General features: G+C 41.5%; 6 protein-coding genes across 7 annotated transcripts; 4 read left to right on the forward strand and 2 right to left on the reverse strand.

Moving 5' to 3' along the window:
* Positions 1-3,494: 3,494 nt before the first annotated feature.
* On the reverse strand, positions 3,495-4,448 carry LOC309526205 (olfactory receptor 5AR1-like; the record flags this gene model as incomplete). The annotated part of the gene is made up of 1 exon (XM_082212119.1): positions 3,495-4,448. The coding sequence occupies one exon, from the start codon at positions 4,446-4,448 to the stop codon at positions 3,495-3,497; it is 954 nt and encodes a 317-aa protein (XP_082068245.1).
* Positions 4,449-22,612: 18,164 nt separating this feature from the next.
* LOC309526427 (olfactory receptor 5AR1-like) lies at positions 22,613-23,548 on the forward strand (the record flags this gene model as incomplete). Its single annotated transcript, XM_082212510.1, has 1 exon — positions 22,613-23,548. The coding sequence occupies one exon, from the start codon at positions 22,613-22,615 to the stop codon at positions 23,546-23,548; it is 936 nt and encodes a 311-aa protein (XP_082068636.1).
* A 4,836-nt stretch (positions 23,549-28,384) lies between these two features.
* On the reverse strand, positions 28,385-32,604 carry LOC309526291 (olfactory receptor 5AR1-like; the record flags this gene model as incomplete). 2 transcript variants are annotated; one of them, XM_082212208.1, is made up of 3 exons in its annotated part: positions 32,505-32,604; positions 30,334-30,422; positions 28,385-29,339 (listed from the first exon to the last, which is right to left on the reverse strand). In XM_082212208.1, exon 3 carries the CDS (start codon positions 29,330-29,332, stop codon positions 28,385-28,387), a length of 948 nt encoding a protein of 315 aa, XP_082068334.1. In that variant the 5' UTR covers positions 29,333-29,339; positions 30,334-30,422; positions 32,505-32,604. The 2 variants fall into 2 exon arrangements, with proteins under 2 accessions (XP_082068334.1, XP_082068335.1); XM_082212209.1 differs by lacking the exon at positions 32,505-32,604 and adding an exon at positions 31,105-31,143 and having other exon boundaries at positions 30,334-30,419.
* Positions 32,605-40,866: 8,262 nt separating this feature from the next.
* Positions 40,867-41,802, forward strand: LOC309526418 (olfactory receptor 5AR1-like; the record flags this gene model as incomplete). The annotated part of the gene is made up of 1 exon (XM_082212481.1): positions 40,867-41,802. The coding sequence occupies one exon, from the start codon at positions 40,867-40,869 to the stop codon at positions 41,800-41,802; it is 936 nt and encodes a 311-aa protein (XP_082068607.1).
* A 5,027-nt stretch (positions 41,803-46,829) lies between these two features.
* LOC309526148 (olfactory receptor 5AR1-like) lies at positions 46,830-49,923 on the forward strand (the record flags this gene model as incomplete). The annotated part of the gene is made up of 2 exons (XM_082212062.1): positions 46,830-46,868; positions 48,960-49,923. Exon 2 carries the CDS (start codon positions 48,964-48,966, stop codon positions 49,921-49,923), a length of 960 nt encoding a protein of 319 aa, XP_082068188.1. The 5' UTR covers positions 46,830-46,868; positions 48,960-48,963.
* Positions 49,924-54,571: 4,648 nt separating this feature from the next.
* On the forward strand, positions 54,572-55,516 carry LOC309526358 (olfactory receptor 5AR1-like; the record flags this gene model as incomplete). Its single annotated transcript, XM_082212305.1, has 1 exon — positions 54,572-55,516. The coding sequence occupies one exon, from the start codon at positions 54,572-54,574 to the stop codon at positions 55,514-55,516; it is 945 nt and encodes a 314-aa protein (XP_082068431.1).
* Between the last annotated feature and the right edge of the window lie 3,908 nt (positions 55,517-59,424).

Genomic DNA, 59,424 nt, shown 5'->3' on the forward strand with positions numbered 1-59,424 from the left:
AAATGTTGGAATAAAAGCTGTAAATAGACAAACCTGGACTGTGTGTGTTTGTCTGGAAGCCAAGCTACATGACAGTTTTACACCGCTGTGTAATCTCTGCTACGGCGTGACTGAGAGATCGGAGCAGAGCGTGCGGCAGGAGAAGTGTGCCGGGCAGTAAAGAGCTAATTGAGGATCGTAAATCAATTAGCGGGAGTCGCGCCAGATCAAACAAAATGAACAGTGTGGGGGTAGCAGCGCAGACAGAAACCAGCTGCTTGGTGGGAACGCTACTTCCCCCAACACTGCTGTGGGCAGAGAGTGCTCTAGGGAGCATTTCCACCCCACAATGGCATGGGGGGCAGATGTACACCTAGAATGGCACTGCTGGGGCGATGGCGCGCATTCCCACAGAGAGGCCTCCATGTGCCCACTCTGGCAAGCGTGCCATAGGTTTGCCACCACTATCCTAGTGGGTTGCTTTTTTTTTTTTTTTTTTGCCTATTCCTCTCTGAGTAGTCAGTAGGTGGCATTAGTATTCCACAGCATTATTGGCTATCTTCTGTCGGCCCTGGGAAACAATGGATGAGTGTGCCTTCATGGGTGAAGTCAAAGTGCTGGAGATTTAAATTAATACATTTCCTTTTCAAGATGAGTTTCAGTTTCCAATAGCTATTAACCAAAAAATAAAATGCCTATTTATTTCATTTGTGTGTGTGTGTGCAATTGTCCTACTGCAGTGATGGCAAACCTTTTAGAGACTGAGTGCCCAAACAGCAACCCAAAACCCACATATTTTTCACAAAGTGCCAAAACGGCACTTATGGGATAAACAAATGAATATACTGCAATTTTTTTATGTATACCATGCCCCCAGAGTTGTTGAGCTTTTTGGGGGAGGATTGCTCAGAGTAGTTGAGTTTTTTTTGGGGGGGTTGCAGAAAAACACTCACATGCAGGAAGGAAGCAGAAGTAACCGATAGTCTCAACGCTCGACGGCAGGGAGCAATCAACAATAAACCTTGATGCAGCAACCAATCACATGCACCTTTTCATTTTCTTACACAGTTTCACACCCGCAGCCACATGGCGGTAGCGGCGCAGCCAGAAACCAGCTGCTTGATGGGAACACTACTTCCCCCAACGCTGCTGAGGGCAGAGAGTGCAATGGCATGGGGGGGCAGATGTACACCTAGAATGGCAATGCTGGGGTGATGGTGCACGTTCCCACAGAGAGGGCTCCATGTGCCCACTCTGGTATGCGTGCCATAGGTTTGCCACCACTGTCCTAGTGGGTTACTTTTTTTTGCCTATTCCTCTCTGAGTAGTCAGTAGGTGGCATTAGTATTCCACAGCATTATTGGCTGTCTTCTGTCGGCCCTGGGAAACAATGGACCAGTGTATATGCCCCCTTTCAATGCCGCCTGCTTACAAAGGCGGGACGACAAAGACCAGCAATAAGCTGTTGCATAACGTTCCCCAAAAACTTTCCCCTGCTTAAGTTTAAAAAGGGGCTTCAGGCAACTAACTCCCACGTGGAATTTCTAGAGATGGCGGCCGCCTCAGAAGACCACATGGGCAGATAAGATGGCTGCTGGGACGATCCGGTTACCCAGCAACAGCACAGCTGATTCCGACGCTTTTGAAAGCAGCCGGCAAAGCAAGTGTTGGAGCTCCGAAATAGCGAGGACTTACTTTGCTAGAGACAAGCCCCGACGCTACCACAAGCCTCCCTCTCTTCGCGCCGTCCAGCCTCCCAAGAAAAAAACCCCACCTCAAACAGTCACAAAGCACAAATCAGTAAACATAATAAACATTAAATTAACAAGTTACCTTTTTTTGAGTGTGTGTTCTTCACTCCCCTTCAAAACAGTGACCAGTTTTGAACAGTGGCTTCAGGCAACTAACTCCTCCGCCTCCTCCCCTCGCACCCTCCCCTCGCCCCCGCCCCTCGCCTCCTCCCCTCGCACCCTCCCCTCGCCCCCGCCCCGCCTCCTTCCCTCGCACCCTCCCCTCGCGCCCTCCCCTCGCCCCTCGCCTCCTTCCCTCGCGCCCGCCCCTCGCCTCCTTCCCTCGCGCTCTCCCCTCGCGCCCTCCCCTCGCGCCTCCGCCCCGGAGCCGCAGCAAAGGCTTTAAAGAGCCGCATGCGGCTCTGGAGCCGCAGGTTGCCGACCCCCGCTTTGGAGTGTATCACACACAGCACACCACTAGAAGAATGATATTGCAGCTTGAGTGCCAAGCTGAAAAATGCAAGCTGCATGTAATAGAATATTCAAAATCCTCCACTGAGACTGGGAAGAATGGCGGGTGGGAAGAATTTTAGCAAAGGAAATTCTCCACCCACATCAGTGGCTGGGGAAACTGAGCCAGATGGGTGGGGTATAAATAATAAATTGTTGTTGTTGCTTCAATCTGACCTGAACAGACTGAATCAAAACTTACAAAATGAATTCCAATATTGAGAAATGTTAAGTTCTATATTTAGGCAGGAAGAACCAGCTGCATGAATATAAGATGGGTGGCACCTGGCTTACCAGTAAGTACTGTACATGTTTAAAGGATATAAGGGTCTTAGTAGACGACAAGCTGAACATGAGTTAATAGTAGGGTTGCCATATGTCTGGAAATTCCCAGACATACCACTTTTAGGGGTTCTACGTGATCCCCAGAACGTGTAGAGAGGAGGGCAACCAAGGTGATAAAAGGTCTGGAAACCAAGCCTTATGAGGAATGGTTAAGGGAGCTGGGTGTGTTTAACCTGAAAAAGAGAAGACTGAGAGGTGATACAATAGTCAGCTTCAAATATCTAAAGAGCTGTCATGTGGAATATGAAGCAAGATTGTTTTCTCCTTCTGTGGGGGCTAGGACCCAAACCAATGGATTTAAGTTACAAGAAAGGAGATTCCAGCTAATGCCTGGAGACAGATCATGTATCCACAGTAGTGACCAAAGGAGAAAAGACCATAAACATTGGGTGAAGCCAGTTTAAATCACTCCAGCCCATCTGCTGGGAATGCATCTAATGGTAGACCACCATGGGCAGTGGGCCTATGACCTACATTAAATAGCGGATCCCCCTGGCAGGTCCCTGTTAGAGGTGTGATATGACCCTGGTCCCTGTCCGGGCGTCAGTCATATGCCACCACCACCACCGATCCCTTTAACAAAATACCCTTAACCAAGGAGGGGCAGACAGAGGCTACAAGCTGCCCTCTACCCAATATCAAGGCTTCCCCAATGTCCAACCACCCACTGTAACTCTCCAACGTTTTGACTTCACCCGTGAGGACAAACTCATCCATTGTCTCCCAAGACAGACAGGTGCTAGCCAACCATGCTATGTACTATTAATGCCACCTACTGACTATTAAGTGTGGAATGGTCAAAAAAAGCAACACACCAGGACACACACACACACACACACACACACACACACACAAATAGAACAAATACACACTTTCTTGGTTATTATCTACTGGAAACTCAAACTCATCTTGAAGAATAACTGAATTAATTTAATGAGATCTTAATGAAATCTTCCCTCTCATCCTTATGAAAGCATCTTTCACATCTTTATTTCTCAGACTGTAGATCAATGGATTTAGCATGGGGATCACAAGAGTATAGAACACTGAAACAATTTTATCTTCATCCATTGAGACACTGGAATTGGGCCTCAGATACATAAAGATAATGGTCCCATAGAAGATTGTGACAGACGTGAGGTGGGAGGCACAGGTGGAAAAAGCTTTGTGTCTGCCCTGAGCAGAGCGAATCCGCAGGATGGCAAAAATAATGTAGATATAGGAGATGAGGATAATCAACAAAGTGGTTGTGACTATTGCAGTAGAAAAGATGAAATGCACAGTGTTAGCCACTGCTGTGCTTGAACAGGAAAGTTTCAGGATGGGAGGGATGTCACAAAAGAAATGATTGATAACATTTGAGCTGCAGAAAGAAAGGCTAAATATCAACGAAGCCTGAACAGCTGAATTCACAAAGCCACAAATATATGCACCTGTTACTAAGACTATGCAGAGCTTTTTAGACATGGCAACAAAATAGAGTAATGGGTTGCAAATGGCAGTGAAGCGATCATAAGCCATAACAGCTAGAAGGCAAGCTTCAACTGTGACAAACAGACAGAAAAAGAAGAATTGCACGGTACACTCTGTGAATGCAATAGCATTATTGCTCTCCAGAAAGGTCATTAGCAACCTGGGAGCGATAGTAGTGGAATAGCCAACGTCAACCAAGGATAGGTTGCTAAGGAAAAAGTACATGGGAGTGTGCAGGTTTGCATCAAGGGTGGCTAGTACGATGATGCCAATATTCCCTGACACTGTGACAATGTAGATCAAGAGGAACAGCAGGAAAAGAAGGGCCCACATTTCTGGATGTTCCATAAAGCCTACGAAGATGAATTCAGTCACCATGGTTTGATTTGTATACTCCATCATTAATCCCATAGTTTCCCTAGGAGGAAAAGCAAAAAGGAAATAAAAAGCAAGTAATTTTATTTATTTATTCTTAAAAATTCTCATGAAAATGTGTCAGCATTTTAGTGTGAATTTCTTTCAATAAACACATTTTTGCATGAAGTTTCAATTAATATATACATATTGGCAAGTGATTTCACCTAATTCAGTTCTCTGTGTTATTTCCAGTAATGTATTCATTTTTGTGCAGCCTTTCCGCAATATATGCATTTTTTTTACATATTATTAGGTGGGAGAACTGCATCACAAAATTCAGAGAAGTGTACCTTTGGTTGAAAGATTTGGGTTATGATATTGGTTTGAAAAGTGCAAACTGGGTGGTTTCTCATTAAAATCCAAACCAAATTCTCATCTACCCCTAGTTATGACTATCTTTACCAGCATTGGGGCTAATTAATGCACAATCAAGTGATGAATTGCATGAAAATTGCAGAATAGATGAGAAACAATGACAATCTTTTAAAATATCACGTTCCATGACTTGAAGCACAATGGGAGGAATTAAGTGCTAGGTTCTTCTGAATGTTCTGTCATGACATGTAAATCAGCTTGCTATAGGAGAAAGTGCATATTCCGATTATCTGTGAATCCCAAACTCAGTAATTGTGAAGTTTCCCTCTTCCATTTAAGAAAGGTGTGCTCTCATTTGAGAACAAGAGAAAGAGAATTACTTCCATACTCGATATGACACAGAAAAGCAAATCATCTTTAACATTTTGTTCCAAACAGCAGTAGTTTTATGAGGCCACATGCTTATGACTAGGGTGACATGGAGCTGCTTAACCTTTTCTCTAGGTGTAACACATAGCAACATGTAAAGTGATATTCTCTTCTCCCTCCCTCTCTCATTTAATCAAAGGCTGTTTTTGGAGGCTACATATTTAAGTGGAGGGATAACAAGGAACTGCTTAATCCGCTCCCACCCTGGCCAGTTCACCCCAGAAATAAGCTTTAGGAACTCAAAGTTCTTACCTCACAGAAGAGGTGAGCAACCAGGAATTCTTCACTTGCTCTTGTCTCAAGGGTCCTCTGTGGATGTTCGGATTCTTCTCCACAGCCTACTAACAGCAAATGACCGGGACAGTTCTTGTTACCAATTGAGGGTCAGGGAGCAAAGAACAGATTGGCACATAAATGTTCATTCTCCTTTCCCCCATTTCTTTGTGTGTATGTGTGTCTAGTTTATTTCGGAACCAAACCAATGGAAGCTATGCTCATTTCACTCATAATACACAATGTGCCATTCATATTGGCAACCTCAGATGTGATGCACTGGTACTCATCTTTATTTTATCATATGCTATTTTCTGTAGAAGATAATATTTTGACTTAGCACAAATGTAGGTTTGTCACTCATTCCTTATTTTCACTGTTCACATTATAGGACCTCTCATCATAATTAATAAAATATATAGCATGGGCAGAGTTTTCCCATATTTTAAAGGAAGATGGAAAGATGCAATCCCATGTTATCTTGCTATACTGAGGCATTAGCTACTCTGACATCAGTAGTTTTTAAACCAAAATACATGTGCATAATATTGCAATCTCTGAGCTGAGGTTTCAATGTTATGCAACCGCAAGTCAGTACAGGACAGACTTATGACCTAAAAATGCAGGTTGTGCCAAAGGCACAAAATGGCAGGGGTGGGAGAAATTTCAAATGAAAGGCAAGAAAACCCTATCTCTGCTCTCCACTTTCCCACTGCAAACTCACCTGCTTATCTCTGAGATGCCATTTGAGATTAGAAATTAGAGGCAGGATTCACCTCACCAGCCTTGTCAGAGGAAGACACAGACTTACACTTTTACAACAGGGCTTTCTGCTCTCTCCTCCCCCAACACCCCAGAAATTGACTCAAGGGTAACCTGCAGAATAGTACACAGAGGAAAGAGGGGGTGGTCATTTCATCTGACAAGCTCTAATGCTTGCACAGACAGAATAGTTAGAAAAGTGTGGCACTGAATGGCACTGTCTTAGCCTAATTCATTTTGCCAATTCACTAACTAGGAATTTTTTTTAATGGCTATATTTTTTGACAGGAGTGGATGCTTTTTGCAAACATAGTACCCACTTTCCCCAAGCAGCTTAGAATGATAAATGGAAGTGATATGAAAATTGATATGTATTTCCCCACATATATTTTTTTAAAAAAATAGAACTTTGCAAACTGCTGTGGAAATGGGGAAAACAGAATTAGTGACTGGAAAAATGAGGCACTAAGAGAAACTGAAATTGACAGATTCACTAGTCTAATTCTGACTAGTGTCACAAGTTTCTCCACATGACCCATATGTTTTGTTCACAAAAAGTTGATCTTTTAGAACATCCTTAATCAGCCCTTGTAGCACGCTACTACAGCAAAGGGACAGGTCCATCTAGCCTTCCTAAATCCATCAAATATTAGGCTTCCATGTAGTTTCATGTTTCCTTTTTCTCATTCTTTTTACTTTAATGTCATCATCTCTGCCACTTGAGTAAACAGAAATTTAAAGCTGGGAAGAATTGTGCTATTCTTCCTACTGAAAGGGTGTCTTCCCATTCATTTGTTAGGCTGCTGTGGCGAATAAAAAAGGAACGTGCCTGCAGTGTTTAAGCTGCAAATAAATAGAACCAGAGAATTTTGGAGTTGGATGGGACCACAATGATCATCTAGTCCAATCCCCTGCAATATGGCTTGAACCAACAACCCTCAGATTAAGAATCTCATGCTCTACCAGCCAAACTATTCCTTCCCTTTCGCAGAAAGAAAGCAGAGATATTGCATTAACCCACTGGCCTCAATGCCCAACTAATATAACAGGTCTCTTAAACTTGAAACTTAAATGTTTTATCTGAGCTGAGTTTGAAAATTTGGCTGCAAAGCCTCATGAAAATACTGCCTGGCTAATTCGTTTCAGTCCACATTTATGCAGATCTGCTTTATCTGTTGGTCTCTTAACAGTCATAGGAAACATGCAGGGGACAACATGTAGCAAGGTCTGCCAGCCATACAACTTTTGTGAACAGAAAATGGAAATAAATCTGTATAACTGAGATTTTATCAGGTTAGTCAACATAGCCCAAGTAACTTTACCTGTGAAGATGATAGATGTCATTTCTAAAGACTTCCAAATCAAGATGCGTAGATAGAACTGCTCATTTTATACTTGCTTTAGTATTACCTAGAAATCAAATCCCTGAAATATATGAATGAGAGCTGTATCATTAAAATGTTGTGTAGGACCTCTCAGCATAATCACCTGAGGACCTGCTGTGTGGGAATTTGTTCTTGTTCCCACTGTTCATCCTTAATTAGTTTGAAACAGGACTACTGGCTTTCCATTCAGCCCACATAATATGGTCACAATCCTCATTAGTAATTTTTCTCTACCTTGTTTTCAAATAAGCTCATTGATAAAGAGTATGGTAGAATCAGAAGACTCTTTATTTGCATCAGCCACTAGCCATATCACTTAAATAAAATGGAATATACTGAAGACAGGGATAAATACTTAAGTATAAAAAATAGGTTCTGGAGGTATACATCAATATTCAAATAAAATATATTATTCCAATTGCCTCTGCTAAAAAAATTGCAGTTTTTGCTGTCACCTTATTATCTTGATTAGCCAGAAGAAAGGACACAATAGCAATGGTTGAGCAACCTAGTATGGATAGTAGTAGAGGGGTAATAACCTCACTCCTGAAAAAGAGGTATCATTGTCTATTCCCAAACTCATGAACATTGAAGCCAACCCAACAGTGCCAAAATACATATCATTGGAAAGTGTCTTATGAGTTCTTTGTATTCTGAGTGTGCATTGTTCTCTTGGAAGATATTTAATAGGATCAGTTCTAGGGTTGCTTCTAATACCTGTTTTGTTATTTTGCAGATTTCTTGTAAGACTGATGTCCAAAGATGTTGAATTTTGGAGCATTCCCACCAAATGTGGAGGTATGTGCCTATAGTGTTGAACCTTGTGGTGCAAGCAAAGCTTGCAAGATCTTGCTGGCCGACCAGGGTGAGGATTCCAACCAGGAATTCAACGTCTGAGCGTGGGGTGCCGTGGCCAATCCCCCTCCTCAGACCCCTTATGAGGAGCCCCCTTTACTATGTTGATCCTGCCAAATGCCATTTCTGCATCTGTACAAACAACTCCATCCCCCCAAAAAAAAGTCAGAGGGAGATCTTTTTCCTGTGAAACCCCACAGGAGCATAACATGGTCAGAACTCTGCCCCTCAGTTGAAGCTCCTCTGGTCCTTACCCCACCAGGCCAAAGGGGCCCCAGCCTAGGTAAAGGTAAAGGGAACCCCGAGAATTAGGTCTAGTTGTGGCCGACTCGGGGGTTGCGGTGCTCATTTCGCTTTATTGGCTGAGGGTGCCGCCGTACACCTTCTGGGTCATGTGGCCAGCATGACTAAGCCACTACTGGCAAACCATTTCGGCCTAAAATAAATCCCATTGCAATTCACACAAACCTGTGCATCAGTTGTGATCCTTTGGTGTGTCTCACCATGTTGAGAAGCATAACTGATTGGGATGTAACACAGGGCCTTTTCTTTCTAAGCACCCAGATTATAGAATACCCTTCTGAGAGACATTCATCTGATCTCCTCACTTTAAACTTCAGATTAGCAGCTAGAACCATTTTACTCTGCTGAGTTTTAGTGTGGCTTTATTTTACCCTTCTGTTGGTATACACTTTTTATTAAAAATGAGTACAAAAATTGATTTTAGCAGCTTGGACTATTTAGATTGGCTTTTTTAGATGGGAGCCACTGTGAATTAATCTGATAAATAAAGTGAGGTATAATTTTTAAAATAAATAAAAGAGAGTAACATAGAGCAGGACAAAGACCATTCACTCACAGTCTAGTTGTTCCATTATTAGATCACTGAGTACTGCTGTTGTGACCTGATGGCTGAATAAAAAGTCAGACACTTTAGGTTGGCTTTCAAGCCACTTTATTGATTCTGAAACTGAACCAATCAAAACATGCAGAAGGAAACTTCTGCAATAGCAGAAATCAACTGTAAACTCCGAGGGGAGCCCCTGGGCCAAAGAGTCCAAAAAGCCAACCTTGTGGCCAACTCCTAAGAAGATCACTAATGCTAAACCTGCTTCCTGCACCTAACCACCAAAAGTGAATGATTCAAGCCATTTACACACTCTGGACTACAACTGCCACTCAGTAGGGGTAGACAAACAGGCAACTTAGTAGACTGCTCACACAAAAAACCACAAATGCACATTTTCTTACTTGGTTAATATCTATTCGAAACTCAAACTCATCTTGAAAAAGAACTGACTTAATTTAATGAAATATTGTAATGGCCATAAAGTGAGAGGCACACGTGGAAAAAATTGTGGCTTTTTTGGCACTTCCGGTTTCCTGCTAATAGGAAAATGCAGCGCAGAACTGATCGTCTGATCAGCTCAAGACCTGCAGGGGATAGAGAGGAAAGCACCACGGCAAGGCTCCCCCACGAAAGTTCCACTAGGGGTTGTGGAACGTCGAAGGGTCCGGCAGAGTGCGATGTTCTGCCACACCCCCACACCCCCGATAAAACACTGTTGAAAGGCAAGTGGGGGGGAGCGGTTGAGAGCTCTCGCGGTTGCATCGAAACCTGTGAGTCCAAGTCTCAGACTGCCATGGTAAGCAGGAGATTTTTATTCTAATTTTACTAAGCCGAAACATCATGGGATTTTCTTTACTTTTATTTCCTTTTTTTTCTTTTAATTTGTTGAAAACGGAAATCAAAAAGGAAGTCAACTTCTGTTTTCTGATTATCTGCCAACTGCTAGGGAAAGATTTGTAAGTGGAAGACTTATAGGCTACCTTAATCCCTCTGGTGAGAAATACCTTCTGTGAGACTAATACTGTTTGAACTTGATTGCTGAACTTGAACTAGGGGTTGTGGAACGTCGAAGGGTTCTTCTGCCACCACACACAGCCCAGTAAAACACTGTTGAAAGGCGGGGGGGCAGTGGTTGAGAGCACTTGCGTCTGCATTGCGAACCTGTGAGTCCAAGTCTCAGACTGTCACGGTAAGCAGGAGATTTTTATTCTAATTTTACTAAACCGAAACATCTTTGGGCTTTCTTTACTTTTATTTCCTTTTTTTCTTTTAATTTGGTGAAAACGGAAATCAAAAAGGAAGTCAACTTCTGTTTTCTGGCTATCTGCCAACTGCTGGGAAGAGATTTGTAAGTGGAAGTCTTACAGGCTACCTTAATCCCTCTGGTAAGAAATACCTTCTGTGAGGGGTTTTTTGGGCTAATACTGTTTGAACTTGATTGCTGAACTTGAACTCTATTGGATAAAATATTGCTCTTGATCTTGAACTCTATTAGATATAATATTGATCTTGAACTTGAAGTGACAGTTCCTAGATTTGAGAACATCTTACTGGATTCTCCGGAATTATTTGAAAATACCTGGATCTTCACAATCTAAACCAAAGCTACGCAGGAGAACACTCATCTAACTTTGGGGGGAAAGTGAGTGCCTGGGAATAGCTGGAGGTTTGGCTTGTAGTCAGGCCAGATAAAACGATTGGTGAAGACCAGAGCACCGGAATCTTCTTTCCTTTTTCTTTCCTTTTTTTCCTTTTTCCTTTTATTTGGACAACATATTACTGGATTCTTTGGAATTATTTGAAAATACCTGGATCTTCACAATCTAAACCAAAGCTATGCAGGGGAACACTTATCTAACCTTGGAAACAAGGAGGAAGGGGTGAGTGCCTGGAAATAGCTGGAGGTTTTGCACATTGTCAAGTTAAATAAATTGATTGGTGAAGACCAGAGCATTTAGAATTTTGGATGAAAGTTACATTTGACTACAAAAGGAAGGCAGAGGACATTACTTGGACTGGAGAAAATTAATCTTTACTCTTGTGGCCTTTTTCTTTAACAGCTCCAACAGATGGCGACAGACTGATGTTGAGAGGATTAATCAAAATTTCAATCTCTACTTTTACATTATGGAGATGTTTTTGTAATTCAGGGTATTTGTACTACTGAACTGCTCCTTCTCCAGTGTGGCGTAGTGCCAGTGTGGTGTAGTGGTTAAGAGCGGTAGTCTTGTAATCTGGGTAACCGGGTTCGCGTCTCCGCTCCTCCACATGCAGCTGCTGGGTGACCTTGGGCCAGTCACACTTCTCTGAAGTCTCTCAGCCCCACTCACCTCACAGAGTGTTTGTTGTGGGGGAGGAAGGGAAAGGAGATTGTTAGCCGCTTTGAGACTCCTTAAAGGGAGTGAAAGGCGGGATATCAAATCCAAACTCTTCTTCTTCTTCTTCTTCTTCTTCTTCTTTGTTTGATACTTTCTCTTTTTCTTTCACTCTGTGTTCTCCAAGGAAGGTCAGGCAGTAGGAACAAAATGAGGGGGAATTATGATCTTGGAGGGGCGATAAGATAGTGCTAAAAGAATTCTTGTTTTGAGGGGAAAAGTTTGTTGGTATAGAAGTAGTGCAACTCTGAATGACAACAACTAAGAAGCAGGCTTCTGCAGCTAGAAGAGGATCTATGCAGGAGACACCTGATAGACCTGTCTCTCCAGAAATGGCAGATTTTCTGACAGAATTTTAAAAAGATATGTTAAAAGAAATGCGAAAACAGTCCGAAATGGTGGTAGCTGAATTGGGAAAAAATACTGAGATGGTCACAGAAATGTCCAGCAAACTGGAAAATTTAACAAACAAACAAAACAGAAGCTTTGGACCTTTCTGTGAAAGGATTAGAGGCTAAATCTCAAAAAATTGCAAGTGAGAATGCAGACATAAAGAAGGAACAGGAGACAATAAGGGCTGATATTGTGGTACTGTCTGGTAGACCGGATCAATTTGAAGATTGTGTAGCGCTTTTAGAGATGAGGCAGAAATCCCAGGTGGTAAGAATGAGGGGTGTCCCAGACAAGGGGGAATTGGATCTTAAAACCTACCTAGCCAACGTAATTGCTGAATGCTTGGGTGAAGAACAGGATTACATTGCAGAAGCAATGGACAGCTGTTATCATGTGAGGACTAAATCTGCTAAAGCAAGGGAGTTGCCTGGAGACTGTTTGGTGATCTTTAATTCTAAAAAGCTGAAGGACGCTATAGTCCAGAATAATAATGAAAACAGACTCCAGATTGATGGAAACCTGATTTTCATGCTGAAAGAAATCCCTCCCCGTTTCTTAGAAAAATGTCAAAAGTACAAATTCCTGACAAATGTTTTGACTAGAGTTAACATACAATTCAGATGGGAGTTTCCAGAAGGAATCTCCTTTACATACAAGAAACAAAGACACAGACTTACAAACAGAGCAGGCACAGGACTTCTGGCAAAGATATGGCAGAGATTCTGATAACCCATATACACCATCAGAACCGGTTGGAGCAACAGGAGGAACAGGTGAAGGAGATACGGGGGGGGGGATAGATAATTAAAATAACCAAGAGGAGGAAAAGATAAGACTAGGGAAAAAGAAAACAGATAAATAAAATGACAGATCTAAAGGTATGGAGCTGGAATGTAAATGGCTTGAACTATGAAGTAAAAAGAAATAAAACTGAACATATAATTCTAAAACAAAATTTAGATGTAATTTGCTTATAAGAGACCCACATAGCAAGTAGACATACTGTAAAAGAGTCCTAATCAATAAAAAATTAGGAATGGAAATTATAACAGCAGATAAATAAATAAAAACGAGGCGTGGTTTTGTACATTAAACCAAAATTAGAGGCTAAACAAATCCTGAAAACAAACAAGGAAGAGTGATCATAGTACAGACTGTAGTACAAGGTGAAAAAATTCTATTAGTTGGAATCTATGCCCCAAATGAAAAGAAAGCAGAATATATATATATATATATATATATATATGCTTTCGTAGATTTTCACGGGTACAGGAATGCAGGTTTTGGTGTCTTCGGGTGTCTTCCCGTGTAAGAGTCGGGGTGTCTGTGCGACGTTTCGACGAGGTCTCACTCGTCATCTTCAGGCTGGGGCTTTCGGCTTCTTGTTACTGGAACAGGCTCTGTTCCAGTAACAAGAAGCCGAAAGCACCAGCCTGAAGATGACGAGTGAGACCTCGTCGAAACGTCGCACAGACACCCCGACTCTTACACGGGAAGACACCCGAAGACACCAAAACCTGCGCATATATATATATATATATATATATATATATATATATATATATATTTGCTTTCGTAGATTTTCACGGGTACAGGAATGCAGGTTTTGGTGTCTTCGGGTGTCTTCCCGTGTAAGAGTCGGGGTGTCTGGGCGACGTTTCGACGAGGTCTCACTCGTCATCTTCAGGCTGGTGCTTTCGGCTTCTTGTTACTGGAACAGAGCAGAATCTGGTGTTTGAGTTCCTATAAATACTGTTGAGGGGTGTGGTGTATAGCCTCCAACGTTCTGGGCAGAGAGGAAGTTCCTAGATTAGTGTGCCTTTTCTTCTTTTGTTCATTAATTACTTGAGGGATATCTTGAGTGATTTCATGAGTGATATTCTGAATACCACTGGGTGGGTCATTAAGTGTAGATTAGTTGCTAAAGCTTTCGTGTCTTGACCTCTTGAGCTTGTGAAGAGTTTTTCTGAGAAGATGGCTGTGCTGCATTTATATATATGCTTTCGTAGATTTTCACGGGTACAGGAATGCAGGTTTTGGTGTCTTCGGGTGTCTTCCTGTGTAAGAGTCGGGGTGTCTGTGCGACGTTTCGACGAGGTCTCACTCGTCATCTTCAGGCTGGTGCTTTCGGCTTCTTGTTACTGGAACAGAGCAGAGTCTGGTGTTTGAGTTCCTATAAATACTATAAATATTCCTCTCTTTTCCAACACATGAAAGAAACAGGACACGAAATTAATTTTGCAGATTCCAAATTGCTCTTTAACATGGAACATCACCACAAGAGAATAATCATGGAAGCCATCGAGATAGAGAAACACCCTCACAACATGAACAAGCGTGACGACACGTCCCGCCTGCCAGACATCTGGAAATTAGCCCTCCCCACAAAAACCGACACCAGAACCAGAGGCACACAGAACGCCGTCACCAATCAACCACACCAGACCCAAACCCAGACCCTCTCCACAGACATATTACAGACTCCATCCAGTAGCCAAACTATAGTGGCACCTCCGGATGCTGCACCCCCCTGCAATCCCTACACAGATCTGGCTGGCACAAGGCACAAAACCACAGCTCGCCCCTATACACGAAGCCAAGCCAGAGCACAACTAAATGCAGCACAGCCATCTTCTCAGAAAAACTCTTCACAAGCTCAAGAGGTCAAGACACGAAAGCTTTAGCAACTAATCTACACTTAATGACCCACCCAGTGGTATTCAGAATATCACTCATGAAATCACCCAAGATATCCCTCAAGTAATTAAGGAACAAAAGAAGAAAAGGCACACTAATCTAGGAACTTCCTCTCTGCCCAGAACGTTGGAGGCTATACACCACACCCCTCAACAGTATTTATAGGAACTCAAACACCAGACTCTGCTCTGTTCCAGTAACAAGAAGCCGAAAGCACCAGCCTGAAGATGACGAGTGAGACCTCGTCGAAACGTCGCACAGACACCCCGACTCTTACACGGGAAGACACCCGAAGACACCAAAACCTGCATATATATATATTTCGTGTCTTGACCTCTTGAGCCGAAAGCACCAGCCTGAAGATGACGAGTGAGACCTCGTCGAAACGTCGCCCAGACACCCCGACTCTTACACGGGAAGACACCCGAAGACACCAAAACCTGCATTCCTGTACCCGTGAAAATCTACGAAAGCAAATATCTCACCTCTACGGGGAGGAAACCTTCCAGCTGACAAGAACCTACGAGAAACTAGAAATCCGAAGAGCCACCATCTTATGTGATCTCCTGTTCCTACGCAACTGCCGAGACAACAACTTAACTCCCACATGCTTCCAACTTAAATTCCACTCTAAAACCCCAGCTACCGAAAGGATCCTGAAACGAACTGAACTATCCCTAATCAGAAACGAAATACATAAGAAAAGATACCTACTAAACCAAACCAACAAAGAGCTGCTCACTCTTCACCTCAAACTATGTAACAAAATCCACCCTGCACTCTGGGACAAATGCAAACAACTAGCCGTCTGGAGAGCTGAAACCGAGACCTCACATAAGACAGACAGACACACCAACAAACTCTACAAACTAGAGAAACGCCAGAAGCCCAGCCACCCTCCACAACAACCCATGAAACAAACAGTACATAACATATCAGACAGGATCCTCACCCCAACTGAAACCAAAGTACTCTCCAAAGGTTTCAACTTTGCAGTCGCCCCGAGACGCATCCCCACGGAAAACATCATATGCGGAGTCGAAGCTAGCCTGACCAAAATCGACCCAGATGAAGCCAATAAAATCAGACTTGAAGTCACCAACATCCTCTGCTCCAGCAAACCACCCAGAAGCAATTTACACAAAGAAGAACAGAAAGCACTCACCAACCTGAGGAAAGACAACAACATAATCATTCTCCCAGCAGACAAAGGCAACGCCACTGTTGTGATGAACACATCGGACTACCAAGCAAAACTATCAAATCTACTCCAAGACCCTACCTACCAACCTATAAAAACAGATCCCACCACCTATCTGGAAAAAACCACCAAATCCAAAATAAAAGCCTCTCCTATCAGTGAAGAAATCCAGCTAAGAGTCATCCCCAGAGAAAAATCATCCAGATGCCCCAAACTCTACGGTCTCCCCAAGATACACAAAGAAGGAACACCACTCAGACCAATAGTCAGCTCCATAGGCTCACCTCTACAAAATCTCGCTAAATTTCTCGCTAAGCAACTTCAGCCCTATGCAGAATCCATCGCTTCACACGTTACTAACTCCTTCCAGTTCATAGAAACAATAAAGAAGCAATACCTACATCCCGATGACCTACTTGTGAGCTTCGATGTTGTATCTCTCTTCACTCAAGTGCCCATTAACGAAGCCTTGACAGCCATTCAAAACAAATACAATCCCCCCAAATACATCCTGGACCTGACCAACCACTGCCTAACCAACACGTACTTCATCCACAATGGACAAAGATACAAACAGATAGAAGGAGCACCTATGGGATCACCCCTCTCACCGGTCATCGCAAATTTGTACATGGAACACTTTGAAACCAATGCTTTAGACAAGTCAGAACACAAACCCAAACTTTGGCTCAGATATGTTGACGACACCTTTGTAATTTGGCCACACGGGAAAGAAAAACTAGATAGCTTCCTCACACATCTCAACAGCCTACACCCCAAAATACAATTCACTATGGAAATAGAAGACAACAACCAACTCCCCTTTCTTGACGTCCTAATCTACAAAAAACCTGATGGCTCCCTAGGACACACTATCTACCGGAAAAAAACACACACCAACCGCTACTTACATGCACAATCACACCACCACCCTGCACAAATAAACTCCGTAGCCAAGACTCTCATCTCCAGAACCAAACGCCTGGCTGACAAAGACCACTTGACAACTGAGTTACAGAATCTCTCAAATGTGTTAATCGCCAATGGATACCAGAAAAACAAGGTTACGAAGCTAATCCAAAAAGAAACACCCCCCAAAAACCAAGACACAGAAGAAAACAATGGCATGGCCCTCCTTCCTTATATCAAGGGCACTACAGACAAAATTAGCAAAATCCTCCATAAACACAATATCAAAACAGCCTTCTGCACCAACCAAAAAATAGCCAATATCCTCAGAAACCCAAAAGACAAAATCCAGCTGGAAAACCAAGGGGTCTATGAAATACCCTGCAAAGTCTGCCCAGCCACGTACATTGGACAAACAAACAGACGAATAAATGCACGTATCGCAGAACACAAGAATGCCGTCAAAAAAGAAGAAAAAACTTCCTCTCTTTTCCAACACATGAAAGAAACAGGACACGAAATTAATTTTGCAGATTCCAAATTGCTCTTTAACATGGAACATCACCACAAGAGAATAATCATGGAAGCCATCGAGATAGAGAAACACCCTCACAACATGAACAAGCGTGACGACACGTCCCGCCTGCCAGACATCTGGAAATTAGCCCTCCCCACAGAAACCGACACCAGAACCAGAGGCACACAGAACGCCGTCACCAATCAACCACACCAGACCCAAACCCAGACCCTCTCCACAGACATATTACAGACTCCATCCAGTAGCCAAACTATAGTGGCACCTCCGGATGCTGCACCCCCCTGCAATCCCTACACAGATATGGCTGGCACAAGGCACAAAATCACAGCTCGCCCCTATACACGAAGCCAAGCCAGAGCACAACTAAATGCAGCACAGCCATCTTCTCAGAAAAACTCTTCACAAGCTCAAGAGGTCAAGACACGAAAGCTTTAGCAACTAATCTACACTTAATGACCCACCCAGTGGTATTCAGAATATCACTCATGAAATCACTCAAGATATCCCTCAAGGTAATTAAGGAACAAAAAAAGAAAAGGCACACTAATCTAGGAACTTCCTCTCTGCCCAGAACGTTGGAGGCTATACACCACACCCCTCAACAGTATTTATAGGAACTCAAACACCAGATTCTGCTCTGTTCCAGTAACAAGAAGCCGAAAGCACCAGCCTGAAGATGACGAGTGAGACCTCGTCGAAACGTCGCCCAGACACCCCGACTCTTACACGGGAAGACACCCGAAGACACCAAAACCTGCATTCCTGTACCCGTGAAAATCTACGAAAGCATATATATATATATATATATATATATATATATATATATATATAGAATGACAGAATTATTGGAATTTGCAGATCAGAAAATGATTTTAATGGGCAATTTAAATAGGGTGTTTTCACTTGAAATGGAAAAAGACTCTAAAGAAGGGAGACTCCCAACAAGATTCTGTGGCATGGTAGAGAACCTAAATTTGACAGCTATATGGAGAGCTAAGCACCCATTCGAGATGCGGGTGGTGCTGTGGGTTAAACCACAGAGCCTAGGGCTTGCTGATCAGAAGGTCAGCTGTTCGAATCCCCATGATGGGGTGAGCTCCCGTTGCTTGGTCCCTGCTCCTTCCAACCTAGCAGTTCGAAAGCACGTCAAAGTGCAAATAGGTACCGCTCCGGCGGGAAGGTAAATGGCATTTCTGTGTACTGCTCTGCTTCGCCAGAAGCAGCCTAGTCATGCTGGCCACATGACCCGGAAGCTGTACATCGGCTCCCTCAGCCAATAAAGCGAGATGAGCGCCGCAACCCCAGAGTCGTCCACGACTGGACCTAATGATCAGGGGTCCCTTTACCTTTAAGCACCCATTAGGCATAGAGTTCACTTTTTTCATATGTGCATAAAAGCAGTGCAAGAATCAAAGCAATGTGGGTCTCTAAAGAATTAGAATTAATAGTTTAAAAAAAGAAATAAGACCAAGAAAACTATCAGATCACAATCCATTAATTTAAGAATTACAAAATGAAAAACATTCTACTTTCAGATGGAAATTGAATGAAGATTTATTAGATTATCAAAATTTGGTAGAAAAGGCAGAGAAAATGTTAGGGGACTATTTCAAGACAAATTTAAATAAAGGAACAGACCTTCAGGTGATTTGGGATGCCAGTAAAGCTGTGATAAGAGGTTTTTTTAATTCAACAAAATGCATACCAAAAGCAATTGAGAGAACAAAAAACAAGGACAATCTTAGAGGCCCTGATAAATAAAGAAAAACAGTTAATATACAAGCCAAACAAAGAGAGTACAAAGCAAGCTGTCAAGCTATTACAAACACAATATTCAATGATTATCAGTACAGTGGTACCTCTGGTTACATACTTAATTCGTTCCGGGGGTCCGTTCTTAACCTGAAGCACCACTTTAGCTAATGGGGCCTCCTGCTGCTGCTGCGCCACCACTGAGTGATTTCTGTTCTCATCCTGAAGCAAAGTTCTTAACCCGAGGTACTATTTCTGAGTTAGCAGAGTCTGTAACCTGAAGCATATGTAACCTGAAGTGTATGTAACCCGAGGTACCACTGTAAAGAAGTAGAGTGGAATTTTTTTAAAAAGAAACAAATATACTTTGAGCATGCAAATGTTGGCATGGCAATTAAACAAAAAAAAAATACTCTAAGTAAAATTAAAGTCAAGGAAAAAAATTCTAGACAACCCAAAAGAGATTAGGAAAGAATTTGTCAAGTATTTTACAGATTTATAAAAAAACAGGATCAGAAAATAAAACAGAGATAGAGGAATATTTGAAAGTAAGTAAACTATCAAAAATCAGAGATGAGAACGTAGCAATTTTAAATGCCTCTATGACATCCACAGAGCTATTGGAAGAAATCAATCAGGCAAAAACGGGGAAATCACCAGGACCAGATGGACTGTCAGCTAAATACTATAAAAAATTAGATAAACAATTATTAACAGCATTACAAGCTACAATGAACGAAATCTTAAAGTTAGGGAAGGTCCCAGAGGCTTGGAGAGAAGCATATATAACTTTAAACCTAAAACAAGAGACAGATTTGACATCAATAAAAAATTATACACCTATTTCATTATTAAATAATGATTACAAACTGCTAACATATTGGCTAATAGGATGAAAATAATACTGAAGGAATTTATACATCATGACCAGGCAGGCTTTCTTCCGGGGAGAGAAATGAAGGATAATATAGTGGTACCCCGCAAGACGAATGCCTCGCAAGACGGAAAACCCGCTAGACGAAAGGGTTTTCCTTTTTGGAGGTGCTTCGCAAAACAAATTTCCTATGGGCTTGCTTCGCAAGACAAAAATGTCTTGTGAGTTCCTGCGGGGGTTTTTTCCTCCCCCCCCCTTTTTCCCAAGCCGCTAAGCCGCTTATCAGCTGATCCTAAGCCGCTAAGCCGCTTAACAGCTGATCCGCTAAGCCACTTATCAGCTGATCCGCTAAGCCGCTAAACCGCTTATCAGCTGATCCGCTAAGCCCGCTAAGCCGCTAATAGCGCTAATCCGCTAATGGGCTTGCATCGCAAGACAAAAAAACCGCAAGACGAAGAGAATCGCGGAACGGATTCTTTTTGTCTTGCGAGGCACCACTGTATAAGAAATATTATAGATATCGTAGAATACTTGAAAATAAGAAATGAAAAGCAGGCAGCATTGATGTTTATAGATGCTGAGAAAGCATTTGATAACATTTCATGGGAATTTATGAAAAAAGTCCTTGAAGAAATGAATTTTGGAGAAAATTTTAAGAAAGGGATTCAAGAAATATACTGAGCAAAAAGCCAAATTAACTGTAAATGAGACACATATTGGAAGCCTCTGAAGTTGAGCATAGTCAATGCACAGGATTGTGTTTCTTTGCCACTGACAGCATAAAGCAATATGACAATCTCATCTTGTTACCATCCTGCTCAGATATTACTAAGAAGATTGAAGAGGGAGCTTGCAAGCTTAATCCCAACTGGAGCCAGCTCCAAAGCTGCATAGACTCTCTGGAGAGTCTGCTTTCCTCTCCTCTCCTCTTCCAATTAACTCCCATTTCTGCAAAATATTGCATAGACTCTCGGGGGGGGGTTGCATCTTTCCCTCCCAGTTGACCTCAGTCTCCAGGGTGAGAGCAGGTGAAGGAAAAGAACTGGGCTGGTCACAAGAGGAGGAAGAGGGTTTTTTGAGTGTTCATGCACACCTGGCAGGGCTGTAAATCAAGGAGAGTGCATTGAAGAACTGGAGTGGTAGGAGCCTAGGACTCCTGCCTTCACTACCTACAGCATCTCCAGGATGCCTTGTGGAGCATGGAATGCTGAGAGACAGGACTGGAGGCTGGAGAGTCTGCACTGGAAAAGGTTTTATTATTTATTTTTATTTCATGTAGAGACTAGGGGGTCATTTAAAGAAGTGCATGGGGTAGAGGGGGGACGGGGGGGCTGCATCAGAGGCTGATAAAAAATTGCTAGAGTGAAAGAAAGGAGTGGTGAAAGGGGGGAGTATGTTTAAGAAAAATGGATAAGTTTTTCAGATTAAAACCAGGACTGAAAATAGAGCTATATTGATTCACAAAGGCGGCTTCAACTAGCCAGTGGTATTTGGGGGGGGGGTAATAAATGGTATTGTTGTGTAATATAGAAAGTTGAAATGACTGCTTTTGGTGTGAAAAGAGGTCCTTGCCATTGTTATTTTGGTGGACTACAATTCCCATCTTAAACACTGACTCTGAGGAATAAATGTTGTGTGTGCTTCAGTTTAAAGCAGAGGCTGGGTAGGAGTGCTTTAGTTGAAGTGCAGTACTTGGAAAATCCTGTTTTGATATCCAGTGCAGTCTTCCAGTTGTATAAAACACTAACAGAGAAAGTTCCAGTATTTTCCCTTTAAGTGACTTTAGCAAAAACAGATGTCACCGGAGACAGATTCCAGCCAAGAGCATTTGTTGTTCTAATTACTGTTAAACATTTTGTTCATGGTTTCAGCCAACAGGAGACTGAATCACTGTTACATAGTAACATGCAGACACTCTTCGTGTAAGGGAGTAAAGAATGTCAGGACTGTGACATTCAGGACTGTCACAGGACTGTGTAAGGATGTGGTCCTCATGTAACTCTAAGTCCATAGGACACTTCCAAGCTAACACTTCCTCACTAGACAATGCCTTTCATTAGCCTACCCTCCTCAAGGACTTTGGCCTGCCGGGAAGGTGATACTGAATTCTCCCACTGGGCTAGAGGTCATGGGAGGTGATAGGAAGAATCGGTCCCAGATTTTTGAGTGGATTTTTGAGGTCCACTAGCGATGGAAGTTAAATTGAATTTTGTTTGCATTTTAGTGGAAATGATTTAATTTGTACTTCTTGAACCAATATGCAAACCAAAATTCAGCTATCCTTAGAAATGTGAACTACCCTGTATTTTATGATGCCACCTTCATTAGGTACAAAAATGCATATATTAGTGAAAATAACCTTCAAAACTGGATTACATTAGGGAAAATCAGTTCAAAAAATTCATATTAGTCAAAACTGCATAGAAAAATGTGCTTATTAGAAGAAATTTGCACTAAACTGCTAGAAAATTTTCAAGAGGATTAAAAATATATACAGTACTTGTTTCACAATTTCATTTTCTTCCTCCTAGGGAAACTTTGGGGTAAATCATGGAATACATGAATCACAGCATTGTGACTGAATTCATCCTTCTGGGCTTCATGGACCATCCAGAGTTGTGGACCATTCTCTTCCTGGCATTTATCTTGATCTACATTGTCACAGTCTCAGGAAATCTTGGCATCATCATCCTAGCCGCTCTTGATGCAAACCTTCATACCCCAATGTACTTTTTCCTCAGCAACCTATCCTTGGTTGACGTTGGCTATTCCACTACTATTGCTCCTAGATTGCTGATGACCTTTCTACAAAAGAATAGCACTATTCCGTTCACAGAGTGTGCTGTGCAATTCTTCTTTTTCTGTCTGTTTGTCACAGTTGAAACTTGTCTTCTAGCTGTTATGGCTTATGATCGCTTTACTGCCATTTGCAACCCGTTACTTTATTTTGTTGCCATGTCTAAAAAGCTCTGTCTGGTGTTAGTAACAAGTGCATATATTTGTGGCTTTGTAAATTCAGCTGCTCAGACTTCATTCATATTTAGCCTGTCCTTCTGCAGCTCAAATGTTATCAATCATTTCTTTTGTGACGTTCCTCCCATCCTGAAACTTTCCTGTTCAAGCATAGTAGTGGCTAACACTGTGCATTTCATCTTTGCTACTTCAATAATCATGACTACTTTGTTGATTATCCTCATCTCCTATACCTACATCATTTTTGCCATCCTGCGGATTCGCTCTGCCCAGGGCAGACACAAAGCCTTTTCCACTTGTGCCTCTCACTTTATGGCCGTTACAATCTTCTATGGGACTATCATCTTTATGTATCTGAGGCCCAATTCTGGGGTCTCAAACGATGAAGATAAAATCGTTTCAGTGTTCTATACTCTTGTGATCCCAATGCTAAATCCATTGATTTACAGTTTGAGAAATAAAGATGTGAAGGATGCTTTCCTAAGGACGAGAGGGAAGATTTCATTAAATTAAATCATTTCCTTTTCAAGATGACTTTCAGTTTCCAATAGATATTAACCAAGAAAGAAAATGTGTATTTGTTTTTTGTGAGCAGCCTGGTGAGTTGCCTGTTTGTCTACACCTGCTGAGTGGCAGTTGTAGTCCATAGTGTGTAAACGGGTTGATTCAATCACTTTTGGTGGTTAGGTGCAGGAAGCACGTTTAGCCTAAGCGATCTGCTTAGGAGTTGGCCACAAGGCTGGCTTGTTGGACTCTTTGGCCCAGGGGCTCCCCTCGGAGTTTACAGTTGATTTCTGCACTTACAGAAGTTTCCTTCTGCAGGTTTAGATTGGTTTGGTTTCAGAATCAATAAAGTGGCTTGAAAGCCAACCTAATGTGTCTGACTTTTTATTCAGCCATCAGGTCACAACAGCAGTACTCAGTGATCTATATGATGGAACAACTAGACAGTAAGTGAATGGTCTTTGTCCTGCTCTATGTTACTCTCTTTTATTTATATTAAAAATTATACCTCAGATTAATTCACAGTGCCTCCCATCTTAAAAAGCCAATCTAAATAGTCTAAACTGCTAAAATCAATTTTTGTACTCATTTTTAATAAATAGTTACACCAACAGATGGATAAAATAAAGCCACATAAAAACTCAGCAGAGTATAATTGTTCTAGCTGCTAATCTGAAGTTTAAAGTGGGAAGATCAGATGAATGTCTCTCAGGAGGGTATTCTACAACCTGGGTGCTTAGAAAGAATAGGCCCCATCTTGCATCCCAATCAGTAATGCTTCCCAACAGGGTGAGACACACAAAAGAACCTCTGAACGTGATCACAATTGGTGCACTGGGCTGTGTGCATTGCAATGGGATTTATTTTAGGCCGATGGGGCCCCATTTGCCTGCTGGGGTAAGGACTAGTGGAGAATCAGCTGAGGGGCAGAGTTCTGTCCATGTCATGCTTCTGTGGGGTTTCACAAGAAGGTTGTTTGTACAGATGCAGAAATGGCATTGGGCAGGGTCAACATAGTACAGGGGGCTCCTCATAAGGGGACTGAGGAGGGGGATTGGCCACAGCACCCCAAGCTCAGGAGTTGAATTTCTGGTTGGAATCCTCACCCCAGTCAGCCATCAAGATCTTGCAAGCATGGAAATAGCCTTCTTGACCATTGGACTTACTATTGGTCTAGTCCAGGGCTAGATGATCCTCCGAGTTCCTTCCAACTTGACAATTCCATGATTCTATAATATAGGGGAATAGTAAAATGCTTTTACTCATTGTGTTGGTATAGAATTTGGAAATATACAGGGGAAAGATTTGGGGCTGACCTGAAGTCTCCAGTTTTGCCTGGCTTTTTCCAGGTGGCAGTGGGAGGATCCACTGGTGGGCAAGACTGTCTTTAAAAAAAATTTTTTTTAAAGAAGACTGCAGGTGGAGCTAGTCAGCTTCAGCCCAGCTGGAATCAACTGCAAATTATTGCATACATTCTCTGAGGAGTCTGCCTTCCTTCCCTCTCCCAATTAACTCCCATCTCTGCAAAATATTGCATAGGATCTGCACGGGGCTGCGTCCTCCCCTCCCTATTAGCCTCAGTCTCCAGGGCTCAGTGGTGGGAGGGAGAGCAGATGAAGAAAAAGAACTGGGCTGGCCTCGAGAGGAAGATGGGGCTTTGAGTCAATTTGCACACCTGGCGTGAGATGCAGGGCTGGAAACCAAGTAGAGCAAACTAAAGAGCTGGAGTGGCAGGAGGCTAGCACTGCTGCCTCCACCACCTGCAGTATTTTTTGGGATTGCCTATGGAGGCTGGAGTGCTGAGAGACAGGACTGGAAACTGGAGAGTGTGGACCAGAGGAGGTGTTTATTATTTCTGTTCATTTGCAGTGCAGTGGAGACGAGAGGGATCATTTCTCGAAGTTGATGGGGTGGGAGGCTGCATCAGAGGCTGAATAAAAGAAAATGCTGGATTGAGAAATTCCCAGTCCCACTACAAGGCTTTTCACCTTTTCATCTCCATGGAAATCCCCACACTAGCTCATCCTTGAAATAATCCAGTTGGCAACCCTGGGAATGGGTATAATAAATCAGTTTGGATGTGGGAAAGAAAAGAAGGAAAGTCTATTTAAGAAAAATGGGGGACTTTAGGTACAAAAATACATACATTAGTGAAAATAACCTTCAAAACTGGATTACATTAGGGAGAATCACTTCAAAAAATTCATATTAGTCAAAACAAAATGGCTCAGTTTCCCCAGCCACTGATGTGGGTGGAGAATTTCCTTTGCTAAAATTCTTCCCACCCTCCATTCTTCCCAGTCTCAATGGAGGATTGTGAATAATCTATTACATGCACCTTGCATTTTTCAGCTTGGCACTCAAGCTGCAATATCATTCTGCTAGTGGTGTGCTGTGTGTGATACACTCCAAAGGATACACATCACAAGACAGTAGAGCTTGTACAGGAGTTGTTAACCATTCAAAAACATGCACTATCTAGTCAGAGACTCCTGAGTAAGCTTAGCAATAATGGGAATAAGTGGGGACAGTTCCTGACAGGATGCAAGAAGTGGGTCACACAAGGAGCTATGCTAAGACTGTTTCTTTTGAATTTGTTTATAAAATACCTGATGTTATCTGAGCAGGGTGGTAACATGATGAGACTGTAATGTCATCCATGCTGTCAATGGCAAAGAAACACAATTCTGTGCATTGACTGTTCTCAACTTCAGAGGCTTTCAATATGTGTCTCATATCCAGAAGAATGATTGGTTGGGAATGCAAGACAGGGCCTTTTAAACTTCAGATTAGCAGCTAATCCATTTTATTCTACTGTGTTTTAGTCTGGGTTGCCTTGTTTTTATACTAATTTATTTTTGGTCCCTCGGTTTTAACTGATTACTAAAATTGAGTGCTAACCATGATTTTAGTAGTTTGAACTGTTTTCATTGTCTTTTAACAATTTTATGATTCTCTGCAAACCATGATGGCTTTGATTTATATTTAAGTGAAGTATAAATTTTTGAATAAATGAAAGAAGTATATTTTTAAAAAACAATTAATAGAAGGTAACATTGAGCAGGAAATAAAGCACTCCCTCCCAGCTCAAGCATTCCACCATTTATATTTGTGAGTATTGTGATGGTGATCTGATGGCCAAACCAATCATAACCTCCAGAGGGAAGACCCCTCTAAGTGCAGGAATTAACTACAAAGACCAGGCAAAGCCTGAAACCCATAAGGGAACCCAACCCCTGCCCGTGGGAAGTGGAGATGTGGGGGGTAGTACCACCTACCCACTTTACCTGGCCACACCCTGAAGGCAAATAAGCAGGTTTCCCCTGCATGACTCCAGACCAGGGCCCCAAAGTCCCAAGATTCAGCTTCAGGGGCATCCCCTCACCCCAAAAAGGCGCCTAAGGTTAAAGCGCCTTCCTACACCAAAGTGACTGAATCAACATATTTATATATCATGAGAGCGGAGGGCAACCTATAGACTTCAGAAGCAAGGCTTCAACACCTCCCAAATGCAATGCGTCAGGAAGATTTGGGGCATGGCAAAGCAGGACAGAGTCTCAAACAAAGATGTGGTCTTCCAAACCCACATTCCCATCGCGTTCACCTCCCAGAATCTCTCAGTGACATCTATGCTGGCTTGGTCATGACCACAGAATGGAAAACGACAGGATCCCCAAAAACATGCTGCAAAGGGAGCTGGCTTCTGGCACCAGGCCAATTGGCAGACCAACTCTGTGTTGTGAAAGATGTCTGTAAACAGGACGGGAAGGCTGGCAACATTAACCCTGTTGTGTGGGAATGCCTTGCAGGTGGCCATAGTGCCTGGAGACAGTCAGGCTGTGTATTCACAGCAGTGACAAGAGGAGGAAGGACGGCTGGATGGAGTGCAGAAAGAAGGAACGCCATGGTGCATCTTTAGCAGCAAAACCAGATGCCTTCATCTGCCCCAGAAGCAGCAAAACATGCCTCGCCTGTATCAGTCTCTACAACCAAAGCAGGTGCTGTAAATCTCCAGCACTTTGACTTCACCCATGAAGGCACACTCATCCATTGTTTCCCAGGGCCGACAGAAGACAGCCAATAATGCTGTGGAATACTAATGCCACCTACTGACTACTCAGAGAGGAATAGGCAAAAAAAAGTAACCCACTAGGACAGTGGTGGCAAACCTATGGCACGCATGCCAGAGTGGGCACATGGAGCCCTCTCTGTGGGAACGTGTGCCATTGCCCCAGCATTGCCATTCTAGGTGTACATCTGCCCCCCATGCCATTGCGGGGTGGAAATGCTCCCTAGAGCACTCTCTGCCCGCAGCAGCGTTGGGGGAAGTAGCATTCCCATCAAGCAGCTGGTTTCTTGCTGCGCCGCTACCGCCATGTGGCTGCGGGTGTGAAACTGTGTAAGAAAATGAAAAGGTGCATGTGATTGGTTGCTGCATCAAGGTTTTTTGTTGATTGCTCCCTGCCGTCGAGCGTTGAGACTATTGGTTACTTCTGCTTCTTTCCTGCATGTGAGTGTTTTTCTGCAAACCCCCCCCCAAAAAAATGAAAGCTTTAACAACTCAAGTACTCTGAGCAATCCTCCCCAAAAAAGCTCAACAACTCTGGGGGCATGGTATACACAAAAAATTGCAGTATATTCATTTGTTTATCCCATAAGTGCCGTTTTGGCACTTTGTGATAAATATGTGGGTTTTGGGTTGCAGTTTGGGCACTGAGTCTCTAAAAGGTTTGCCATCACTGCAGTAGGACAATTGCACATGCACACACAAATGAAACAAATAGGCATTTTATTTCTTGGTTAATAGCTATTGGAAACTGAAACTCATCTTGAAAAGGAAATGTATTAATTTAATGAAATCTTCCCTCTCATCCTGATGAAAGCATCCTTCACATCTTTATTTCTCAGACTGTAAATCAATGGATTTAGCATGGGGATCACAAGAGTATAGAACACTGAAACAATTTTATCTTCATCTGTTGAGACACTGGAATTGGGCCTCATATACATAAAGATGATGGTCCCATAGAAGATTGTGACAGACGTGAGGTGGGATGCACAGGTGGAAAAAGCTTTGTGTCTGCCCTGGGCAGAGCGAATCCGCAGGATGGCAAAAATAATGTAGATATAGGAGATGAGGATAATCAACAAAGTGGTCATGATTATTGCAGTACCAAAGATGAAATGCACAGTGTTAGCCACTGCTGTGCTTGAACAGGAAAGTTTCAGGATGGGACGAACGTCACAAAAGAAATGATTGACAACATTTGAGCTGCAGAAGGACAGGCTAAATATCACCAAAGTCTGAGCAGCTGAATTTACAAAGCCACAAATATATGCACCTGTTACTAACACCAGACAGAGCTTTTTAGACATGGAAACAAAATAGAGTAACGGGTTGCAAATGGCAGTGAAGCGATCATAAGCCATAACAGCTAGAAGGCAAGTTTCAACTGTGACAAACAGACAGAAAAAGAAGAATTGCATGGTACACTCTGTGAACGGAATAGTGCTATTCTTTTGTAGGAAGGTCATCAGCAACCTAGGAGCAATAGTAGTGGAATAGCCAACGTCAACCAAGGATAGGTTGCTGAGGAAAAAGTACATGGGAGTGTGCAGGTTTGCATCAAGGGTGGCTAGTACGATGATGCCAATATTCCCTGACACTGTGACAATGTAGATCAAGAGGAACAGCAGGAAGAGAAGGGCCCACAGCTCTGGATGTTCCATAAAGCCTACGAAGATGAATTCAGTCACCATGGTTTGATTTGTGTACTCCATCATTAATCCCATAGTTTCCCTAGGAGGAAAAGCAAAAAGGAAATAAAAAGCAAGTAATTTTATTGATTTATTCTTAAAGATTCTCATGAAAATGTATCAGCATTTTAGTGTGAATTTCTTTCAATAAACACATTTTTGCATGAAGTTTCAATTAATATATACATATTGGCAAGTGATTTCACCTAATTCAGTTCTCTGTGTTATTTCCAGTAATGTATTCATTTTTGTGCACCCTTTCCGCAATATATGCATTTTTTTTACATATTATTAGGTGGGGGAACTGCATCACAAAATTCAGAGAAGTGTAGATTTGGTTGAAAGATTTGGGTTTTCATATTGGTTTGAAAAGTGCAAACTGGGTGGTTTCTCATTAAAATCCAAACCAAATTCTCATCTACCCCTAGTTATGACTATCTTTACCAGCATTGGGGCTAATTAATGCACAATCAAGTGATGACTTGTATGAAAATTGCAGAAGGGATCAGAAACCATGACAATCTTTTAAAATATCATGTTCCATGACCTGAAGCACAATGGGAGGAATTAAGTTCTTCTGAATGTTCTGTCATGACATGTAAATCAGCTTGCTAGAGAAGAAAGTGCATATTCCGATTATCCGTGAATCCCAGTAAAACAAACTCAGCAATTGTGAAGTTTCCCTCTTCCATTTAAGAAAGGTGTGCTCTCATTTGAGAACAAGAGAAAGAGAATTACTTCCATACCCGATATGACATAGAACAGCAAATCATCTTTAACATCTTTTTCCAAACAGCAGTAGTTTTATGAGGCCACATGCTTATGACTAGGGTGACATGGAGCTGCTTAACCTTTTCTCTAGGTGTAACACATAGCACATGTAAAGTGATATTCTCTTCTCCCTCCCTCTCTCATTTAATCAAAGGCTGTTTTTGGAGGCTACATATTTAAGTGGAGGGATAACAAGGAACTGCTTAATCCGCTCCCACCCTTGCAAGTTCACCCCAGAAATAAGCTTTAGGAACTCAAAATTTTACCTCACAGAAGAGGTGAGCAACCAGGAATTCTTCACTTGCTCTTGTCTCAAGGGTCCTCTGTGGATGTTCGGATTCTTCTCCACAGCCTACTAACAGCAAATGACCGGGACAGTTCTTGTTACCAATGGAGGGTCAGGGAGCAAAGAACAGATTGGCACATAAATGTTCAGTCTCCTTTCCCCCATTTCTTTGTGTGTGTGTGTGTGTCTAGTTTATTTCTGAACCAAACCAATGGAAGCTATGGTCATTTCACTCATAATACACAATGTGCCATTCATATTGGCAACCTCAGATGTGATGCACTGGTACTCATCTTTATTTTATCATATGCTACTTTCTGTAGAAGATAATAGCACAAAATGTATAAACAAAAAGATAAACTTAGCACAAATGTAGGTTTGTCACTCATTCCTTATTTTCACTGTTCACATTTTAGGACCTCTCATCATAATTAATAAAATATATAGCATGGGCAGAGTTTTCCCATATTTTAAAAGAAGGTGGAAATTTGCAATCCCATGTTATCTTGCTATACTGAGGCATTAGCTACTCTGACATCAGTAGATTTTAAACCAAAATACATGTGCATAATATTGCAATCTCTGAGCTGAGGTTTCAATGTTATGCAACCGCAAGTCAGTACAGGACAGACTTATGACCTAAAAATGCAAGTTGTGCCAAAGATGGGCACAAAACAGCAGGGGTGGGAGAAATTTCAAATGAAAGGGTTGAACCCTATCTCTGCTCCCCACTTTCCCACTGCAAACTCACCTGCTTTTCTCCGAGATGCAATTTGAGATTAGAAATTAAAGGCAGGATTCACCTCACCAGCCTTGTCAGAGGAAGACACAGACTTACACTTTTACAACAGGGCTTTCGGCCCTCTCCTTCCCCCAACACCCCAGAAATTGACTCAAAGGTAACCTGCAGAATAGTACACAGAGGAAAGAGGGGGTGGTCATTTCATCTGACAAGCTCTAATGCTTGCACAGACAGAATGGTTAGAAAAGTGTGGCACTGAATGGCACTGTCTTAGCCTAATTCATTCTGCCCATTCACTAACTAGGATTTTTTTTAATGGCTATATTTTTGGACAGGAGTGGATGCTTTCTGCAAACATAGTACCCACTTTCCCCAAGCAGCTTAGAATGATAAATGGAAGGATTTGGATTCTCTATTTTTTCTTGATTGGGCAAAATACCAACAAAAATTGATATGTATTTCCCCACAGATTTATTTTTTTTAATAAAACTTTGCAAACTGCTGTGGAAATGGGGAAAACAGAATTAGTGACTGGAAAAATGAGGCACTAAGAGGAACTGAAATTGACAGATTCCCCTATGTCTAATTCTGACTAGTGTCACAAGTTTCTCCACATCATCCATATGTTTTGTTCACAAAAAGTTGATCTTTTAGAACATCCTTAATCAGCCCTTGTAGCATGCTACTACAGCAAAGGGACAGGTCCATCTAGCCTTCCTAAATCCATCAAATATTAGGCTTCTATGTAGTTTCATGTTTCTTTTTTCTCATTCTTTTTACCTTTAATGTCATCATCTCTGCCACTTGAGTAAACAGAAATTTAAAGCTGGGAAGAATTGTGCTATTCTTCCTAATGAATGCATATTGTCCTATTTATTTGTTAGGCTGCTGTGCCAAATAAAAAAGGAACGTGCCTGCAATGTTTAAGCTGCAAATACATAGAACCAGAGAATTTTGGAGTTGGATGGGATCACAATGATCATCTACTCCAATCCCCTGCAATATGGCTTGAACCAACAACCCTCAGATTAAGAATCTTATGCTCTACCAACCGAACTATCCCTTCCCTGTAGCAGAAAGAAAGCAGAGATATTGCATTAACCCACTGGCCTCAATGCCCAACTAATATGACGGGTCTCTTAAACTTGAAACTTAAATGTTTTATCTGAGCTGAGGTTCAAAATTTGGCTGCAAAGCCTCATGAAAATACTGCCTGGTTAATTCGTTTCAGTCCACATTTATGGAGATCTGCTTTATCTGTTGGTCTCTTAACAGTCATAGGAAACATGCAGGAGACAACATGTAGCAAGGTCTGCCAGCCATACAACTTTTGTGAACAGAAAATGAAAATAAATTCTGTATAACTGAGATTTTATCCCGGTAAGTCAACATAGCCCAAGTAACTTTACCTGTGAAGATGATAGATGTCATTTCTAAAGCCTTCCAATTCAAGATGCGTAGATAAAACTGCTCAATTTATACTTGGTTTGGTATTACCTAGAATCCAAATCCCTGAAATATATGAATGAGAGCTGTATCATTAAAATGTTGTGTAGGACCTCTCAGCATAATCACCTGAGGACATGCTGTGTGGGAATTTGTTCTTGTTCCCACTGTTCATCCTTAATTGGTTTGAAACAGGACTACTGGCTTTCCATTCAGCCCACACAATGTGGTAACTATCCTCATTAGTAATTTTTCTCTACCTTGTTTTAAAATAAACTCATTGATAAAGAGTATGGTAGAATCAGAAGACTCTTTATTTGCATCAACCACTAGCCTTAGCAATAAAATAAAATGGAATATACTGAAGACAGGGATAAATACTTAACTATACAAAATACGTTCTGGAGTTATACATCAATAATCAAATAAAAGATCTTATTCCAATTGCCCCTGCTAAAAAATTGCAGTTTTTGCCGTCACCTGATTATCTTGATCTGCTAGAAGAAAGGACACTGTAGTAATGGTAGAGTGACCTGCTTTGGATAGTAGTAGAGGGTTAATAACCTCACTCCTCAAAAAGGGGTATCATAGTCTATTCCCAAACTCATGAACATCCAAGCCAACCCAACAGTGCCAAAATACTTATCATTGGAAAGTGTCTTATGAGTTCTTTGTATTCTGAGTGTGCATTGTTCTCTTGGAAGATATTTAATAGGATCAGTTCTAGGGTTGCTTCTAATACCTGTTTTGTTATTTTGCAGATTTCTTGTAAGACTAATGTCCAAAAGCGTTGAATTTTGGAGCAATCCCACTACATGTGGAGGTATGTGCCTAAAGTGTTGAACCTTGTGGTGCAAGCAAATCTTGCAAGATCTTGCTGGTCAACCAGGGTGAGGATTCCAACCAGGAATACAACTCCTGAGCTTGGGGTTCCATGGCCAATCCCCCTCCTCAGACCCCTTATGAGGACCCCCCTTTACTATGTTGATTTTGCCCAATGCCATTTCTGCATCTGTACAAACAACTCCCTCCCACCCAAAAAAGTCAGAGAGAAATCTTCTTCCTGTGAAACCCCACAGGAGCATGAAATGGGCAGAAGTCTGCCCCTCAGTTGAAGCTCCTCTAGTCCTTACCCACCAGGCAACAGGGGACGCAGCCTATTTCGCCCTAAAATAAAACCCACTGCAATGTACGCAGTCCTGTGCATCAATTGTGATCAACTTTAGAGGTCCTTTGGTGTGTCTCACCATGTTGAGAATCATAACTGATTGGGATGTAAGACATGGCCTTTTCTTTCAAAGCACCCAGATTGTAGAATAACCTCCTGAAAGACATTCATCTGATTTCCCCACTTTACACTTCAGATTAGCAGATAAAACCATTTCACTCTGCTGAGTTTTAGTGTGACTTTATTTTATCCTTCTGTTGGTATACACTGTTTATTAAAAATGAGTACAAAAATTGATTTTAGCAACTTGGACTATTTAGATTGGCTTTTTTAGATGGGTGCCACTGTGAATTAATCTGAGAAATAAGGTGAGGTATAATTTTTAAAATAAATAAAAGAGAGTAACATAGAGCAGGACAAAGGCCATTCACTCACAGTCTAGTTGTTCCATTATTAGATCACTGAGTACTGCTGTTGTGACCTGATGGCTGAATAAAAAGTCAGACACTTTAGGTTGGCTTTCAAGCCACTTTATTGATTCTGAAACTGAACCAATCAAAACATGCAGAAGGAAACTTCTGCAAGAGCAGAAATCAACTGTAAACTCCGAGGGGAGCCCCTGGGCCAAAGAGTACAAAAAGCCAGCTTTGTGTCCAACTCCTAAGTAGATCACTTAGGCTAAACGTGCTTCCTGCACCTAACCACCAAAAGTGAATGAATCAACCCATTTACACACTATGGACAACTGCCACTCAGCAGGTGTAGAAAAACAGGCAATTCACCAGGCTGCTCACACACAAAAAACAAATACACATTTTCTTTCTTGGTTAATATCTATTGGAAACTCAAACTCATCTTGAAAGAGAACTGACTTAATTAAATGAAATATTCCCTTTCATCCTTAGGAAAGCATTCTTCACGTCTTTATTTCTCAGACTGTAGATGAATGGATTTAGCATCGGGATCACAAGAGTATAGAACACTGAAATAATTTTATATTTATCCTTTGAGACCCCAGAATTGGGCCTCAGATACATAAAGGTGATGGTCCCATAGAAGCTTGTATCAGCCATGAAGTGAGAGTCACAAGTGGAAAAAGCTTTGTGTTTTTTTGGCACTTCCAGTTTCCTGCTAATAGGAAAATGCAGCACAGAACCAATCGTCTGATCAGTCTGAGACCTGCAGGGGAAAGAGGGGAAAGCGCCAAGGTAAGGCTACCCCTCTCCAGAAAGTTCCACTAGGGGTTGTGGAACGTCGAAGGGTTCTTCTGCCGCCACACACAGCCCAGTAAAACACTGTTGAAAGGCGGGGGGCAGTGGTCGAGAGCACTTGCGTCTGCATTGCGAACCTGTGAGTCCAAGTCTCAGACTGTCACGGTAAGCAGGAGATTTTTATTCTAATTTTACTAAACCGAAACATCTTTGGACTTTTTTTACTTTTATTTCCTTTTTTTTCTTTTAATTTGGTGAAAACGGAAATCAACAAGGAAGTCACCTTCTGTTTTCTGGCTATCTGCCAACTGCTGGGAAGAGATTTGTAGGTGGACGTCTTACAGGCTACCTTAATCCCTCTGGTGAGAAATACATTCTGTGAGGGGTTTTTTAGTGCTAATACTGTTTGAACTTGATTGCTGAACTTGAACTCTATTGGATATAATATTGATCTTGAACTCTATTGGATATAATATTGATCTTGAACTTGAAGTGACAGTTCCTAGATTTGAGAACATATTACTGGATTCTTTGGAATTATTTGAAAATACCTGGATCTTCACAATCTAAACCAAAGCTACGCAGGGGAACACTCATCTAACTTTGGAAACGAGGAAGGGGTGAGTGCCTGGAAATAGCTGGAGGTTTGGCAAATTGTCAAGTTAAATAAATTGATTGGTGAAGACCAGAGCATTTAGAATTTTGGATGGAAGTTACATTTGACTACAAAAGGAAGGAAGAGGATTAATCAAATATTCAGTCTCTACTTTTACATTCTGGAGATGTCTTTGTAATTCAGGGTATTTGTACTACTGAACTGCTCCTTCTCCTTTGTTTGATACTTTCTCTTTTTCTTTTACTCTGTGTTCTCCAAGGAAGGTCAGGCAGTAGGAACAAAACAAGGGGGAATTATGATCTTGGAGGGGCGATAAGATAGTGCTAAAAGAATTCTTGTTTTGAGGGGAAAAGTTTTGTTGGTATAGAAGTAGTGCAACTCTGAATGACAACAACTAAGAAACAGGCTCCTGTGGCTAGAAGAGGATCTATGCAGGAGACACCTGATAGACCTGTCTCTCCAGAAATGGCAGATTTTCTGACAGAATTTTAAAAAGATATGTTAAAAGAAATGCGAAAACAGTCTGAAATGGTGGTAGCTGAATTGGGGGAAAATACTGAGATGGTCACAGAAATGTCCAACAAACTGGAAAATTTAACAAACAAACAAAACAGAAGCTTTGGACCTTTCTGTGAAAGGATTAGAGGCTAAACCTCAAAAAATTGCAAGTGAGAATGCAGACATAAAGAAGGAAAAGGAGACAATAAGGACTGATATTGTGGTACTGTCTGGTATACAGGATCAATCTGAAGATTGTGTAGAGGCTTTAGAGATGAGGCAGAAATCCCAGGTGGTAAGAAGGAGTAATGGACAGCTGTTATCAGGTGAGAACTAAATCTACTAAAGCAAGGGAGTTGCCTGGAGACTGTTTGGTGATCTTTAATTCTAAAAAGCTGAAGGATTTTGATAACCCACATACACCATCAGAACTGGTTGGAGCAACAGGGGAAACAGGTGAAGGAGATACAGGGGGAATAGATATTTTAAATAACCAAGAGGAGGAAAACATAAGACTCTAGGGAAAAAGAAATCATAAATAAAATGGCAGGTCTGAAGTTATGGAACTGGAATGTAAATGGCTTGAACAATAAAGTAAAAAGAAATAAAACCGAACATATAATTCTAAAACAAAATTTAGATAAATTTAGATGTAATTTACTTACAAGAGACCCACATAGCAAGTAGACATACTGTAAAAGAGTCCTAATCAATTAAAAATTAGAAATGGAATTTATAACAGCAGTTAAATAATTTAAAAAGGAGGCGTGGTTTTGTACGTTAAACCAAAATTAGAGCCTAAACAAATCCTGGAAACGAAGAAGGAAGAGTGATCATAGTACAGATTGTAGTACAAGGTGAAAAATTTCTATTAGTTGGAATCTATACCCCAAATGAAAAGATAGCAGAATATATATATATATATATATATATATATATATATATATATATGAATGACAATTATTGGAATTTGCAGATCAGAAAATGATTTTACTAGCCGATTTAAATTGGGTGTTTTCACTTGAAATGGAAAAAGACACTAAAGAAGGGAGACCCCCAACAAGTTACTGTGACATGGTAGAGAACCTAAATTTGACAGATATATGGAGAACTAAGCACCCATTCAGGACACAGGTGGTGCTGTATGTTAAACCATAGAGCCTAGGGCTTCCCAATCAGAAAGTCGGTGGTTTGAATCCCTGTGATGGGGTGAGCTCCCATTGCTTTATCTCCCTGCTCCTGCCAACCTAGCAGTTTGAAAGTGCAAGTAGATAAATAGGTACCGCTCCGGTAGGAAGGTAAACAGTGTTTCCATGCACTGTCCTGATTCGTCAGAAGTGGCTTAGTCATGCTGGCCACATGACCCAGAAGCTGTACACCGGCTCCCTTGGCCAATAAAGCGAGATGAGCGCCGCAACCCCAGAGTCGTCCACGACTGGACCTAATGGTCAGTGGTTCCCTTTACTTTTAAGCACCCATTAGGCATAGAGTTAACATTTTTTTCATATGTGCATAAAAGCAGTGCAAGAATCAAAGCAATGTGGGTCTCTAAAGAATTAGAATTAATAATTTAAAAAAAGAAATAAGACCAAGAAAAATATCAGATTACAATCCATTAATTTAAGAATTACAAAATGAAAAACATCCTACTTTCAGATGGAGATTAAATGAAGATCTATTAGATGATCAAGATTTGGTTAAAAAAGCAGAGAAAACGTTAGGGGACTATTTCAAGACAAATTTAAATAAAGGAACAGACCTTCAGATGGTTTGGGATGCCAGTACAGCTGTGATGAGAGGTTTTTTTAATTCAACAAAATGCATACCAAAAGAAATTGAGAGAACAAAAAACAAGGGCAATCTTAGAGGCCCTGATAAATAAAGAAAAAGAGTTAATATACAAACCAAACAAAGAAAGTACAAAGCAAGCTATCAAGCTATTTCAAACACAATATTCAATGATTATCAGTAAAGAATTAGAGTGGAAAATTTTAAAAAACGATACAAATATATTTTGAGCATGCAATTGTTGGCATGGCAATTAAACAAAAATGAGATGAAAAATACTGTAAGTAAAATTAAAGTCAAGGAAAAAAATTTAGACAATCCAAAAGAGATTAGGAAAGAACTTGTCAAATATTTTACAGATTTATATAGAACAGGATCAGGAAATAAAATGGAGATAGAGGAATATTTGAAAGTAAGTAAACTATCAAAAATCATAGATGAGAAAGTAGCAATTTTAAATGCCCCGATAACATCCACAGAGCTATTGGAAGCAATCAATCAGACAAAACAGGGAAATCTCCAGGACCAGATGGACTGCTAAAAAAATTAGATAAACAATTATTAACACCATTACAAGCTACAATGAGTGAAATGTTAAAGTAAGGGAAGGTCCCAGAGGCTTGGAGAGAGGCATATATAACTTTAAACCCAAAACAAGAGACAGATTTGACCTCAATAAAAAATTATAGACCTATTTCATTATTAAATAATGATTGCAAACTGTTTGCTAACATATTGGCTAATAAGATGGAAATAATACTGAAGGAATTTATACATTATGACCAGGCAGGCTTCTTTCTGGGGAGACAAATGAAGGATAATATCAGAAATATTATCGATATCATAGAATACTTGAAAATAAGAAATGAAAAGCAGGCAGCATTAGTGTTTATAGATGCTGAGAAAGCATTTCATAATATTTCATGGGAATCTATGAAAAAAGTCCTTGAAGAAATGAATTTTGGAGAAAATTTTAAGAAAGGGATTCAAGCAATATATTCTGAGCAAAATGCCAAATTAATTGTAAATGAGACACATATTGGAAGCCTCTGAAGTTGAGCATAGTCAATGCACAGGACTGTGTTTCTTTGCCACTGACAGCATAGAGCAATATGACAATCTCATCTTGTTACCATCCTGCTCAGATATTACTAAGAAGATTGAAGAGGGAGCTTGCAAGCTTAATCCCAACTGGAGCCAGCTCCAAAGCTGCATAGACTCTCTGGAGAGTCTGCTTTCCTCTCCTCTCCTCTCCCACTTAATTCCCATTTCTGCAAAATATTGCATAGACTCTCCGGGGGGGGCGGTTGCATCTTTCCCTCCCAGTTGACCTCAGTCTCCAGGGTGAGAGCAGGTGAAGGAAAAGAACTGGGCTGGTCGCAAGAGGAGGAAGAGGGGTTTTTGAGTGTTCATGCACACCTGGCATGAGATGCAGGACTGTAAATCAAGGAGAGCACATTGAAGAATTGGAGTGTTAGGAGCCTAGGACTGCTGCCTTCACCACCTACAGCATCTCCAGGATGCCTTGTGGAGCATGGAGTGCTGAGAGACAGGAGTGGAGGCTAGAGAGTCTGCACAGGAAAAGGTTTTATTATTTATTTTTATTTCAAGTGGAGACTAGAGGGGTCATTTAAAGAAGTTCATGGGGTAGAGAGGGGACGGGGGCTGCGTCAGAGGCTGAATAAAAAAATGCTAGAGTCTGCATTGTAAAAGGTGTTTCTTATTTATTTTCATTTCAAGTGGAGACCAAAGGGGTCATTTCAAGAAGAAGTGGATGGGAGGGGGGAGGCTTCATCAAAGGCTGAATAAAAAAATGCTGGAGTGAAAGAAAGGAGTGGTGAAAGGGGGGAGTGTGTTTAAGAAAAATGGATGAGTTTTTCAGACTAAAACAAGGACTGAAGATAGAGCTATATTGATTCACAAAGGCGGCTTCAACTAGCCCAGTTATATTTTTTGGACTCCCAACACCTGTGTTTTTAAACTCAGTGCTTAGGTAATAATTTGTGTTGTGTAATGTAGAAATTTAGAAATGTCTGCTTTTGGTGTGAAAAGAGGTCCTTGCCATTGTTATTTTGCTGGACTACAATTCCCATCTTAAACACTGACTTTGAGGAATAAATGTTGTGTGTGTTTCAGTTTAAAGTAGAGGCTGGGTAGGAGTGCTTTAGTTGAAGCGCAGTACTTGGAAAATCCTGTTTTGATATCCAGTGCAGTGTTCCCGTTGTTAAAAACACTGACAGAGAAAGTATTTTCCCTTTAAGTGACTTTAGCAAAAACAGATGTCACTGGATACAGATTCCAGCCAGGAGCATTTGTTGTTCCAATTACCGTTAAACATTTCTTTCCTGGTTTCAGCCAACAGGAGACTGAATCACTGTGACATAGTAACATGCAGACACTCTTCGTGTAAGGGAGTAAAGAATGTCAGGACTGTGACATTCAGGACTGCGACAGGACTGTGTCAGGACTTTGACAAATGTGGTCCTCATGTAACTCTAAGTCCATAGGACACTTCCAAGCTAACACTTCCTCACTAGACAATGCCTTTCATTAGCCTACCCTCCTCAAGGACTTTGGCCTGCCGGGAAGGTGATACTGAATTCTCCCACTAGGCTTAAGGTCATGGGAGGTGATAGGAAGAATCAGTCCCAGATTTTTGAGTGGATTTTTGAGGTACACTAGCGATGGAGGTTAAATTGAATTTTGTTTGCATTTTAGTGGAAATGATTTAATTTGTACTTCTTGAACCAATATGCAAACCAAAATTCAGCTATCCTTAGAAATGTGAACTACCCTGTATTTTATGATGCCACCTTCATTAGGTACAAAAATGCATATATTAGTGAAAATAACCTTCAAAACTGGATTACATTAGGGAAAATCAGTTCAAAAAATTCATATTAGTCAAAACTGCATAATAAAATGTGCTTACTAGAAGAAATTTGCACTAAACTGCTAGAAAATTTTCATGAAGATTAAAAATATATATGCTACTTGTTTCACAATTTCATTTTCTTCCTCCTAGGGAAACTTTGGGGTAAATAATGGAATACACGAATCACAGCATTGTGACTGAATTCATCCTTCTGGGCTTCATGGACCATCCAGAGTTGTGGACCATTCTCTTCCTGGCATTTATCTTGATCTACATTGTCACAGTCTCAGGAAATCTTGGCATCATCATCCTAGCCGCTCTTGATGCGAACCTTCATACCCCAATGTACTTTTTCCTCAGCAACCTATCCTTGGTTGACGTTGGCTATTCCACTACTATTGCTCCTAGATTGCTGATGACCTTTCTACAAAAGAATAGCACTATTCCGTTCACAGAGTGTACTGTGCAATTCTTCTTTTTCTGTATGTTTGTCACAGTTGAAGCTTGCCTTCTAGCTGTTATGGCTTATGATCGCTTTACTGCCATTTGCAACCCGTTACTCTATTTTGTTTCCATGTCTAAAAAGCTCTGTCTGGTCTTAGTAATAGGTGCATATATTTGTGGCTTTGTAAATTCAGCTGCTCAAACTTCATTCATATTTAGCCTGTCCTTCTGCAGCTCAAATGTTATCAATCATTTCTTTTGTGACCTTTCTCCCATCCTAAAACTTTCCTGTTCAAGCACAGTAGTGGCTAACACTGTGCATTTCATCTTTGCTACTTCAATAATCATGACCACTTTGTTGATTATCCTTCTCTCCTATACCTACATCATTTTTGCCATCCTGCGGATTCGCTCTGCCCAGGGCAGACACAAAGCCTTTTCCACTTGTGCCTCTCACTTCATGGCCGTTACAATCTTCTATGGGACTATCATCTTTATGTATCTGAGGCCCAATTCTGGAGTCTCAAACGATGAAGATAAAATTGTTTCAGTGTTCTATACTCTTGTGATCCCAATGCTAAATCCATTGATTTACAGTTTGAGAAATAAAGATGTGAAGGATGCTTTCCTAAGGACAAGAGGGAAGATTTCATTAAATTAATTCATTTCCTTTTCAAGATGAGTTTCAGTTTCCAATAGATATTAACCAAGAAAGAAAATGTGTATTTGTTTTTGGTGAGCAGCCTGGTGAGTTGCCTGTTTGTCTACACCTGCTGTAGTCCATAGTGTGTAAATGGCTTGATTCAATCACTTTGGTGGTTAGGTGGAGGAAGCATGTTTAGCCTAAGTGATCTTCTTAGGAATTGGCCCCAAGGTTGGCTTTTTGGACTCTTTGGCCCAGGGTCTCTCATTGGAGTTTATAGTTGATTTCTGCTCTTGCAGAAGTTTCCTTCTGCAGGTTTTGATTGGTTCAGTTTCAGAATCAATAAAGTGGCTTGAAAGCCAACCTAATGTGTCTGACTTTTTATTCAGCCATCAGGTCACAACAGCAGTACTCAGTGACCTATATGATGGAACAACTAGACTGTAAGTGAATTGTCTTTGTCCTGCTCTATGTTACTCTCTTTTATTTATATTAAAAATTATACCTCAGATTAATTCACAGTGCCTCCCATCTTAAAAAGCCAATCTAAATAGTCCAAACTGCTAAAATCAATTTTTGTACTCATTTTTAATAAATAGTTTACACCAACAGAAGGATAAAATAAAGCCACACTAAAACTCAGCAGAGTATAATTGTTCTAGCTGCTAATCTGAAGTTTAAAGTGGGAAGATCAGATGAATGTCTCTCAGGAGGGTATTCTACAACCTGGGTGCTTAGAAAGAATAGGCCCCGTCTTGCATCCCAATCAGTAATGCTTCCCAACAGGGTGAGACACACAAAAGAACCTCTGAACGTGATCACAATTGGTGCACTGGACTGTGTGCATTGCAATGGGATTTATTTTAGGCCAATGGGACCCCTTTTGCCTGCTGGGGTAAGGACTAGTGGAGCGTCAACTGAGGGGCAGAGTTCTGTCCATGTCATGCTTCTGTGGGGTTTCACAAGAAGAAGCTCTCCCTCTGAATTTTGGAAAAGAAGGTTGTTTGTACAGATGCAGAAATGGCATTGGGCAGGGTCAACATAGTACAGGGGGCTCCTCATAAGGGGTCTGAGGAAGAGGATTGGCCACAGCACCCCAAGCTCAGGAGTTGAATTCCTGGTTGGAATCCTCACCCCGGTCAGCCATCAAGATCTTGCAAGCGCGGAAATAGCCTTCTTGACCATTGGACTCACTATTGGTCTAGTCCAGGGCTAGATGATCCTCCGAGTTCCTTCCAACTTGACAATTCCATGATTCTATAATATAGGGGAACAGTAAAATGCTTAACTCATTGTGTTGGTATAGAATTTTAAAATATACAGGGGGAAGATTTGGGGCTGTATGATCCCCAAGGGCTGACCTGAAGTCTCCAGTTTTGCCTGGCTTTTTCCAGGTGGCAGTGGGAGAGCCTGGATCTACTGGTGGGCAGGAGTGTCTTTAAAAAAATATTTTTTAAAGAAGACTGCAGGTGGAGCTAGTCAGCTTCAGCCCAGCTGGAATCAACTGCAAATTATTGCATACATTCTCTGAGGAGTCTGCCTTCCTTCCCTCTCCCAATTAACTCCCATCTCTGCAAAATATTGCATAGGATCTCCACGGGGCTGCGTCCTCCCCTCCCTATTAGCCTCAGTCTCCAGGGCTCAGTGGTGGGAGGGAGAGCAGATGAAGAAAAAGAACTGGGCTGGCCTCGAGAGGAAGATAGGGCTTTGAGTCAATTTGCACACCTGGCGTGAGATGCAGGGCTGGAAACCAAGTAGAGCAAACTAAAGAGCTGGAGTGGCAGGAGGCTAGCACTGCTGCCTCCACCACCTGCAGTATTTTTTGGGATGGCCTATGGAGGCTGGAGTGCTGAGAGACAGGACTAGAAACTGGAGAGTGTGGACCAGAGGAGGTGTTTATTATTTATGTTCATTTGCAGTGCAGTGGAGACGAGAGGGATGTTGATAGGGTGGGAGGCTGCATCAGAGGCTGAATAAAAGAAAATGCTGGATTGAGAAATTCCCAGTCCCACTACAGGGTTTTTCACCTTTTCATCTCCATGGAAATCCCCACACTAGCTCATCCTTGAAATAATCCAGTTGGCAACCCCGGGAATGGGTATAATAAATCAGTTTGGATGTGGGAAAGAAAAGAAGGGAAGTGTATTTAAGAAAAATGGAGGACTTTTCTAAACTAAAATCTGCATTGAAGATAGAACTTGATTCACAAAGGGAACTTCAGCTAGCCCAGTGGGATTTTTGTCTCCCACCCCCTATGTTTCTTAAACTTAGTGCTTGGGGAATAAATTGTGTAGGTGTGTGATGTAGACGTTTGGAAGTGTCTGTTTTGGGTGTGAAAAGAGGTCCCTGTAATTTTTACTTGGGTAGACTACATTTCCCATCACATTCCGTGTCTTAGAAATAGAGTTTGAGGAATAGGATGTGGGGTTTTTTTGTTATGTGTTTCAGTTTAAAGGAGAGGCTGGGGAAGTTAATCTGCTTTGTGCTACTGTCCCCACTTCTGCCACATTGCTGCCAGACAGGTAGACCTGCACTGGTGATCTTGTATGTGGATGTTAATGTTACGTGTTCTAATGAACTCAGGCAGGAATCCCTTGTGGCACCTTAAACAGTACCAAATTCTGTAATGGCATAAGTGTTGTGGGGGTGGGGGGACAATCAAGAGGTCAGGAGGAAAGGAAATACATACAGCACTGTTACAGATAGGTAGCCGTGTTGGTCTGCCATAGTCAAAATAAAAAAATTCCTTCCAGTAGCACCTTAAAGACCAACTAAGTTAGTTCTTGGTATGAGCTTTCGTGTGCATGCACACTTCTTCAGATACACTAAAACAGAAGTTGCCAGATCCTTCTATATAGTGAGAAGGTGGGGAGGGGTATTACTCAGAAGGGTGGTGGGAATGGGAGATTGGCAGATAGCTGAGATGAGCCTGTTGACGACTCTTAACGACTGCAATAGGTCTTACAGGAAAAGGCAAGGGGTGAGAAGGTGAAAAATGGCTTAGTCATGTATAATGAGATAAGAATCCAATGTCTCTGTTCAGACCAGGTCTCTCCATGGTTTTAAGTTTGGTAATGAGTTGCAATTCAGCAGCTTCTCTTTCCAGTCTATTTCTGAAATTCCTTTGTAGTAAAACAGCTACTTTGAGATCTTGTATAGAATGTCCTGGGAGATTGAAGTGTTCTCCTACTGGTTTCTCTGTTTTGTGATTCTTGATGTCAGATTTATGTCCGTTTATTCTTTGGCGTAAGGTTTGGCCTGTTTGTCCAATATAGAGAGCTGAAGGGCACTGTTGGCATTTGATGGCATACACAATGTTAGACGATGAGCAATTAAATAGTCCCGAGATGGTATGTGTGATGTTGTTAGGGCCAGTAATGGTGTTGTCCGGGTGTATGTGGCAGCAAAGTTGGCATCTGGGTTTATTGCAGGCTCTGGTGCCAGTGTCCGTGTTAAGTCTGGTTGTAGTATTATTGTGGGTTAGGAGTTGTTTAAGATTGGGTGGATGTCTGTAGGCAATGAAAGGTCTTCCTCCCAGAGCTTGAGAAAGAGAACTGTCATTGTCCAGGAGAGGTTGTAGATCTCTGATGATGCGTTGTACTGTTTTAACTTGGGAGCTGTATGTGATGACTAGAGGTGTTCTGTTATTTTCTTTTTTGGGTCTGTCTTGTAGCAAGTTCTCTCTGGGTATCAGTCTGGCTCTGTTGATCTGTTGTCTAACTTCATCTGCTGGGTATTTTAGTTCTGAAAAGGTTTGCTGTAGATCTCTTAGGTGAGAGTCTCTGTCTGTAGAATTGGAACAGATGCGGCTGTAACGTAGTGCCTGGCTATATACAATGGACTGTTTGGTATGTTTGGGATGGTAGCTAGAGGCATGTAGATATGTTTGTCGGTCAGTTGGTTTACGGTATAAGGTGGTGTCTATGCGCCCATCCTGTATTTTTATAGTAGTGTCCAAAAAATGTATTTCTTGCATGGATTGATTCATTGTTAGGTTGATTGTGGGGTGAAAATCATTAAATTTCTGGTGAAAGGTGTCCAGGGTCTGTTGACCATCACCGAATTTGACATAGGGCAGGATCAACATAGTAAAGGGGGCTCCACATAAGGGGTCAGAGGAGGGGGATTGGCCACGGCACCCCACGCTCAGACGTTGAATTCCTGGTTGGAATCCTCACCCTGATTTGCCAGCAAGATCTTGCAAGCTTTGCTTGCACCAATAGGTCCAGCACTATAGACACATACCTCCACATTTGGTGGGAATGCTCTAAAATTCAACACTTTTGGACATCAGTCCTACAAGAAATCTGCAAAATAACAAAACAGGTATTAGAAGCAACCCTAGAACTGATCCTATTAAATATCTTCCAAGAGAACAATGCACACTCAAAATACAAAGAACTCATAAGACACTTTCCAATGATAAGTATTTTGGCACTGTTGGGTTGGCTTCAATGTTCATGAGTTTGTGAATAGACAATGATACCCCTTTTTGAGGAGTGAGGTTATTACCCCTCTACTACTATCCATACTAGGTTGCTCAACCATTGCTACTGTGTCCTTTCTTCTGGCTAATCAAGATAATAAGGTGACAGTAAAAACTGCAATTTTTTAGCAGAGGCAATTGGAATAAGATATTTTATTTGATTATTGATGTATACTTCCAGAACGTATTTTTTATAGTTAAGTATTTATCCCTGTCTTCAGTATATTCTATTCTATTTTATTGATATGGCTAGTGGCTGATGCAAATAAAGAGTCTTCTGATTCTACCATACTCTTTATCAATGAGCTTATTTGAAAACAAGGTAGAGAAAAATAACTAATGAGGATTGTGACCATATTGTGTGGGCTGAATGGAAAGCCAGTAGTCCTGTTTCAAACTAATTAAGGATGAACAGTGGGAACAAGAACAAATTCCCACACAGCATGTCCTCAGGTGATTATGCTGAGAGGTCCTACACAACATTTTAATGATACAGGTCTCATTCATATATTTCAGGGATTTGGTTTCTAGACCAAATGAAGTATAAAATGCATCTTGATTTGGAAGGCTTTAGAAATGACATCTATCATCTTCACAGGTAAAGTTACTTGGGCTATGTTGACTAACCTGATAAAATCTCAAAGTGCTTGTGAATTTTAATTTCTAACCTTCAGATTAATGAACAGCTTAGTTATCTGAAGGCAAATCAGTTGCACAGAAATTATTTTCATTTTCTGTTCACAGAAGCTGTATGGACTGGCTCTGTATGATGCTGCATGTTGTCTGTGACTGTTAAGAGAACAACAGATAAAGCAGATCTCATTAAACGTGAAATTAATTAGCCAAGCAGTGTTTTCATGAAGCTTTGCAGCCAAATTTTAAACCTCAGCTCAGATAAAACATTTAAGTTTCAAGTTTAAGAGACTCGTCATATTAGTTGGCATTGAGGGAAGTGGGTTAATGCAATATCTCTGCATTCTTTCCGTTAAAGGGAAGAGATAGTTCGGTTGGTAGAGCATGAGATTCTTAATCTGAGGGTTGTTGGTTCAAGCCATATTGCAGGGGATTGGACTAGATGATCATTGTGGTCCCATCCAACTCCAAAATTCTCTGGTTCTATGTATTTGCAGCTTAAATATTGCAGGCATGTTCCTTTTTTATTTGGCACAGCAGCCTAACAAATGAATGGGAAGACACCCATTCAGTAGGAAGAATAGTACAATTCTTCCCAGCTTTAAATTTCTGTTTACTCAAGTGGCACAAATGTTGACATTAAAATAAAAAGAATGAGAAAAAAGAAACCTGAAATTTTAGGAAGCCTAAAATTTGATGGATTTGGAAAGGCTAGATGGACTTTGCTGTAGTAGCGTACTACAAGGGCTGATTAAGGATGGTCTAAAAGATCAACTTTTTGTGAACAAAACAGCAGTTTGCAAAGGTTTATTTTTTTAAAAAAAACCTGTGGGGAAATACATGTCAATTTTTGATGGTATTTTGCCTAACCAAGAAAAAAAATTACAGAATCCGAACACTTCCATTTATCATTATAAGCTGCTGGGGAAAGTGGGTACTATGTTTGCAGATATCCACTCCTGTCAAAATGCATAGCCATTTTTAAAAAATCCTAGTTAATGAATGGGCAAAATGAATTAGGCTAAGACAATCCATTCAGTGCCACACTTTCCTAACCATTCTGTCTGTGCAAGCATTACAGCTTGTCAGATAAAATGACCCCTGTCTCTTTCCTCTGTGTATTGGTTACCCAATCCCCTTGAGTCAATTTCTGCGGTGTTGGGGGAAGGAGAGGGTGGAAAGTGTAAAGGTGTAAGTCTGTGCCTTCCTCTGACAAGGCTGGTTAGGTGAATCCTGCCTTTAATTTCTAATCTCAAATTGCATCTCGGAGAAAGGCAGGTGAGTTTGCAGTGGGAAAGTGGAGAGCAGAGATAGGGTTCAACTTGCCTTTCATTTGAAATTTCTCCCACACCTGTTGTTTTGTGCCAGTCTTTGGCACAACCTGCATTTTTAAGTCATAAGTCTGTCCTGTACTGACTTGCAGTTGCATAACATTGAAACCTCAGCTCAGAGTTTGCAATATTATGCACATGTATTTGGGCATAAAATCTACTGATGTCAGAGTAGCTAATGCCTCAGTAAAACAAGATAACATGGGGTTGAAAATTTTCACCTTCCTTTAAAATATGGGAAAACTCTGCCCATGCTATATATTTTATTAATTATGATGAGAAGTCCTAAATTGTGAACAGTGAAAATAAGGAATGGGTGACAAACCTGCACTTACGCTAGGTCAAAATATTATCATCCACACAAAACAGCATATAATAAAGTAAAGATGACTATCAGTGCATAACATCTGAGGTAGCCAATATGAATGGCACATTGTGTATTATGAGTGAAATGACCATGGCTTCCATTGGTTTGGCTCAGAAATAAATTAGACACACACACACACACACACACACACAAAATGGGGGAAAGGAGACTGAACATTTATGTGCCAGTTTTTTTTTCTGACCCTCATTTGTTAAGAGAACTCTCCTGGCCATTTGCCATTAGTAGGCTGTGGAGAAGACTCCGAACATCCACAGAGGACCCTTGGGACAAGAGCAAGGGAAGAATTCCTGGTAGCTAATACTATTTCAACTTTTTTTTCATATTTTTATTTACACAGGAGAATGCAACTTGTGACAATGTCAGAAGGAAACTTCACCACAATTACTGAATTTGTTTTGCTGGGATTCACAGATAATCAGAGTATGCAGTTTCTTCTCTTCATAGTGTTCTTACTGGTTTACTTGCTCATCTTGGTGGGGAACGTTGGCATGGTGACATTAATCAGGATTGACTCCAGGCTTCACACTCCCATGTACTTTTTCCTGAGCAACCTATCAATCTTAGATATTGGTTACTCCACTGTCATCGCTCCCAGGACACTGATGACACTGGTAGCAAAAAGCAAAACCATTTCCTTCACTGGCTGTGCCCTGCAGTTTTTCTTCTTCTGCATTGCTGTATCCTGTGAATGCTTCCTGCTGGGTGCAATGGCATATGACCGCTTCATCGCTATCTGCAATCCATTGCTGTATACTGCCATCATGTCCAAAAAGTTCTGTTATCTGCTCGTGGCTGTTTCGTATCTAACAAGTTGTGTGAATGCAGCGGTCCAGACTTCATTTATCTTTACTTTGTCCTTTTGCAGATCCAACATCATCAACCATTTTTTCTGTGATGTACCCCCTATCCTAAGGCTCTCGTGTTCAGATACAGGAGTCATTGATATAATTCATTTTAGCTTCTCCACAGCAATTGCATTAGTAACGATCCTGACCATACTGATCTCTTACATATACATACTTGTTGCCGTCCTTCGGATGAACTCAGCTGAGGGCAGACGTAAAGCCTTCTCTACCTGTGCCTCCCACCTTACAGCTCTCACTATATTCTATGGGACAGCTGTTTTCATGTACTCACGGCCCAATTCAAAATATTCTGTGGAGCAGGACAAAATAATCTCTGTGTTTTATACCCTTGTAATACCGATGTTGAATCCACTCATCTACAGTCTGAGAAATAAGGAGGTCAAAGAGGCTTTCAAAAGGCTGCTTGGGGAAAAGGCTATCACTCAGAGCCATTGAACTTCATGTTAAGAGGCCTTATTTCATCCTTAACTGCAATGTCCATATGATTTATTTTTGTCTACATTTTGGGTTTGGTCCTGACTACTTACCTTAAGGTAAGCCACTTTGAACTCTGAGAGTCTTTTTTCTGCATAGAGATGTATGTGATTGCTCTGTTCATTAACTGAATTTCTGTCCCACTGAAATGGATGAAAAAGGTCGTAACTCAGTTCCCTTTAAAATGAATTGGAAAATTAACTGGAAAATTAACATGAACTTTACTGTATGTTACACCAAAGAAAATATGATGAAAATGCAGTTTTGGTTGTACCTTACACCATCAAAAATCTCCAAAATGTAAAAAAATAGTTTGAATAAGTGTTGGAAGTGTGGAGAAAAAATAGGAGATTTTTATCATATGTGGTGGATGTGCAGAAAAGTCCAAGATTTTTGGAATATTGTTTATGATGAGATAAAAAAAATTTTCAAATTAACATTTTTAAAGAAACCAGAAGCCTTTCTGGTAGGAATCTTAGGTAGAAACATTCCGAAACATACAAGAGAAATCTTTTTATATGCAACAACGGCTGCCAGTCTATTGATTGCATCTAATTGGAAAGGGGAAAAGATACCAACGCTAACAGAATGGCAAAATAAATTATTAGACTATGTGGAAATGGCTCAATTAACAAATAGGTTAAGAGGTAACACCAAACAATTATTTTCTCAAAAATGGGAAATGCTTAATAGATACTTAAAAAATAATAACAGCGACATATTATATATGGTAGTGTTTGAATGACCCTTGTGTACATTAAATATTAAGAAATAAAGGAAAATCAGTATGCAAGGTTGTAAGAAAGTATTAGAACGTATATTAAATGTAAGGTAATAATTATAAGTACATTCAAAATCACAAATGTCAACTATATCGGGAAATGATGGGAAGTCTATATTTATTTTACTATAGTTTGTTGTTGTCGTTTTACTTTATTTTATGTACCATTATATGATTTTAGCTTAGCTGATATCTAAGTGGAATTAGAAGCTTAAGTTAACATTCTAAGTTAAACTAATTTAAGAATATATATATATATATATATATATATATATATATATATATATTATGTATGTGTATGTGTGTATGTGTGTATGTGTGAAGTTAAATCAGTAATGACATTGTTGTTGTTGTTGTTTAGTCGTTTTGTCATGTCCGACTCTTCGTGACCCCATGGACCAGAGCACGCCAGGCACTCCTGTCTTCCACTGCCTCCCGCAGTTTGGTCAGAGCAATGACATTAATGAATTCCAATAAAGAATTTTTTCATATAAAATAAAATGAATTGGACTTAAACATAACTAATTTAGGCTGAATGCAGCTTATTGATTTCAAGTAGTGTGAGGATTGTCTGTTCTCCATCAGAAAGAGAGAGAGAGAGGACTGGGCACTGCACTGAATAGCAACAGAGTTTGCTATTAGACATGTAACTGATTTAAATACTAGACACATGCCTGTTTACTCCCAATTATGGCTGTTTTTAGATGCCATAAAACATGGGAGATGTGAAATGAAAGGGGCTCTTCAAGCACAAACAGGTCTATCTAGAGGACTGGCAGAGGTAGAGTATAGGCCTTACACTGCTACAGGGGTGCAGAATCTGCAGCCTTCCAGATGTTGCTGGATTATCTCTCCCATCATCCCAGCCATTCTGGAGTCCAACAACTTCTGGAAAGTCATAGGTTCCCATCGCTTCTCTTCTAGATGAGTTAAGTTCCTTGCACAGGTATCATGGAGAAACACATGTTTCACACATTGGCCAGTGTATCATTCTGTACATTCTAATTGTCAAAATCAGTTATTTGTGACCAGGTTCCCTCACAATCTCTTTGGAAAAATCATTACAATATGGCCAGTCTCTTTTCCAATTGAATCTTTTCCCCCCCTGGTTTGCCACCACCAGTTGAGACCCTAATATATGTGGAGTTAGATTCCACACACACTCCGAATGTGTCTCATTTTAAACTCACTTACATTGAATTTCATTTCCATTTTGACATTCAAATCTGGAGAGATTCTTTTAGAGCACCTCACAATCCCTTTTTGGAATACTATTCTACTGAGATACAGGGGCGTAGCTAGCTGCTCTGGCACCCAGAGCAGTGGGGGCGGGGCAATCTGCCCACAGGGGCAGGGTGATCTGCTCACGGGGGCGCCACAGCGATCTGCCCAGGGGGTGCTGCAATGAGCTGCCCACAGAGTCCGCCTGGTGGACGCAAGCCCCATGCTGCCATTTCAGGCAGTGCGGGGGCCTGAGCCACTCCCAGGAGAGACATGTGGCTCTGGCACGCTACAGGCCAGGCTCTGCGGTAAATGCCACCCCCCCATGGTGTGCCATTTTGTCACCCCCTCAGGGATGACACCCGGGGCAGATCGCACCCCCCGCACCCCCATTCCTACGCCTCTGCCGAGATGATCACCCTGAAGGGGTGGAAGCTAACATACATTTCATATTTGGCCAGCTCAAGGGAACAAAGAAAGGAACTGCCCTCAGAGCCTTTTGTCTACTCCATGCTGATCCACCAGGGATGGGTTGGAGCAGCCAGTTGTGCCCTTGATGTGCTGTATATTGAGCACTGGCGCCTGCTCCAGTGGGCCCTGGGAGCTTGTGCACCCACATTTTTTTTTGCTCTGGGTGCCTGACCTCCGCCACATGCCACCGCCGCTTGCCGCCCCAGAAGGTGACAAATTGCTCCACCTACTCATTAGACTTTGAGGTAGTTAGGGATCCCTTTGCTATTAAGATGAACATGAATGATTTGCTGCCTGGTTGTGTTAAGTATGTGTGTAATCAAGGTGTCTGAAGCAACACATATATGCACTGTCTTTTTCATTCCATGTAATAAATCAAGCTTTCTTTATTCTGCTGGTGTGCTATCTTTCTTATTGGGCATGAAATTAAGAATAGACACACAGAGTAGAAACACACATATTAACGCCAACAAAGATCCTTAACCTATCGGACGTGTGTAGATTATATAGGGAACACATGGGTGGTGGACACAAAATGGGGCTTCAGTTGCACACTTTGTAGCAGAGACTTTATTGAGAGGGAACGGTTCTCTTTGAAACTAATTAAAGATGAATAGTGGAAAGAACCACAAATTCCCAAATAGCAGGTCCTCAGGAGAGAGGCCATAGAGAGCATACAGAGAGGCCATAGAGAGCATTTTAATGATATGAGCTTCACTCATGTGATTCACGGATTTGGTTTCTAGCTTATACAAGGTTATAAAATGAGTGCTCCTTATTCTAAGCATGTCATATTTGCCACAGAGCACTTTTTTTAATGCAGTTGGTAAACTCCTGCTCCATAAAACAAAGGCAATGTTTCCCAGGCAGCTGCAGGTTTGTGGCTTGTGGGTGCTGTGGGAATGACACGTGCCAGACAAGTGTTTGGTTAAATAAAGCTACAACTTTATTGATTATACAGCAGGTAAGTGGGGTTGGCATGGCAGTAGTGTGAGGATTGACTCTTCATTCCCATCAGCCCTTGGCAATGGAATGGCATTCTGTTTGAATAGTTGGCAGGTCTCCAACACCTCCCATGGGAGTTGACCAGTGTTGGACCCTGGCATGGGACAGGTCAGACACCCAGAATCTCCCTGAAGCAGATACTTTCCCACCCTTTGTGGTGTGTTAAGGAGCCAACAGAGAGAACAGGTCATTTGCAGAACAGAGAAAGATAGTGACATGCCAGCTAACTTGCAGTTAGTTTCTTTATTAAGAAAGCAGACAAGAGAACACACAGAGAATTCTAAGGGTGGCTCCTGTCAGGCAGCTTCCACAACTCCTCCTCATCCAGCCAGTCCCTGACATGGTGCCTCAGTAATGCAGACATCATATAAAAAGAGAGAAATGTATGCTGCAAGCAAAAGTAGTATTTGTGTAAGGAGGCCAGATATAATGAAGTAACACACATTGTTTGGAGTAAACTAGGATCACCTTATGAAAAATAATGTTAGAACACAATGAACTTATGGAACTGGAGAAAGCCCTGTGCAGGTAATATCCCCAAACTCTATCATGCTCCTATGGCTGTTTACTGGGTGACCCTACCCTGCAGGAAGTAAACTTTATGAGCTAAATGGATCAGCCTGCAAAGCACCTCATTACAAAAAAATTGATGTGCCCCCATTTGATAATGAGAGCACTCCTAGTGACTTTACATAAGCAGCCTGCTTCCTGGGGGAGAAGACTCCAAACCTCTACATTTGACCTGCCCCCCTCATGTGGTAACTAGATAAACTCTAGTCATTTGACATAAGGAAACTGTCCAGAAGGAAAGCACAGGTCAGGAAGAATTCCAACAAAGAGAGAGGTCCCATGGTGGAAGAACCACATAATTTCATTGTACTCCCCTCTTCTTTGGGGAACAATAATTTCTGAAGCTTATAGCAGGGATGATTTGTTCAGAGGAGGAAGTGTTCAACAGTTCCTTACCATTCCCCTCCATTTTAATGCAAGGCCACCTGAAAATGCTTTTGGTTCTTGTTTTTAACAAGTCAGTGGACAAGTTAATATGTGCAACATCTAGTGTTGAACTAAGAGTATTTAAACGCTGTCACTTCTTCTTTTTATTTGCAGAAGATAGCACACCTTAGTAAAATGTCAAAAGGAAACTTCACCGCAATTACTGAGTTTGTTTTGCTGGGATTCACAGATAACCAGAATCTGCAGGTTCTTCTCTTCACTGTGTTCTTTCTGATTTACTTGGTGATCTTAGTGGGGAACATTGGCATGGTAACATTAATCACAATTGACTCCCGGCTCCACACTCCCATGTATTTTTTCCTGAGCCACCTGTCAATGTTAGATATCGGTTACTCCACTGTCATCGCTCCCATGACACTGATGACCTTCGTAGCAGAAAGCAAAACAGTTCCCTTCACTGGCTGTGCCCTGCAGTTTTTCTTCTTCTGCATTGCTGTATCCTGTGAGTGCTGCCTGCTGGGTGCAATGGCATACGATCGCTTCATTGCAATCTACAACCCACTGTTGTATACTGCTCTCATGTCCAAAAAGCTCTGTTATTTGCTTGTGGCTGGTTCCTATCTAACAGGTTGTGTGAATGCAGCGGTCCAGACTTCATTTATATTTACTTTGTCCTTTTGTAGATCCAACATCATCAACCATTTCTTCTGTGATGTGGTCCCTATTCTAAGGCTCTCCTGTTCAGATACAAGCGTCATTGATATGATTCATTTTAGCTTCTCAACAGCAGTTGTATCAATACCTATCCTGGGTATTCTGGTGTCTTACAGTTACATACTTGTCACCATCCTTCGGATCAGCTCAGCCGAGGGCAGACGAAAAGCCTTCTCCACCTGTGCCTCCCACCTTACAGCTGTCACCATTTTCTATGGCACAGTTGCTTTCATGTACTTACGGCCCAGTTCAAAATATTCTGTGGAACAGGACAAAATCATCTCTGTCTTTTACACCCTTGCAATACCTATGCTGAATCCACTCATCTACAGCCTGAGAAACAAGGAGGTAAAAGAGGCTTTCAAAAGGATGGTTGGGGGAAAGATTATCTCTCAGAGGCGATAAGCTTCATTATCAAAATCCTGGTTCTGTATCTTATTGTACCCTTTATCTCATTTTCCATTTTTAATTTTTATCTCTATAATGGGTTACATTCACACTTAGTCTACAATCCTTTATGTACTCCCATTTCTGAGTATGGGATTGTTCCATTTTTTATGTGTAGTTAGGTTCCATTGAAGTTTGACTTGGGCCCTCTCGATTTTTATTGGAATGAGGTACAACAAATTCTGCCTGTTTCCAAGCAAAGTATTACAATTTGAGGTTTACAGGCTATTCATTTACTGAAGCACCAAGGAATTCTAATGCCTCTTTTCTGTCAGCAAGGGAAAGAATGAGAACTGAGCACCATTCCATTGAATGATAACAGAGAGTATACTATTTAACCTGCAACGGATGAAAATCCCTGGCTTTCCAGCTGTTGCTGGTTTACACTTCCCATCATCCAAGACCATTGTCCATTCTGGTGTCCAGGAGCATATGGAGGGCCACAGGTTCCCATGCCTGCTCTAGTAGATGCTGGAAGCTTCTGACACAGGTATGATGAAGGTCCACATGTTGCACACATTGGCCGGTGCATCATTCTCTGTTGCTGCAAAGATTAATAAATGCTATTTGTGACAAGGGAACTATATGAATAGCATGGCTCTGATTACCCTTCTTCAGAGGATGGTTAATGTGTTGCAGTAGTGATACTTAGGCAAGACAGTCACACCATTCACTGATAGACATGGAGAAGTGTTTTGACTGTGAGTGAATGCCACATTCCTGGCAGCCAACTATATTGCTCCTTCACAGTAGGGTCCAGTGAGGGAGCCTGGGTGAGGCACCATTGCTCTTCTAGCGTTCCAACATAGCTAATTGCTGGCACTTGCAGAAAGAGAAAGGGGTGGGACAAGGGAGGGTGAAACAATGGTGCCAAACTATACATTTTCTATGGTTCACTACTGTATATATTTATTCTGGTAATAATCTTTATCTTAAATGTGACTGGGAAGGTATGAGTAAATATCCAGACCTCCTAATCGTTAATGTAAAGAGCAGTGCACTCATCTGCTGTTACAAGCAAAGCTTATTACCTCTTCTAATGAAAAAAAGCCCTGTTTTGCTTAGACAGTAGGCTCTTCCTCAAAAAGTAATGGTTTAGAAAAAATATAACCAGCTAGTCATTTATTATGGAGGTCATGCTCTTTCTTCAGACTGTACAAACTATACAAAATAGGGGGGGGTGGAAATTATTTATCATCATCATCATCAAACCTTTATTGGCATCACATACAAAAATTCAGAATAAATAGGCCAGTGCAATCTCATTGCCATTTCAACAGTACAGTCATTTGCCAAAGGGAAGAAGAGGCAAGCAATCTATTTCATCTCCATGGGTCTCCAGGATCCTGTAGTGTACTTCGGCGACAAAAATAAATTATTTATGATGGAAAGGAATAAGTATGTTATAATGCTCATTCCAAGAAGACCCCTCCCCTACTCATCATGTTACATTGGCTCCAAATAGTATTTAAACCACATTTCCATGGTTGGATAGCTCACACACTACATTCTCAAGGACCAGCTACCCTCTTTGCTGAACTGCAGACTTAGGATTGAGTGAGGGAACGGCTGGAGCCTTGCTGATATTAATGGGAAGAGCTTAACTCTCACATGGAAGGCACACATCTCTGATCCCAGACTTCAGTTCCTCTTTCTTCAGGAAAACTATACCCCCTCCCTTTTTCTCTTTACTTTTAGAGTGTGGCTCTGTGGCAAATTGCAGTACCTGCTCATCAGGCTTTGGGTAGCTTGGGATGCTCTTAAGATCAAGGAGCAACTGTACTGGGGGATTTGTTACCTATTGATATCGCTATAATCAGGGTGTCTGAAGCAGCACCCGTATATTCTGTCTGTCATTTCACGTAATAAACATAATAAAGATTCTACTTTCTTTATTCTACATTATTCTACTTTCTTGTTGAGAATAAGATTTAAGGTAGAAAAAACATGTTGTGGATCGAGGGCCCGATCCCGCTATGTGAAATAAATACACAAGGACACGTGATATAAGGTTAATGGGCAAGAAAAGGCCACAACTTTATTGATTACAGCAGTGAAAAGGTATTGGCTTAGGCATTGGATGACTATAGGTGGTGGGTTTATTCAACAGTAGGTGGGGCCTGTTGATGCTCATCCAACTATAGGCTCACCCCCTGATGTCACCGAGGGTCGTGCCATGGCCTCCCGCCAAGCAGGCATCGGACGGAATACACGACCGCCAGATTCCTTTAACGGAATAACCCACGGTAGATAGCATAGGCGATGGCCACACCTAGCCCTTGACACAGCACAACACATGAATCCAATGCCTAACCTACCCACCAATACCACAAAAGTTGTGACGATTGCTACGAGGTAGGCGAAAAAACCAAAAAGCCTAATGCCAAATGGAAAAATTCCTAACAGGCCCCCCAGACAACCAGGGCGACCAACTTAAGGTCCATAGCAAGGCCAAAAACCTAGACCCTGAGCTAAATGGGAGTGGAGGGTGGGTGACTCGCTGAGGGACGATGATGAATGAGGAGGAGGAGGAGCTGGCACCACAGCATTAAGCTGCTACACACGCCCCCCGGAGGCACCTGGTTGGCTACCTCCGGTGGGCGTGGGTGCCAGCCAGGTAAGGAGGGGAGGGGGCTAATGCCCCCTACCAGGCGCGGAGCTCGGTTTCCCACCCACAACCACTCCCCTCTCTTCCAGGGAGGAGAGTCTTTCTTAATGGAAAGAAACATTGACTCCAACAACATACTGGGATCTCGTAAAGGGAAGATTTGGTTGCTGGGCATGCTTGTGGGTTCAGACGTGCGCTTCTTTACATAGGGAGCTGAACCCAGAGAAGAATATGGCTGCAGAGTGAACCAGAAGGTCCTGCCATGATGCGCTGCACCAAACCCGTTCCCTGCACCTTGCACCTGCCCTCTCCCTCTCCTAGCAACCCTCTGTGTCAGGAACGTGGGAGTGCAAAACCCATTCCACCTCAATGGCCATACTGATTTCCAAACTAACACAGCAATCTTTGGTCAAAAAGATTGGGCTTGTTTCTGAAATGTTTCGAAGCCCTTCAAAACCTCTTTGACCAGAAAAGATAATGGAAAAAGGGGGGGTGTAGGTGTTATGAACATTGACGACAGCAATCTCAAAGTTCCCAATTGCTGACGTGTGTGTATGTGAGGATAATGATGGAAATGTTTGCAAATGCAAGATGTTCCACTGGAAGCTCACACTTCACATTTTCAGTATGAATCAGCATGCCATATACTTTAAGAGCCTATTCTTATGAAAGGCATACTACAAATTTCCCCATGAGAAATAGCTTTGCACAGTTGAGTTGGCAAGATTGGGACCAGGCTGTCTTACAAGTTTATCAACAAACTTAATTTGACAGAAAATAGAGGCAAGTAATAAATAAAGATTCACATTGAATTGTGGACTGAATGGAGATGAAACACTTCTGCTTGGAACCAATTAAAGATGAAGAATGGAAAGAACGAATTCCCAAATAGCATGTTCTCAGATGATTATGTTGAGGGGTCATGGAGAGCATTTTAATGATATGGGCTTCACCCATGTGTTTCAGGGATTTGGCTTCTAGTTGATGCTAAACTAACTATAAAATGACAGATTCTATCTACAACTGTTGGTTTGGTGTTCTTGGAATGACATCCATCATCTTCACAGGTAAGGTGAGATATGCTATGTTAACTAACCTGATAGACTCTCAGAGTGCTTGTGAATTTTTATGTCTAGCAGTCAGATCTAGCAACAGCTTGGTTATCTGGGGGCAAATCAATTACCTGGGATTTATTTTGGCTTTTTCTTTGACAAAAGACTTTTTTTATTCTCTGTATGTGATGTAGCCTACTAGTTGC

Source organism: Podarcis vaucheri (assembly GCF_965113315.1).
Source record: "Podarcis vaucheri genome assembly, chromosome: 1".
NCBI classification, from domain to species: domain Eukaryota; kingdom Metazoa; phylum Chordata; class Lepidosauria; order Squamata; family Lacertidae; genus Podarcis; species Podarcis vaucheri.